General features: G+C 42.0%; 3 protein-coding genes and 1 pseudogene across 3 annotated transcripts; 3 read left to right on the forward strand and 1 right to left on the reverse strand.

The window, feature by feature from the left end:
* The first annotated feature begins 9,074 nt into the window (after positions 1–9,074).
* LOC148851708 (uncharacterized) lies at positions 9,075–11,906 on the forward strand. Its single transcript, XM_088947509.1, has 5 exons — positions 9,075–9,551; positions 9,677–10,178; positions 10,318–10,519; positions 10,618–11,109; positions 11,240–11,906. Exons 1-5 carry the CDS (start codon positions 9,179–9,181, stop codon positions 11,618–11,620), a joined length of 1,950 nt encoding a protein of 649 aa, XP_088803635.1. The 5' UTR covers positions 9,075–9,178; the 3' UTR covers positions 11,621–11,906.
* Positions 11,907–14,592: 2,686 nt separating this feature from the next.
* LOC148851709 (uncharacterized) lies at positions 14,593–17,330 on the forward strand. Its single transcript, XM_088947469.1, has 5 exons — positions 14,593–15,074; positions 15,234–15,735; positions 15,846–16,047; positions 16,161–16,652; positions 16,763–17,330. Exons 1-5 carry the CDS (start codon positions 14,699–14,701, stop codon positions 17,141–17,143), a joined length of 1,953 nt encoding a protein of 650 aa, XP_088803595.1. The 5' UTR covers positions 14,593–14,698; the 3' UTR covers positions 17,144–17,330.
* A 2,031-nt stretch (positions 17,331–19,361) lies between these two features.
* Positions 19,362–20,718, forward strand: LOC148851710 (protein MIZU-KUSSEI 1-like). Its single transcript, XM_088943089.1, has one exon. The coding sequence runs from the start codon at positions 19,511–19,513 to the stop codon at positions 20,261–20,263; it is 753 nt and encodes a 250-aa protein (XP_088799215.1). The 5' UTR covers positions 19,362–19,510; the 3' UTR covers positions 20,264–20,718.
* An 11,740-nt stretch (positions 20,719–32,458) lies between these two features.
* On the reverse strand, positions 32,459–33,322 carry LOC148851711 (uncharacterized; annotated as a pseudogene).
* Between the last annotated feature and the right edge of the window lie 38,767 nt (positions 33,323–72,089).

Here is a 72,089-nt window from a genome sequence, read left to right on the forward strand (position 1 = left end):
GCGTTGGAAATAATGTTTAAGAATTAGTCTTTAGAAAACCGGACCGGATCCGTTGGTTGAACTGCAACCCGGTTCCTTAACCACTTTGGTCGTATCCCAATAATCGGATTTATTTAAAGACCATTCGAAACCGGTTGATTGGTCAGTTGAACCGAAAAATTGGTGAACCAGTCCTGGTTTCATGAAATCACTTGGGTTCATATATAAGTGAAATTTTAAAATATTATTAATAAGATTTGAACCTAAAACATCTTATTCTCACATATTACTTAATTATCACTAGTCCACCTCTTTACTTATGGTAATTAACAATTATTTATTATACATATTACATTATTAAACACATATTTTAAAGAAAATATAACTCAAAAGGCTTGAACCCTAGTCATTTGTTTAAAAAATTAAGAAGCTTATCATCCATTCATACTTAAGTACATTAAAAATTGTAAAATATTTCATATATAGTATTTATATGACCCATAGTATATATATGTATGTGCCACAACATCACAGTTTGATTTCTGGTTCGACCCCGATCAAACCTCTAACCTGTGAACCTCTCCCTTCTTCAGTTCTATGCCCAGTCTAGTTCTCTGAACCTTGATTATAACACTACACATATTTAATGAAACACAAATGTAATTTTCTTAATTTTTACATTAATGTATTAGATATTGGATATAGTCTGGCCTAGTATTTTATGAATCCAACATGTTAGACTTTGAAACTCCTGTAGACAAGAACATTACGTTACAACCAATCTCCTTAAACATTTCTAAGCACATCATCGTATGAAAACCAAGTGATTAGTTGGGCTTCATATGTCTTGACTTTTTAGTACAAGGTGCTTGTTTTAATGCATAAATAGCTTATTGTTTCGTTTGGTCAATTCAGGCGAACTAAAAAAGCCCAATATTTTACATTGTTGTGATATGAATCTTAAACAACTTGGGTCCATTTTGTTTGTAGTCAGAAATGGAATCGGGATGGTCTATTCCCATAGTTGTTTGGTTCAGACAAGAATGGGAATGAAAATTAGAATCAACAGAAACGAGATTAAATTTTTAAGAGAGGAGGAATGGAGGAGGGAGTGACCATTCCACTAGGAATGGGAATGATATTCCGATTCTACCCAACCAAACAATTGAAATTAGAATAGCCCATTCTTATTCCGATTCCAAACCCCTATTCCTGCAAACCAAACACAACCTTATTCTTTGTTTTCTTCTTTTTTCATGTATAAGATGAAAATATTGCAAAACCTTGGGTAGTGAGTCCCCCAAAATTCTTGAGAAAGGATCCTATTTGGCATGGTAGGGATAGCATTGCCATTCACTATCATGGAGGACCTCTAAGAGATTGCCACTAATGTAAGTAGGGGTGTCAATTGGACTGGATTTGGTCCAATCCGATCCAGTCCATTGTGAGTCAATTATAAATGGACCAGGTCCAATCCAATCCAATGAATGTTTTGGACCAATTTGGATCGATCCAATTCAATATCTGGAACAATGTCTGAACCGTCCAATTCAATGTCTGAACCATCCAATTTGTTCAAATTCATTTTGATTTACATTGGTTTCAACCCAAACCCTGTCCATTGACACATATATTTTTATCTTATATCAATGGACCAGATATTGGCTTAATCCAACCCAATCCAATTTAAATTTGTTACGGATGGACCAGGTCCAATCCAATGTAATAAATATTTTGGACTGGATTGATCCAATCCAATATGTCTTGTTAGTTCATCCAATCCGTCCAAATTGATTTTGGATTGGACGGGGTCCAATCCAAAACCGGTCCATTGACACCCTTAAATGTAAGAACATATTCATAAGTTAAAACAAAACCAAAGTTGAATAACAATGGAGAACAAGAAAAAGATGTGCAAGTTCAATGTGGAAAACGAGACTTTATTTCCTACCATGGAAGTAGAGTTAGTTCGTAGATTTTGATGACAAAAGGAAGTTTTCACTCTCGATATAATTAATGTAGTTTAATTTAGATATTGTTTTGGTCTTAGTTGTCTTTAGCTTAGATGTATTATTTGATGGATCAGATTATGTCCATCCTCACACTGACTAATGTTGGATTTTAATGTCATTAGAGATTAAATCCAATGGGGTTTGATTAGTTAATTACATGAAAAAAACAGTTGCACATATATCTTGGAAAATAGTTTTTTAAAATTAAAATCACTTTTCAACTTGTTCCACATTGAAAAATTACTAAACATGTTTTGAGTTTTTAAATAGGAGCTTGTTTACACTCATTAGAATTATAAGAGGAAAGTATGGTGGCTTGCTACCACGCAACGCGCGTGCGGTGCAATGAGACACACTTTGCTCGTACTTCGCACACTTTTGGTGTGAGACTGACCATTGATGTTTCAATAGTCATGATTCGATCAGGTGTGATCAAGAGGCACTATTCAAAGTAAACAGTAATTAACTGTTAATTACCTTTTAACAGTCACAAGGTTTGAAATTGTGACTGTTCAAGGAGCTTTTTCTGAACTAGTACCTTCCTCTTTTCCATGACTTTTTAAAAATTATACAATGAGCATGAATCAAGCAAATGAACACAAGTTTTTCAAAAATCATTTTTGTCTCTCTCAATTTGATCTATTACTGTATCATAAAAGGTTTCGTTGGAGATTCTTCAACTTTGTTGGTTGTAAATTCTCGCCTAAGATTCTGTTGTATCCTAGGATCGAATTTGCTTGTAACCCAACAACAAACTTAGTAAAACTAAGTAGGGACAAATAACATTCTAAAGACAGTGTCTTTAGACATGCCTTAGAGCTTCTTCTCCAAGTTTCAGTGACCCCGATTTCCAACCATTTTAGAATGTTATTTTGTAATGGAGGCGAAAGCAAGTATGACTTCGATCAAGATGATGAATCAAGACTTTGTTCAACTTGACCAGTTCGATGGAGTAAATTTTATTTGATGGCAAGACAAGATAATCTTCTTTCTAACCACACTAAAATTGTATTATCTCATGGATCTGAATCTTAACCTCTTTCTAAGCCCACAGACAAAGATACTAAAAAGCTAAAGAAGAAATAGCAAACTGAGAAGATGATTCAATTTTGTGCCGAGTACATATGTTGAACGCCTTATTAAACCAGCTCTACAACTTCTACAAGGAACTCTCATCTCCAAAAAAAGTGAATGTGGTAGAATCATATTCTAGATGGTGGTTTGATTCAGATGCCATAATCTATGTTTGCAAGGACAAGTCCTTGTTCAAGATGTATGAAGAAGTGAATTATGGCCAGTAGGTACAGATGAGAAGCCAAACATGTGTTAGAGTTGCTTGAAGAGGCAACATAGAATTGAACTTCACATTTGAAAATGCATTAACTATCTTGAATGTTCTCCATGTTTCTAATATCCCATATGCAGCAAGTAAACTTAGACAGTTTACAAGTAGCCCTGGTGTAGAGCATTGGAAGACAGTTGGGAGAGTTTTTGGGTATCTCAAAAGGACCTTGGGACTTGGCTTATTCTACTACGATTATTGAACTGTACTAGAATGGTACAATGATGTGAGTTGGTTACTGATAATGGAGATAACAAGTCCACCTCTCGATAGATTTTTGTCCTTGGTGGGGGTGCAATCTCTTGGGCATCCAAGAGATAGACTTGTATATCTCTCTTGATTATTGAATCCGAATTCATAGCTTTAACGGTTGCTAGAAAAGAGGCTGAATGGATTATGAATTTATTATTGGATACAAAATTTTGGCTTAGTCATATGCTTGCAATTTCCATCTATTGTGATAATGAAACAATTTTGTCGAGAGCCTATAGTGGTACCTACAATGGTAAGTCTAGACATATAAGTATGAGACATGAATTTGCTAGGCAACTGATTTAAGATGGAGTCATCACTATAACTTATGTGAGGTCAAGTAAAAACTTGATTGATCCTCTTACCAAAGGTTTGACTCGAGAATGTGTAAGAATGGCAACAAGATGGGATTAAAACCCTTTACTTAGTCACTAGTAATAGTAACTCAACCTGAATTGAAAGCATTAGAATTGCGTTTCATAGGTAACAATAAGTTACTACGATGTGACTATTAGCATTAACATTGAGAAATTTTCCATCGCAACATAAACGGTCTTATCCGTTATAATGAAATGTTGAGTTAAACTCTTAACGAAGTTCTGAAATGTGTTAAGTAATGAAAAACATAGTGAAACTTTATATAACATAGAAGTGGTGTCATTTCTCATGAGAGTTTGGGTTTACTTTTGGGATTGTTCTTGAAACCAGGAAAGAAACACATGGGCATAACAATGTTGAGTTTTTTTTTTTTTTTTTAAACTCTTGCAGAGACAAGACATTTTAATATGTATGAATATCTCCAATTTGTCATGAGAATAATTGGTTTAAGATCTTGCCACGAATAATTTTGACAAAACTCTGGGATATCTGTACTAGTAGAATGTTTAAGTTATCAAACACCTTTTGTATGCATAACTATGCGATATTAACTTAGATTGAGGGAGACTTATGAAATTAACTAATTAAAGTGGGGGATTGTTGGATTTAATCTCATTCCAATGGGGCTTGATTGGTTAATTACATAAAAAAGAAAATACTTGCACATATATCTTGGAAAATAGTTTTCTTATACTAAAACCAGTTTTTGACTTGTCCCACTTTTGAAAATTAGTAAACATGTTTTGAGTTTGTAAATAGGAGCTTGTTTACACTCCATAGAATTATGAGAGGAGAGTATGGAGGCTTGCTACCACACAATGTGAGCACATGCGTGTATGTGGCGCAATGAGGCGCTTTAGAGGTACACTTTGCTCGTACTTCACACACTTATGGTGTGAAATTGACTATTGATGTTTCAATGGTCATTATTCAATTAGTGTGATCAAGAGGCATTGTTCAAAGTTAATAGTTATTAATTATTAACTACCTTTTAACAGTCACAAAGTTTGGAATTGTGATTGTTTAAAGAGCCATTTCTAAACCAGCACCTTCAGTTCCTCTTCTCCATGACTCTTTAGAAATTATATAAGAAGCATGAATCAAGTAAATGAACACAAGTTTTTCAAAAATCACTCTTGTCTCTCTCAGTTCAATATGCTATTGTCTAACAGAAGGTTTCTTTTGAAACTCCTCAACTTTATTGGTTGTAGATTCTCGCCTAAGGCTCTGTTGTATCATGAGAACGAATTTGCTTGTAACTCAACAACAAACTCAGTAAAACTTTGTGGGGGCAAATAATATTCTAAAGACAGTATTGCCTTTAGACACACCTTATAGCTTCTCCTCTAAGTCTTAGTGACCCCAATTTCTAACAATTAAAAATGGTAAAATTTTTCGAAAACACTTCCCATTAAACTTTCAAAGACGGGTTAAATGCAACATGGGCCAGGCTTGAGGTAAAAACCTGGGGTTGGACGAGCCCATAAATCAGTGAGAAGGAAATCTTTTTTCTATTCAATCCATAATTGATTGGGAGACCCTTAGTTGGTTGTTTGCTTAACCAAACTTCAATTTGTAATAGATGTTGTGTAGCTTAAGACATAGATTTTATAGTTTACATATGCCCCAACACCATAAAAGCGGAAATTTCAATGAATCATACAAAGGGCCGTACCTGAGTTTTGGGCCGTGTACAGAAGACTAGGTTAAATGCATTAATTTAGTAGGTGTTTAGCATCGGTGCTAGGAACATCGCACTGTTTTCTTATAAAAATGGTGTTGGGGATGTGGAGTTGTAAGCACTATTTTTTGTTTGGATTCAGTGCTACCACATAGGCATTTATAAGAAAACAACATTGGTTTTGTTTGGTACCAATGATGGCAACAACACTTTCAATATTAATCTATATTATCCAACATTTAAGATGATGCCACATCATTGCATCACTGATGGTAACACATCGTTTTCTCAGAAAACACTAAATTTAGTGTTGCTCCAGACCACACTTTCACGATTTCTAAGGCGTGGTTTAGAACAATATTTTTTCTAGAAAAATGATATCAAACAAGAGGTTGTTGTTTGAAGCACTGCTTTCTCTAATATGGCACCTACATGGTGCCTTTTTCTCAAAAAACGGCCTCGGTGCTAGACGCCCACTTAATTGCATTTAGACTTGCCAATTGCCATTTTTCCATGCTTCTTCAATTAATAATATTACAAAGTGGACTATGGAATATAATAGATTTTAAGCCCTCCTCCAATCGGACCAATCCTTTGTTTGTGTGGATTTCAGGATTTATTGGTGGAAACCTTAAAGGGCATTTGCAAATCCATGGCTTGCATTTTGGGCGTTAGAAAGATAATAACAGTTGGAGGGCCCCCATGTTTTAATTTTTCTATTTTCATTTTTTGTGGGCGGGGGTGTGTGAGAACTAGTTTAGATGGACCAAGTTCGTTTGTTCTGTGGGCCTCGCAAGCACCTCTAGAATCCACCTTGTGACTTACAACCTCCATGACGTTATGCGTTTTTTTTTGAAAAGAGTGACTTTGTGCGTACTGTTTGCGCGATTGAGAAAGAGCCATTGGCGCTAAAAGAAACCTATCCCCTGAAACATAAACAAAGTCAAGCACGAGGTTTCCTTAAAATTATGAATTCTCATTGAAGAAACCATTGCTTCCATATTCATTTTATTATTATTTTTTTTATGTTTTTTATTTTAATTTTTTGATGGACAATAACTGTTTGATCTCGAGCTTCGAACCCAAAATGTTTTAAGTGCACCCGGAATGTGTCATGTCTCGATATCCAGTGCCTATTAGCTGGGGGGTGGGTGGGGTGGTTGCTTCTCTAACTCTAAGTACTACAATTCCACCTCTCTAAACCCAATTATTAGGGTTGGTGATTAAAGACTTAAGCTACATACCTGGACCCTCTTGGGGAAGTATTAATCTAGCCTTCTCAATCCAATCAAAATGGTCCATCGAAACCAGCATGACCAATGCAGGGGACTGGTTTTAATAAACTCGGCAAAAATTGACACATTTAAGAGAATCTCTCTCTCTTATAAAATATTTGTATATCAAAATTCTCTATTTCTATGGTCAGACCATCTGTTCAGGGCAGAGGATTAGTTCAGTTTGACAAGATCGGGGAAATGGGAAGGAAATGGAGGTTTGGAGCCTGGTTGGTTTTCTCTTCAAAGAACATCCATTGGACGAGTTCAGATTGGCTCCTCACACCAACTTCAACTTGACACACAACTTGCTTGTTGTAAATTAACATTCATGGGAAAAGAGTTGTGAGATTAGTGTGAAGCGCCTTCTACATATAGGCCTTGCGCATTCCTGTTGACAATCATAACCTAAGATTGCAACTTGACATTTTAAACGTTTAAAATAGCTAGAATGAGTCAAAACCTTATTGGAGCTTGATAATAAGCATACAACTTGTTTGTTGTTAATCATGCCTTCTAAATCATCTTACACCACATATCTGCAACATTGTATCTGGGAACCATCTCTACTGATAGTTGCAGGGCCCATTTCAAATTTTGTGATTTGCATTGCTCTTCTTTTCCCCTTCTCTTGGAGAATATTAATATAATAGTGATAATAATTTGCAAACAGCTGGGTTATTAGTTTTCAAACAATGAGTATCAACAAATAAATCATCTTTCTAAATATATATATTTATTTATTTTTTATTTATTTTTTAAGCCAAAATACATTTTTATGCGTTTAGAGGGAGGAGTTGACCAATGTGAATATTTTTATTTTCATTTGTTTTCAAAATTGCCACACCATCAAAAAAATAAAAACCATGTCCCCTAATCTTGGTTTTGTTTTGAGATGTATAAACATGATTTTGTTTCCAAAAACCATCAAAATAATGTTTTCTAAAACAAAAACAAATTCTTTGTCCTATTAACATTTGAAAACCAAAACCACATACACAACAAAGAGAGATCAACGGATTTTATTTTGAGAAACAACTCAGGTTGAAAATTTTTAAAACCATTAGACCAAATCACCAGTGAATTAAAAAATTCATAAGAAGACCTAGGGTTGGTATAGTCATTAGTCGTTGGGAGTTGGGCAGTTTCAAATAGTGTTTAGAAAACCGGATAGGACCAGACAAACCAGTTGAACTGTGACCCAGGTCCTGATCGGTTCCATCACACCCCAGTAAATAGACTTGCTAAAAACCCATTGAAAATTAGTTGACTGACCGGTTTAATTGGAAAATCGGTGAACTAGTCCTGGTTTCCTAAAACCGCTCAGGTCCATACATAAGCGAAATCTCAAAAATTTTGTTAATAAGATTTGAGCCCAAGAACTCTTATTTTCATAGATCGCTTAATATCACTAATCCACCTGTTATGCTAATTAATGACTATTTATTGTACATATTACATAATTATGCACATATTTTAAAGAAAATATAAGTTAATTTAAAAATTAAGAAAGCATGCCATCCATCCACCATATTTAAGTATATTAAAAATTGTAAAATATATTATATAGTATTTATATGACCTGTAACATATATATATTATGCCATTATGATTCAAGTCTAGCTAGTGACTTTAATGGAACTTCTGACCCGTGAACCTCTCCTTTTCCAGTTCTATGCCTTGTCCGGTTCTGAACATTAGTTTCAAATATTACTCGTCAAATTAAAACTAGAAAGATGAAGAAGAACATATAAGACCAAGTCGCACCGTTAGTTCAAGTTTTGGGTCAGACATTCTCTGGGTCAAGCGATTAGTCATCAAGAAACTAGCAATACAACCTGGCATGTAGGGCTCCCTGTTCCCACCGAAGTCATAGACGCAGAATACATCATCAGCGTCTAAATTCCCCGAACGAGATAGACGGGGAGGATCCTCTACGTCATGTATAGCTTTTCTTAACGATATAGCTTTTCTTATAGAACTTTTAATAAATGGAGAAGAACGTAGATGTTGAATGGACACTTTATTAAATTAATTCATCTATATCTCCAAACCTTAAATGAAATATTAATGCTCCATTTGACTTAATGTTTCTCCTATATATACCCCCTCCCCCTCTCCATACAACACAGATTATAAACCCCAAGAAGAAACGTTCTTGGGCTTCTTATCTTCTTCTTTTTCTTCTTGGTTTTCTTCCTAATAATCTACTACTCCATAGCCTTCAATTGCTTCCACTTTCTTCCATTCTTTCACAAGTATGGAAATTGAAGAATCCATGACAGAAAGTATCCATAGTGACTCAAAATTTGATGGATACCATGGAGATAATCATGCTAGGAAAATGTTCCAAGCCCTGGTTAGAAATCCATCGGTGCGAAGATATGCATCAGATGTTTCAGATGAATCACTCGACAAAACAAAACCCATTAAGATGCTTCAGATGGGCGTGGATAAGAACGATCCTGCTGAGACTAAGTTTGCATGGCTGCGTTCACAGTTGGTTGGAGCCGATGTCGAATTCGACACCCCCTTCGGAAAACGCCTTCTTACCTATGCTGATCATACTGCTTCTGGAAGAGGACTTCGCTACATTGAAGATTATATCACCAACGATGTTCTTCCCTTTTATGGTTAGCTTTCTGAATTATCATTTCTTCTATAAAATTTTCCTTTTCTTTTCCAACAAAGTCTTTTTTTTTATTTGGGTTAATAGAAAGAAGCTTCTGATTGCCATTATATCTTCATCTGTGTGTAGGGAACACTCACACAAGCGACAGCTTCGTGGGATACAAAACAACAAAGACGGTACATGAGGCAACGAATTATATCAAGAGTTGCTTAGGAGGCGGAATTGACGATGCACTCATCTTCTGTGGCTCCGGCACCACAGCCGCGATCAAGCGTCTCCAAGAGGTGATGGGAATTGCAGTTCCCTCGATCATGAGAGAGAGAATGCTGAAGACCCTGAAGAATGAGGAGAGATGGGTGGTATTCGTTGGGCCATTCGAGCACCACTCCAATGTCTTATCATGGCGTCAGAGCCTAGCGGAGGTGATCGAGATTGGACTTAATGAAGAGGGTTTTCTAGATATGGCATCTCTGAAGCATCAACTTGAGAGTTATAAATCCTCCAATCGTCCTATGTTGGGTTCATTCTCAGCCTGTAGCAACGTCACCGGAGTCTACTCAGACACACGAGCTATTGCTCGTCTCCTTCATCAACATGGTGCCTTTGCATGCTTTGACTTCGCTGCTAGGTATGCGTTTGGGCCTTTCTGGCTCTGGGTGCATATATATATCCTTGTCGCGATATTAGTTCAAACTCTTCAGTTTTCTCAGCCTCTTTTGCCATGGTCAAGTGTGTGATATTTTGCATCTCTGTCTGAATTGATGCAGTGGTCCATATGTAGAGATCGACATGCGATCAGGAGAGCTGGATGGCTATGATGCTCTCTTTCTTAGCCCACATAAGTTCCTTGGTGGGCCTGGAACTCCTGGCCTCCTCCTGATGAGCACGGCCTTGTATCAGTTGAGATTTTCTCCTCCATCAACTTGTGGAGGAGGGACTGTCAGCTTTGTCAATGGCTTCTCTGAAAGGGTAAGCCCCATGTGATCACTTTTCTTTTAAGAGAACTCTGTGATTTGATCAAACCTCATTCATCAGTTGCTAAGATAATATGCAAACCTGATTTGTAGGATACCTTATATTATGAAGACATAGAAGAGAGAGAAGATGCCGGGACCCCACCCATCATCCAAAAGATCAGAGCAGCTTTAGCTTTCTGGGTGAAGGAATACATTGGTTACAGTGTGATTGAAGAACAGGAACATGTCTTTGTAAATGCAGCCCTCAGAAGGCTTCTCCCCAACCCAAACATATGGGTGTTAGGAAATACAAAAGCAAAGAGACTATCAATCATCTCTTTCCTTGTTTTCACCACCACAAATTCTTCAATGGAGGAGGGAGAAGATGGTAGCAGAAGAGTAAGAGACAGAGGACTCAACATGTGGAGGGAGTCAGGGAGCAAGAGGGATAAGCCTCTCCACGGGCCTTTTGTGGCCAAACTGCTGAATGATCTCTTTGGCATACAGGCCAGAGGCGGGTGTGCTTGCGCCGGTCCTTATGGTCACCTTCTGCTCGATGTCAAAGAGACTCTTTCGCTTGCCTTTCGGTCTGCCGTCCAAAAGGTATGTCTATTGTTTATTACTGATTCACAATCATCAATATTGGCTCAAATGAAGCAAATTGACGTTGAGTGATCATTTGTCACCCCACTTCGTAAGTTGATTATTTGATCTTATTTCCATTATTTTGTAGGGCTACTCTGGTGTGAAACCTGGATGGACGAGAGTTAGCTTCCCCTATTACATGTCCATTGAAGAATTCGAGTTCATCCTGGCTGCAATGGAATTTCTGGCGATATATGGACAGCGATTCCTTCCGCTGTATCATTTCAACTGGAAGACTGGCAACTGGACTTTCAAGAAGAGAGCATTCGTGGAGAAACAAATAGGGGAAGTGCATGAGCTTGACTTCAGTAAATTGTTGTTAGCTTATAAGAAGGCTAACGGAGTTGTTGATAAGTATGCATCCTACCTTGAGACTGCTAGAAACATAGCGAATTCCCTTCCGCAGTTTCCTCCTCCACGAAAGGTGCCGAAAGACATTGATCTCAGCCTTGTTCACTTTAGGGTCTAGGTCCCCTCTCTGCTGTCCTTTTGTGGACCTGGACTCACCTGCACATACAGAAGAAAAATAAATAGGAAAATTAGGATTACATCCCGTAATCCTTAGGGAATTACAGCTCGTAATCCCTAGGCTCAGTATTGTATGGGAAAAAAAATTACATATATATGTAAGAAGAGAAAGATTACATCTTGTAATCGTTCTTGTAAGTAGAGAAGATTTACAACTATAACAAGTTGACTGTACGTTGAGTTTTTGCCTTGTATTTACTTGTACCAAGAAATATGACTTTTATTATTGTCCCTTGATTATTTTTTTTTCACTTGTTCGCATAATTTGATAGAATTCACTCAAGAAAAGAGAAGGGAAAAGGTCTAGTATCTGGTTCGTTATTCACTTTGAAATTCACTAATTGGTGTTTCATTCAATGGACTCTTCCAAGCAAATTTTCACGTCTCCGGTCTGTATGGATATTGCTGCAAAGGGTGGTTATTTCTTCTCCTTAAATTTCAACTGATTATTTTTTAGTTAAATTTCTGAAACCTTCCTTTAAATTTGGTAATTGCAATCACCTCCCTTCAATTTTATGACATTTTCAAGTAGACCCCCTTTTTTAAAATCTTTTAACAAAAAACATGGAAATGTCCAACATGCCCATGCAGTTACTATTGAAACTGGTTTCTATAGTAAAAACAATACAAATTTTATGAACAACAATAAAAAAAGGAGAATTGAAAGATGCAGTTTTACCTTTGAACATTGATATGAAAGAAAAATTTAGAAAATAAATATATTTTGGAAAGGCTTGGGGTAGTGATTGATATGAAAAGAAAAATACAAAAATAATTAAACATTTTGGTCAAAGTAACCACATGGGCATTTTGGACTTTTTCGTGCCTCTTGTTAGAGGATTCTAAGAGAGGGGGGTCCAATTACAATTGCGTCAAAAAATTCAGGGAAGGTGATTGCAATTATCAAATTTTAGGGGAGGTTTTAGCAATTTACCCTATTTTTTTTTTCTTCTGAAAATTCTAATGCCCCATTTGGCATTCCCCGTGTGAGGGAATGACTATTCCCTCCCCCTCCATTGGAAATAAAATCCATGTTTTCAATTTCCATTCCCATTCCTATTTGAAGCAAAGAGGCTATGGGAATAAACCATTCCGACTGATTTCAATTCCGAAAGACTCTGAATCAGATTTTGATTCCGATTCCAACTGTGAGCCAAACTGTCCCTAGGTGTCTAATCCAAGGTCGGGATAAGCATAAATAGCTTTGAATATGGCTTGGGGCATTAAATGGGTGGTTTTTCATTCAAGACTGAACGACCGTTTCCAATGTCAAAGAAAAACCTGACTCTTTCTTCACTATTTCCATATTTTATAGTTTTGTTTTGTGAGATAACTTGTTTAAAGTCGAGTTTCTGGTTATATATATATATATTTATTTATTTATACTGTTATTACGTATTTTAAGTATTATGTGTTCTTGGTTCTATAATGAGGTTTGTTCTGGTTTGGGAGAAAGGTCTTGATTTACATGAAAATTTGTCTTAGTTTCTTTAGAATACTTAAATGTGATTCTTGATTTAGAGAGTATGATTTGGTGATGTAGACAACTATAAAATTCTGTTGTTGGAAAGTTGGAAAGGAAAAGACCCAGTAATGAAATGTTCCCAGCATTTTGTTCCATAAAGTTAAGATAGCCTTATAACCATTAGTATCCTATAATAACTCAACTCAGCCAACTTTCATAGACAATTTACCATATTTTCAAACAATCAATACATACACACACTATATGTATTATCTTTTAACGATATGCATTAATGTTTAAAACTATAAAAAATTTAACGTTTCAGTAACCTAAAAACCAATAAAAAACCCTGGTCCTAGTTAATCTTGAAGGTGGAAGCCATAGAATGGTGGGTTGCCATCATTTGGGTTCGGACATTCGAACCCTGTTGCAGGTGCTATCTTCTTATATCTAAGCTTTTGTCTTGAAATTATTTGTCAATGTTTAGAAATATCTTCTTAAATATCTTATTAACTAAATTAAGATAAAACCATTTTAATAAGTTGTAGAAGATTACATGAGAAAAAGATAAAATCATGCTTTCACAAAAATTCTTAATTAACTTTATGAATAAAGAGAAAAAAAAACTCAAATAACAGAATCACGAAACAAAATTCAAGTTTTACGTGAATTTGACTATGATATGGAAAAGATATGATATTTGAAAATTTTGACTAATCAACTGCAATCATAAAAGTGGTGTTCAATCAGATAATATTTATAAAAATTCATACATGGATTTTGATTGATCAAAATTCTTTCCGTTCCGCATCATAAATTTTCCCTAAATTAAAAGATAAAAAATAACAAAGTCGTTGATTAGCGTGAAACCAACAGCAAATAAGGACAAAAAAAAAAAAAACAAAAAAAAAAAACAGAAAAAGAAAAGCGGTGAAGGAAAGTAAGAGGATTGACCGATCGTTGAATCAAACAAGCTCAAGCTGCCCTTGGTCCAGGCCTTTACATTGGTCATGTCAACCAACCATTTTCCCATATAGAAAAATCCTCCATGTGGACAATTAAATATGAAAAACAAGAACCACGTCTTCACCGAGTAAGGAAAAACCACTTGACGAGTTGAACGAGTCGAACGAGGCTGACGATTATTATTATTATTATTATTATTATTATTATTATTATTTTTGGTACAGTAGACTTACGATTACGATCCGATTAATCTCTGTTGATTCCAATTTTAATTCCATGTAGCGTGTCTGCAGAGGAATGCTCATTGATTGTCAAATCGAAGAGCACAATCCCAGCAAGCAATAATTGAGTTTACCATCACTTTTGGTCAATACCTCTGAAATCTAATACAATAGAACGACTTGACTTTTTCTCTCGTCACTTCATTTTCGTCTATATATTCTGCCTTCTCTCCCAGCCCATTACAAACAGAGTATCCCAAACAAACCCTTCTTGTTCTGGCTATTCTTCTCTGTTTCCTTGCTCTCATTATAACAACTATTTCATAATCTTCAAGAGCTTCTTTCTTTCTTCCACCTTTTCGCAAGCATGGAAATTGAAGAAGTTTCGACGACTGAGAGCGTCTATGGTGGTGAGCCAATAACAGATGGATCCCTCGGTGACAATTATGCCAGGAAATTGTTTCAAGCCCTGGTAAGAAACCCTTCTGTACGAAGATATGCATCAGACTCCGATGATTCCTTCAGCCAAACGAAGCCCATTAAGATGCTTCAGATGGGCGTGGATAGAAGCGCTCTTGCTCAGACGAAATTCGAGTGGTTGCGCTCACAGCTGGTAGGAGGCGATGTTGAATTTGACACCCCTTTCGGGAAACGCCTCCTTACTTATGCTGACCACACTGCTTCTGGGAGGGGTCTTCGCTACATTGAAGATTACATCACCAATGATGTTCTTCCTTACTATGGTAAGCTCTTTCTGGGTTCTTTGCTTTCTTTTTACTACTTTCTTCCTTGATGAATTCAAGGTATTACATTTCTATGATTCCTTTGATCGATTCATTACTTGATAATTTTGTATTTATTATTATGTGTGAGACTTATTGAAACTCATTTGTTATACGCAGGAAACACTCACACAGGTGATAGTTTCGTGGGGCACATGACGACGAAGACGGTACACGAGGCAACACAGTACATCAAGAGTTGCTTAGGGGGTGGCATTGACGATGCGCTGATATTCTGTGGCTCCGGAACCACCGCTGCCATCAAGCGTCTTCAAGAGGTGATGGGAATTGCAGTTCCATCAATCATCAGGGACAGAATGCTGAAGACCCTAAAGAATGAGGAGAGATGGGTTGTATTCGTTGGGCCATTCGAGCACCATTCCAATGTCTTATCATGGCGACAGAGCCTTGCGGAGGTGGTTGAGATTGGGATCAATGAAGAGGGATTGGTGGATATGGCAGCTCTGAAACATCAACTTGAGACTTATAAATCCACCAATCGTCCTATGTTGGGTTCATTCTCAGCTTGTAGCAATGTCACCGGAGTGTACTCGGACACTCGAGGCATTGCTAGGCTCCTTCATCAACATGGTGCCTTTGCTTGCTTTGACTTCGCTGCTAGGTATGCATTTGGCGTTCTGTGGGTGTTTTCTCTAATGGATCCTTAATTAGTCATCAAGTGTGTGATATTTATTGTACATGATCTGCTTGAACTTGAATTGGTGCATGCAGTGGTCCATATGTGGAGATCGACATGCGATCAGGAGAGCTGGATGGCTATGATGCTCTTTTCCTTAGCCCACATAAGTTCCTTGGTGGGCCTGGAACCCCTGGCATCCTTCTGATGAGCACAGCTTTGTATCAGTTGAGATTTTCTCCCCCATCAACTTGTGGAGGGGGGACTGTCAGCTTTGTCAATAGCTTCTCTGAAAGGGTGAGTCCCACATGCATGGATCCGTGCATTATCTTTGAAGAGAACCATGAATTTATCAATCAAATATCAGTCAGTTCCTAAGATAATGATATATATGCAAACCTGATTTGTAGGATACCTTATATTATGAAGACATAGAAGAGAGAGAAGATGCCGGGACCCCACCCATCATCCAAAAGATCCGAGCAGCTTTAGCTTTCTGGGTGAAGGAATACATTGGTTATAGTGTGATTGAAGAACAAGAACATGTGTTTGTAAATGCAGCCCTCAGAAGGCTTCTCCCCAACCCAAACATATGGGTGTTGGGGAATACAAGCGTAAAGCGACTATCAATCATATCTTTCCTTATGTACACCACTACAAATTCTTCTTCTTCAGAGGAGGGTGAAGATGGTAGAAGAGTAAGAGACAGAGGACTCAACATGTGGAGAGAGTCGGGGAACAAAAGAGATAAGCCTCTTCATGGGCCTTTTGTTGCAAAGCTGCTGAACGATCTCTTCGGCATTCAGTCCAGAGGCGGGTGTGCTTGTGCCGGCCCTTACGGACACCTTTTGCTTGATGTCAACGAGTCTCTCTCCCTTGCTTTCCGATCTGCCATTCAGAAGGTAAATTGTTTCTTCCGGCCCATCCAACTCTACATGGGCCTTGCAACATTGACCCATCTTACTTCACAGGCTGACTATTTGTTGTGTTACTGTTTGTCACTATTTTGAAGGGCTATGCTGGGGTAAAACCTGGATGGACGAGAGTTAGCTTTCCCTACTACATGTCCATAGAAGAGTTGGAGTTCATCCTAGCTGCCATGGAATTCGTAGCTTTATATGGCCAACGTTTCCTTCCGCTGTATCATTTCAACTGGAAGACAGGCAACTGGACCTTCAAAAAGAAAGCATTCGTGGATATTCAAACAGGGGAGGAACGAGAGCTCGACTTCAGCAGATTGTCGTTGGCCAATAGGATGGCTACAGGAGTGGTTAATAAGTATGCATCGTACCTAGAGACTGCTAAACATATAGCGAATTCCCTCCCCAAGTTCCCTCGCCCACGTAAGGTGCCAAAAGACATTGATCCTGGCCTTGTTCACTTCAGGGTCTAGCCCCTCTCTCTGGTGCCTTTTTGGAGCTGAACCCAGCAACGTTGAAGTAAAATAAGTGTGGAGAGGATTGCATCCCGTAATCCTTTTGCATAGAATTGTATGAAAAGAAACAAAATAAGACAAGTTTACATCTTGTAATCATTCAACTGTGTAATCAAGATTCTTTCTTTTCAATAAATTCATTAGTTAATATTATATCATCCACCACATTTTGCATTAGGGCTGAAGTGGGATTTGGCCTAGTTCGGCCCTGCCTTAATTTTGACCTGTTGGAATTCTTCACACAACCCTGTGCCTAATGACATACTAATCACAAAATTGTACCACCTTAATTTCATGCCAGTAACATTTGTATTCACTGACCTCACCTAATAGCTTGAGTTTTTGGGTTTAATCGTTCTAAATGAAAATCAATTTGGACGGATTGGACGGATCAACAAGACATTGAATTTGGATGGACTGGATGGACCAATATGACATATTAGACTGGACCTGGTCCATCCATAATAAATTTATATTGGATTGAGCCAATATCTGGTCCATTGATAGAAGATAAGAGCATAGGTGTCAATGGATCAGGGTTGAGTTAGAAACCAATATAAATTAACAGGAATTTGAACAGATTGGGCAGTCTCTGAACTGGTCCAAAATGATCCAAAAAAATCATTGGACTGGATTGGACTAGGTCCATTTGTAATGGATTCGCATTGGACTGGATCAGATTGGATCAAATCCAGTCCAATTGACACCCATATTCCAAGTATTAGGCCCTTATTGCCCTCAGTATAATTAACTAAATTTTAGCACAAGATATGCATGGACTTATATTTCTCCATACTTTAAGTCTGATGAGTTTTCTTATTGGGGGGCGTACTAAAAAATAAAAACCTATTCAGGAACTTTACCTAATAGATTAATCTTTTACGTTGAATTGGTGCCAGCTAGATAGTTGGGATGAGGTTGAAAGTTGTTGGTCTCCACTGGTTGCTTCCTACCACTGCTGCGTGAAAAAGGAGAAGACAATAGGGTTTGGGGTGTCTTCTCCATTCGTAGGGGTGTAAATGGTCATTTAATTTTTTTTTTTATAATAGTTTTGTCCCACCACTTATTTTAATTACTTATTTGAATATTTAGTTATTTTAAGTGATATAAAACAGTTACATAGTCCATTAAGATTAGGGGTGCAAGTCCCGCTGTATTAGCTAGGTTGGATTTAGATCAACCCTAACCCAATCCAAGCTGTGGAATCCCAACCATAAACAGAACCCAATTCAAACTGTTTTGCGGGTTGGGCTGGGTTTGGATTGGGCATGGCCAATTGGATATGATTGAGGTTGGGCTGACTTTTCTAATTCCTTTTGCCAATAAATGCTCTTATATCCTAGACTCAAAACAACTACAAATTCTCCATAAAACTTTGAGGGCCTGAGTATGTGGAGAGACGAGGAAAACATATCTAAACTTTAATCCAATAGAGAAAAAAAGTTGGAAATAAAATGAAGCAAAGCTAAATAGGAATAAGATCCAACGGGTGGCAGAGAATGGTTAAAACTTGGGCTCATATTCCATGTAAAGAAGGTCTAATAGAATTCATTTAATATTGATGAGAAGATTACGACTCAATCAACTCTAACTTCTTCATCCTAATTATCAAATCTTATCTCCATATTCCTAAAGCCTTGTTCGTTTCATCTTATTAGTGTTTGTTCACATTTAATCTTGGAAAATTGCGGTAGTAGTGATTGTTTACCCAAGGAAATTGATACTTGAACATATATAGGGAAATTGATCGATTACCAGGGTTGACCGATTTACTTCCGCGAGATAGGTATAAGCAAACGAGACCTAAGTTGCATATGACATGCCAACCTCTTATTTATAATGTAGTTCCAACCAAGAAAAGACACTTGTTTTCATGACACTAAGAATTTGCCCCTTTTCCTCTCAGAAATCTCAAACCATCCTTGTCTCCATCTAGGAGGGTAAGTATATGTGGTATAATTAATGCTTACTTGTTCATATCCCCATACGACAGTTAATTCCACCCGCCCAAAAAGGAAGGAGAGGAAATAGAAGGAAAATTAATATGGCCACTTGGAGGATCTTTAGCCATTAAGTTTGGGTACAAGCCGCTATGTTTGGCTAAAAGAAGGCCTAAAGTGGCTATTGACCTCCCAAAAAGAAGCATAGCTAAACCATATTTCCCAAGAACCTTCAAACACTACCAAGCTTTTGTCCCTTAGAAAGACAGGAGCTCCCTGACATTCAGAAACACCACCAACACACACACGCCGCAGGCAGCACTAGCACCACCATGACCAGTATGAGCTCCGAGCCCCAACAAGAGAGATCCAGTTGAAGCAAGAAATGGCATGGATACCTCAGGCCGAGGAACAGCACTCGTCACAACCACTGCGAGAAGAAACAAGCACAGTCACGCCGGAGTCGGAGATGCAATTAGTTGTCCATCCCCACGTCTCTCTGGAAGAGCCAAAACCTCAGAAAAAACCATCGAAATCTATCAAACTTTTCAGGCGCTTTCGTTTGGTGTTCAGGGCATTCCCCGTCATCACACCCGGCTGTAAGATGCCTATACATCCCCGCAAGTCCCATGAAGACCACATACGTGGAGGAATTCGTATGACAGGCACCCTCTTTGGATATCGCAAGGCTCGTGCCAACCTCGCCATCCAAGAAAGCTCCAGGTGTCTTCCCATGCTCGTACTTGAGCTTGCTATCCCCACAGCCAAGCTGCTCCAAGAGATGGGAATGGGCCTCGCCAGGATTGCGCTCGAGTGCGAGAAGCACGCTGCAGAGAAGGCAAAACGACTCATCGATGAGCCTGTCTGGATTATGTTTTGGAACGGCAGAAAAGTGGGCTATAGTGTGCGGAGAGACCCAACAGAGAATGACTTAAACGTCATGCAACTGCTCCATGCTGTGTCAATTGGTGCAGGTGTGCTACCTACAGACACAGCGGGCTCGCCAGATGGAGAGCTAGCCTACACCCGAACGCACATTGAGCGTGTGGTTGTGTCCAAGGACTCCGAGACATTCTACATGATGAACCCAGATGGCAAAAGTGGCCCCGAGCTCAGCATCTTCCTTATCAGGATCTGAAATTTCTATCGATCGAACACCTTCATTTCCAATTGATGAAAAGCAAAGGATTACATGAAGCATGCATGATGGCTGCTACTACTACTAGACACTAATTGTTGCAAGAGTAAGAAGGGAGAAGATAAGGATGTTAAAGGCCAATTAAGTCCCAAAGTCTAACGGTACGACCATCTCTCCATCGAAGCTCATCAACAGTATATTGCTTCTCTAAGTCCAGCTGAAGCTCCTTCAATTCCTTCTGTTTCTCTATTCGAAGGAGACCACTGCCATTTTTATCGTCAGGTCTGTGCTCCACTTTGAGGTTGCTCTTCACATCCTAGAATTGGCCATGCACAGGTACCAAGGCAATCTCTGACTAAAATTGTTGTGTTGGGAAGGTTTGAAAAATTCTAACAAATATATTTTCATTGACAAAAGAAAAAGATCAATTGTAGATATTTACCTTTTATTGTAAATACTTCTGATCATCATAACGCTACAAACAGAAAAGAAGAAACAAATGGAAAAGGAACCATATGAATTATACGATAGGTCTATTGGATTTCTCCTGTCTCTCTCTCGATCCAAATCGATGACTATGGATGGCAACGGGGCGGGTAGGGGGGGTGGGGGGGGGGGGGGGGCAGGCACTCACCGTTCCCGCCCCGTCCTCGGTATCGGGTGAAGAATCAACCCCCATCCTCGGCCCTGTTGGGTACGGGGAATCCCCGACATGTACCCGCCCCGCAATTAACTACAGAAGAAGATTTAGAGGTAAAAGCAACAGAATTACAGAAGTCAAGAAGGAGGGAAACCCTTAGAGGTAAAAGCAACAGAACTACAGAAGAAGCTTTCAATTCACAGAAGTCACGAAGAAGCAACAGACTACAGAAGAAGCAACAGAACTACAGAAGTCACGAACGAAAAGTACCAGTTAGAGCTGTTTTCAAAACAAATTAAAAACTGGTTTACTCTGTGCTAGGGTGGTTGGCGGCTGGCGGTCGGTGGTTCTACGGTGGCGGTGGCGCCCGGCGGTCGAGAGTACAAGACTTCTTACTTCTTAGTTTCTTAGTCTGCAAAAATGATGGTTGCTTGCAGACTGCGAACTGCGGTTGCAGACTGAGCCGCAACTCTGTGCACTGTGCTATGGCGATCGGCGGTTCTACGGTGGCGGCGATGCCCGGCGGTCGGCGGTTGTGTTGTGCGACACTGCGGTTCTGCGAGCGAAGAAGTTGAACAGTGAAGTGTGAAATTCTGTCGACTGAATACAATTTTACCCTAATAATTTAATACACTAATACACACTATATATAAAAGGGGTATAATTGTAAATTACAACCGGGGTTGGGGCGGGTTCGGGGATTTATAGGCAGACTCCATCCCCGCCCCGTCCCTGGTTCAGGGCAAAAAAAATTCTCCGAACCCGACCCGCATGCATTTGTAACGGGAGAAAATCTACCCCATTTAGAGCGTTTCGGGTCGGGGACCCGGTTTCGATGACCACTCTAATTTAGAAGCAAATATATATAAAATGAGAAAAAACCGAAAAAAAGAATAAAGGAGAGAGTTGAAATAAGAAAAGAGATAAGCGTAAATTACAAAGATTCATACTTTTTTTTTTTTTTTTTTGGAAAACCCCTTATACTATGGGGTTAGTGACAAATACCCATTTAACTTTCGTTTGTGACAAAGACCCTGATTGTTAAATCAGATGATGGAATGCATTAAATTATCAAAATGCCCATCTCAATTTTTCTTATTTTCTTTTTCTTTTCATTTTCTCTTAAACCCTAATTGACCAAAAAGTCGTTTTTAAATACTTGATTTATTTTAGTAACATAAATGTCTTCTTCATTTTAAAATAAAAAAATTATGCACTCCTTTTTCCAATAAATCAAGAATTTTTTTTTCCATTTCCGTCGCTCTGTGTTTTGTTGTTGAGACATTAGAAGACATGGGAAGAAGACAGGGGTTAGTAGATGAAGAAAACATGGGAAGAAAACAACAGATCTGGCCTTCGTAGATGATGAAGATAACTTCGAATACAATGGATTTGACCTTCGCAGAGGATGAAGAAGACAACTTCAGACTCTTGGCCATGAGGCGACTAAAACACAGAAAGAAAGAGAGAGATCTTGATAAAAAATACAAAAAAGAAAAGATGAACAAAGCATTTCTTCCCGTCGAAAAGAATGGCTTCTGGCCGATGAACGACCATTTCTTTCCCCTAACACAAGGAGACCAATGACTTAAAAGCAGGTATAAAAATTGTCGTCGATCATCGATGGTCATGGTTCTGGTCGTACCTTAGCCAGAGATCCCATGGGAACGACATCGGCGACATGACCTTTGTGGACGTAGGTAGGTGTTGATGGTTAGCTACTCAAGGTTGAGAGGAAGAGTCGGATATCATTTTCCCAAACTTTTCTTTTCTCATTGGGGTCACACCATTCCAGTGCGAGCCTACTTCATTGTTTATGGGCACCCATGTCCGATGGTTTCCCATCCAATCCACTCAAGCAAACGCTTTAAAAAGAGAATCTAATGGAAATATTCCCATTCCCATCGCAAGAGCCAAACATGCCATAAATTTATATATTTCAACAGAAATCTCTACTATTTTATTTGAATATTGGATCCAACCTAAAATATGTAAAGATCTATTAGAGCAACTATGACGGCTTCAATGTTATATTTTGATAATTAATCGAATCATAAATCATTCAAATAATTAAGAAATTGATAGTTTGGGGATTAAAAAAAAAAAATAAACAGTTGGATGAGAATCACTTTCGAAGTTAATTGATCGAATTCTAACAAAGGGGGTGTTTATTGCAAAGTGAAAATTCAGGAGGTATTTGTCATTAACCCCATACTACAGGGGGTCTTTCTAATTTACCAAAAAAAAAAAAAATAAAGAGTCAAAAAGAACTTAAAAGAGTCTAACTATTAACAAATAAATTTTTCAGAAGGTAATTTGAAATGAAATGGAAGTAGGTTTTGATGATACCTCTTTAATTTGCAGTGTTTGTTTTGTTTCCCAATGACATTTTCTTCTTTTGGTCATTAGTCATTAGTCATTGTCAGTATGTAGGGGTGGCAGTTTCTCACCCAACCCATTGAATCCACCCAATATCTAACCTACCCAATCCATCCATTTACTTAGCATGTTGGAAATGGGTTGATGACCCATTGGATCAATTTAAATGGTTTAGGTCGGGCCAGGTTGGCGATATCCATTGGGTTAATCATTAATGATACAAGTATGAATTCCTTAACCATTTTTCTTTAATTTTCTTCATTTGTGTGAAATAATTTATTATTAATGCAATAATTTTCTATTAATTATTGACTAAAATTAGTTTTGGCTTGAGTCAATATAGTTTACCCAAATTGACATAAATCCAAATTCAATCGAATGGCCCAATTTGGTCTGATTTGATTCTAGCGCGAATGTCCCAATTGTACCCAACCCAAATCTACCCAAACAACCTAGCAATCTAGGTCAACCCGATTTGGACCGGCGGCCCTGTCCCAAATCTAACCCATGGCAACTTGGTCTGGCTTGACCCAACCAAAGCTGATCCAGTTCAGGTCGAGAAGTCTGATGCGGATCTAGATGTTTTGGATCCAACCAAGTCCAATCAGGATTGGCCGGTCCAACTCAGTTCAACCTGGTTCAGTCCAAAGCCAACTCCAATTTGGGCCAGTCTGGTCTGAACCAATGCAACCCTAATCCGAATGGCATGATCTTCTCATCCTAATTGCTTCAGTCAGCTTGGTCTCGAACCCGTGCCAACCTGATTTGGGTTGATTTGAGTCAACCTGCCATATGACTGAACCTGTTCAACTGGACGGTTGGAATTCAAACAGTTGGAACACTCTTGATGTTATTAGCCTGAAGACAAATTAATTTAGATGGTTCAAGTTGATTTGACTGATTTGAACCTAACTGACTCCACTGAACCTGAAATCCAAACATAATCAAATGACTCTATTTCATTGGATTTTCATTTTAACTACATAAACCAAGTTGTTATAAGATTTATGGGTTGGGTGGATTGGATTGGGTGAAAGCATATTTGAGTTCAATGCAAACCATTTAACATTATCTAATTAGATCATTAATGTGTTGGTGGGTTAAATGCATTGGGTTGAAACTTGACGCAAACCAAACCCAACCCAATCTGCCCAATTGCCACTGTTACATGTATTCATGCACCGGTGGCAAGATTCCTATTCACTATGATATGTAGATAGTCCTAGACTATAAGGTATTACAAATTCAAGAACAAGAATAACTAATAGTTCAATAAAAGAGGAACTTCAATCATTCATTTTTTTTTTTTTGTGGGCAAGACAAATTTTCCATTGGTACTGCAACCAATAGTAGGCTCTTCCCAAGCAGAGCCTAATATACAAAAAATGAATCATTCTTATAATTGGAATAACTATACTGTCATAATGTCTAGCTTGACCAATCACCCTCTGTGAATTTTGATAAATTGATAAAAATGAAGAATTTTAATAAAGAAAAATCTATGATATTGGAAAGACATGATACCTTAAGAACTTTGACCAATCAAATTACTTTCATGAATTTTGATAAATACCACTTGAGTAGTCACCTCTTTTATGATACCTTTTGATTGGCTGTATGCTTTTCCGGTACTATATCTTTCTAGTATCATACTAAAACCCTTTTAGTAAAGCAAAATGTACAATTGCATTTTTTTTATGGGGGCTACACAACGGTATAGCCCATCCCCTATCCCCATAACCTCCAATCCTCGTGAAAATAAGATTTGATCCCGAGTTGGTATGTTTGCTGGAAAAGGACTAAGGTGATGAATACCATATGCACCTAATTCAGTCTTGTTTCTTAATAAACAGAAAAGGGGCTTACTTGTTGGTGGCCAAGTTGGTATCATTAATATTTCGATTTGACATTCACTTTTGGCTTGGTTCTAAAACCAGAAGATAGATTATCATTTTTCTTTAGGTTGCATTTGGAAATGATGCAAATAAGTGTGAATGCAAATATGTAAAGTGTAAAACGGTTTATATAAATTGTAAAATTGGATTAGTTTTGTACTGACAAATTTATCTTCTTACCAAACAGACTTTTAGATGTAATGGATGCAAACGTGAATTTCAATAAGGCATATGTTTTTTTTTTATTATTATTATTATTTTTTTTATCAAAAGCCCACTTGAATGCAAATTTACTTTTTTTTTATTGATGTACTTTTACACTTTTTTATCAATGTAAATATGCATTGGTCTGTCATTTGTCAATGCATAAATGTAATGTTGCCAAACACAAACAAAAGTGAAGCTGAATGCAAATTTACCTTGAACCGGAATTTACACTCCATTTGCATCACTTCCAAAAACAGCCTTAGGTTGTGTTAACACAGCGTTAGAATGCATGAGGTGGTAGGATCAAGATGCTAGCAATACTTAAATAGTTGACCAATTAAACTCTAATACATTCATAGGTTGTATACATTAAATCATCACTTGATAAATATTTTGGCAAATGTTAAAAGTGGGTATTAATTTTTTTTCAAGGGTAGACTGAGGTATTTTAAGGGATAGGTGTAAAAAAATTTCTAAGAGTCCATTTGGCTCATAATTGGAATCGAAATCCTCCGGAATTGGGATATGAATGATCCATTCCCATAATCTTTTTTTTTTAAACAGAAATGGAAATGAGAATTAAAATCAGCAAGAATGAGATTTCATTTTTAAGGGAGGGATGCCATTCCAGCAGGAATGAGAATGGGATTCCGATTCCACCCATCCAAACAGTTGGAATCGAAATAGCTAGACCCCTATTCCCACGAACCAAACGGGGCCTAAGTGCTCATCCGAACTGGTCTTTGAAAGCAATACTGAAAAAACATAATCTATTGTCAGGTAGGTAGTTGAAGTTTTTCCGGGATGAGAAATTGAATAAAAAACGAAATTAAGTACCCTTGAATTGATCGATTCATTGGTCGTTGGATAAAACCGTTACAAACAAAGTGGTGTTCCCCAATATATATATGACATTGTTTTCAAAACAAAAACAACTACCACTACCACGTCAGCAAAACCAAACTCTTGTTGCTGATGTGGCAGTTGTTTTTGTTTTAAAAAGAAAATTTATGGGTAGTCAAGAAACTAAATAATACAATAAATAAACCATAAGACGAAGTCACATATATAAGCTCTTGGTCAAGCCTTATATGTGACCTTGAAAACACGTCCTCACAGGGTAATACCTTGAAAGAGAGAAAATGGAGGCGGCTCCCCTAATCCTGGTTTTGATTCCTTTCTATATGGCTACATCAGGGAATTCCCAGTCATCGTCAACTTGCACAAGCGGGCTGTGGTGGAGCACACAATTTTATATGACTACAATCTGTTCGGTCAAATGGCTGAAATGCTATTCAAATAGTGATACACGACTTGACTTTCAGTTGCCTCCTTAGCTTGTATATATAAAAACCCCTCACCCTCTCGATGATCTCAAACAATTATCCCATCCGAAGAACAAACTTAACACATTCTTGTTCTTTGTCTTCAACTCTTCATCAGAGCAATTCTTTCATAACCCTTCAAAAGCTCTTCTTCTTTCTTCCACCTTTTCGCAAGAATGGAAGTTGAAGAAGTTTCGACGACTGAGAGCGTCTATGGTGGTGAGCCAATAACAGATGGACCCCTCGGTGACAATTATGCCAGGAAAATATTTCAAGCCCTGGTAAGAAACCCTTCTGTCCGAAGATATGCCTCAGACTCCGATGACGCAATCAGCCAAACGGAAGTCCATTAAGATGCTTGAGATGGGTGTGGATAGAAGTGCTCCCGTTCACACAAAATTCGCTTGGTTGATCTCACAGTTGGTAGGAGGCAACGTAGAATTCGACACCCCCTACGGAAAACGACTCCTCACCTATGCTGATCACACTGCTTCTGGGAGAGGTCTTCATTACATTGAAGATTACATTCTCAATGATGTTCTTCCTTTCTATGGTAAGTTTCTTGCTACTTGAGTTTTCTCTCTCTTTAACCTTTGAGTTTGCTTGATTATTAATCAAAGTTTTGTCCCTGGGGAGATTAATACGGATTCATCAATATGTGTGCAGGGAATACTCACACAAGTGACAGCTTCGTAGGATACAAAACAACTAAGTTGGTACATGAGGCAATGTAATATATCAAGAGTTGCTTAGGAGGTGGAATCAATTGCACAACTTGAGTATGCTAGTGCAGTAGGGAGCTTGATGTATGCTATGCTTTGTACCGGACCTGATATTGTATTTACAGTAAGTAAATTAAGTCGGTTTATAAGTAATCCCGGTGTAGAGCACTAGAAGGCAATTGGGAGAGTTCTTGGGTATCTCAAGAGAACCCTGAAACTTGGCTTGTTTTATTGTGATTATTCATCTGTACTAGAAGGGTACACTGATGCAAATTGGATTACCGGTAATGGAGATAACAAGTCTACATCTGGATGGATTTTTGTCCTTGGTGGGGGTGCGATCTCTTGGGCATCCAAGAAACAAACTTGTATATCTCACTCGACCATGGAATCCGAATTCATAGCCTTAGCGGCTGCTGGAAAAAAAAAAGGCTAAATGGATTAGGAATTTATTATTGGATATAAAACTTTGGCCTAGTCCTATGCCTCCAATTTCCATTTACTGTGATAGTGAGTCAACTTTGTCAAGGGCCTACAGTGGTACCTGCAATGGTAAGTCCAGACATATAAGCCTGAGACATGAATTTGTTAGGCAACTGATTCAAGATGGAGTCATCACTATTACCTATGTGAGGTCAAATAAAAACTTGATTGATCCTCTTACCAAGGGCTTAGCCAGAGAATTGGTAAGAATGACAACCAAAGAGATGGGATTAAAACCCTTTACTTAGTCACCTGTAATAGTAACCCAACCTGAACTGAAAGGCCATTAGTATTGGGTTTAATGGGTAACAACAAGTTACAACAATGTGACTGTTAGCACTAACATTGAGAAATTTCCCATCACAACATAAACAGTGTTGTCCGTTATAACGAGAGGTTGAGATAAACTCTTAATGAAGTTCTGAAATGTGTCAAATAACGGAGCACATAGTGGAACTTCACTTATGTGAACATAGAAGTGGTGCTGCTTCTCATAAGGGTTTGGGTTTGCTCTCAGGATTGTTCATGAAACCAAGAAAGAAGCACATGGCCATAACAGTGCTGAGCAAAATTTGAAACTCTTGCAGAGACTGAACATTTTTATGTGTATATGTGTTTCCGGTCTGTCTTGAGGATAGTTGGTTTAAGGTCTTACCACCAATAACTTTGACAAGGCTCTGAGATAACTATACTCGCAAGAGGTTTAAGTTGATAAACACCTTTTGTATGCATAACTGTGTCATAGTAGTTTGGATTGAGAGAGAACTATGTAATTGATCAATCAATGTGGGGGATTGTTGGATTTTAATCTCATAAGAGATTAAATCCAATGGGTTTGATTGGTCAATTACATGAGAAATTGCACCTGTACAATTGTTTAAAAAAAAAAGTTTTTCTCTTACAAAAACCCAATTTTGAACTTGTCCCACATTGGAAAATTATAAGTTTTGTTTTCAATATTTCAAGAGGAGCTTAGGAGCTGATTTACACTCCTTAGAATTAGTAGAGGAGAGTATGGGGATTCGATACCGTGCAACGCGCGTGCACACATGTGCGCGCGTGTGTGTGGCGCAATGAGGCGCTTTAGAGGCGCACTTTGCTCGCACATCGCGCGCACCCGCGTGGCTTGCGATGGGCGGCTCTGATTTTGGTACGTTGATGACCGTTGATCACCATTGATGAGATCAGCAGTCACGATTCGATCGGGTGTGATCAAGAGGCACAATTCAAATTTAACAGTCACCAACTGTTAACAACTTTTTAAACAGTCACAATGGTTGAAATTGTGACTGTTCAAGGTGCCTTCTCTAAACCAGCACCTACCTTTTCTTCATACCTCTTCACAAGTTATTTAAAGAGCATGAATCAGACTCCAAAAACACAATTTCGAAATTCACCATCTCTCTCCCAGTCCGGCCTACTACAGTCTCACAGAAAGTTTCTTTGGAGACTCTTCAACTTTGCTGGTTGCAGATTCTTGCCCAAGGCTCTGTTGTATCCTGGGAACGAATTTGCCTGTAACCCAACAGCAAACTCAGTAAAACTGAGTGGGGGCAAATAACGTTCTAAAAACAGTGTTTTCAGACGCGCCTCAAAGCTTATCCTCCTAAGTTACAGCGACCCCATCTTCACCAACACCCCTCGGTGACAATTATGCCAGGAAAATATTTCAAGCCCTGATAAGAAACCCTTCTGTGCGAAGATATGCCTCAGACTCCAATGACGCAATCAACCAAACGAAGCCCATTAAGATGCTTGAGATGGGTGTGGATAGAAGTGCTCCCGCTCAGACAAAATTCGCTTGGTTGATCTCACAGTTGGTAGGAGGCAACGTAGAATTCGACACCCCCTACGGAAAACGACTCCTCACCTATGCTGATCACACTGCTTCTGGGAGAGGTCTTCATTACATTGAAGATTACATTCTCAATGATGTTCTTCCTTTCTATGGTAAGTTTCTTGCTACTTGAGTTTTCTCTCTCTTTAACCTTTGAGTTTGCTTGATTATTAATCAAAGTTTTGTCCCTGGGGAGATTAATACGGATTCATCAATATGTGTGCAGGGAATACTCACACAAGTGACAGCTTCGTAGGATACAAAACAACTAAGTTGGTACATGAGGCAATGCAATATATCAAGAGTTGCTTAGGAGGTGGAATCGACGATGCACTCATATTCTGTGGCTCTGGCACCACAGCTGCTATCAAGCGTCTCCAAGAAGTGATGGGAATTGCAGTTCCGTCAATCATGAGAGAGAGAGAATGCTGAAGACCCTGAAGAATGAGGAGAGATGGGCGGTATTCGTTGGCCCATTCGAGCACCACTCTAATGCCTTATCATGGTGCCAGAGCTTAGCGGAGGTGATCGAGATTGGAATTAATGAAGAGGGGTTGTTGGATATGGAAGCTCTGAAACATCAACTTGAGACTTATAAATCCTCCAATCGTCATATGTTGGGTTCATTCTCAGCTTCTAGCAACGTCACCGGAGTCTACTCAGACACACGAGCTATTGCTCGGCTCCTTCATGAACATGGTGCCTTTGCATGCTTTGACTTCTCTGCTAGGTATAAATGCATTTGTGCTTCTGTGGAACCCCATTTGCCATTTGCGCGGATGTATCGTGTGCCTGGTTTATATTAATTAGTAATAATTTTCATATAAATTGGTGCAGTGGTCCATACGTGGAGATCGACATGCGATCAGGAGAGCTGGATGGCTACGATGCTCTTTTACTCAGCCCACATAAGTTCCTTGGTGGGCCTGGAACTCCTGGTCTTCTCCTGATGAGCACCGTGTTATGGGCCCGGGCATAGGATTTCGCCATAGGTCGGTTTATGGGGAGAATTTCTTGCTTTCCCTTGCATCTTCCCTTGCGTGCATATTCTATTGTGGAAAACCGAATGAGTGATTTGTATAAGAGACCACTTGAACTCTCCTCACTCTTCTCTTGACTAGAAACTGAATGCTTTTATTTCAATTCATAGCTCCTTAAATAGAAGATTACAAAAGGGGGTTATTTGTTGGATTCGGCTAAGCTAGGGTAAGCCCTATCAAACTCAAACTTCTACTTCTAAATAAATTACCTATTTCTAATAGTAACACAACTCCTATTTCTAGTGGCAAACAGAATTCCTTCTAAGAAGATAAGGATAAGGGATGAGGGATAATGTAGTTGGCGGCGAGTTGGCGAGCAGAGGTATTGTGGCAAGATAAGTGTGGGCCTACCCTGATGAACTGTCGTGTGGGCCCCGCTCTACTGCTGCTGTTGGGCGGTGCGTGCGTCTCACAGTGCTGCTGCCGTGTGGTGCATGCTGCTGCCTAGTGTTGCTACCGTGCGGTGTGTGCTGCTGCCGCGCGATGCATGCTGTGCGCTGCTGGGCGGTGCGTGCTGCTATGCGGGCTGCTGTGCGTGTTGCTGCCCTTCACTGCTGCTGCTGGCCACGGTGGTTAGGCTCGCCTACGAGTGTGTCTACTGCTTCTGTGTCCGCAACACACCGCCTTGTATCAGTTGAGATTTTCTCCCCCATCAACTTGCGGAGGAGGGACTGTCAGCTTCGTCAATGGCTTCTCTGAAAGGTTACGCCCCATTCAATTCAAATTAAAATTAAACCCCGTCAGTTTCTTATATATAATTTGGTTTGATTTGATGATGTTCATGGCTGAGATAATATACGAACATGATGTGTAGGATACCTTATATTACGAAGACATAGAGGAGAGAGAAGACGCCAGGACCCCACCCATCATCCAGAAAATCCGAGCAGCCCTAGCTTTCTGGGTGGAGTATATTGGTTACAGTGTGATTGAAGAACAGGAGCATGTATATGTAAATGCAGCCCTCAGAAGGCTTCTCCCAAATCCAAACATATGGGTGTTAGGAAACACAAAAGCCAAGAGACTATCAATCATCTCTTTCCTTATTTTAACCACTTCAAATTCACCCTCAGACGAGGGTGAAGAGGGCAGAAGAATCAGAGACAGAGGTGGGTGTGTGTGCTTCTGCATGGGCCTTTCGTCGCTAAGCTACTCAACGATCTCTTTGGAATACAGGCTAGAGGTGGGTGTGCTTGTGCCGGCCCCTATGGTCACCTTTTGCTTGATGTCAAGGATTCTCTCTCGCTTGCCTTCCGATCTGCTATCCAGAAGGTAAATTCTCTATTAATGTTCTTTTAACCTTGATTAATGGGCCTTAAAGATGTAGAATTTAGCATTTAACATGGTGGGTTTATCATTAATTATCTTGCAGGGCTATGCTGGAGTAAAACCTGGATGGACGAGAGTGAGCTTCCCCTACTACATGTCCATGGAAGAGATCTTACTTAATTTATTCTTAATACACATTGGAAACACAAGTACATGCAGGATTACATGCATATGATCACAATCCGTTGTTGTCTTCTCCCTTTCATACATGATACGCCCATAGGGCAAGAGAAGAACAGCAACGGTTGTTTTATTACAGGTAGAAGACAAAGTTAGTTCATCTTAGAGAGAGAGAGAGAGAAGAGAGGGGGTTGTATAGCATCTCATAGCTAGGTCCTTTACGGGTATTGGCCATGACCACCACCATAGCCAGACTCATAACCAGAATCACTGCCATAGCCGGAACCATTTCCTGAACCTCCACCACCACCTCCTCCTCCTCCTTGACCACTACCATAACCTCCACCATTTGCACCTCCACCAACACCATGGCCAGATCCACTACCGCTTCCTGAACCATAGCCAGACCCACTCCCATTCCCACTACCATAGCCGGCTCCACCACCTCCTCCCCCCCCACTTCCATAACCACTTCCACCGGCAGCTCCTCCGGCACCATATCCACTTCCACTCCCCGAACCATACCCACTACCATTTCCGGATCCACGTCCAGAACCTCCACCTCCGCCGCCACTACCTCCACTTCCATACCCACCACCTGCAACTACTCCAGATCCATAACCGGAACCACTTCCACTTCCGGATCCATAGCCAGAACCACTACCAGATCCTGATCCATACCCGGAATCACCTCCACCTCCACTACCCCCACCCCCACCACTTCCGTACCCTCCCCCTTGTGCCCCACCATAACCAGAACCGCTGCCCCCTGAGCCACTGCCACCTCCGGAACCATATCCAGAGCCGTTACCAGATCAAGACCCATATCCGGATCCACCACCACCTCCACCACCCCTACCACTTCCATACCCTCCTCCTTGTGCCCCACCATAACCGCCACCATTCCCAGACCCATAGCCTGAACCGTAGCCGGAACCATGGTCCGATCCACCCCTACCACCACCTCCACTACCTCCCCCACCTCCCCCTCCACTGCCATAGGCCATAAACCTAGCAGCAGAGGAGAGCTCAAGACTAACTAAAACCAACAACGCAAGAGCTACAACTTTGGATCTCATCATCTTTTACCTAAGATAGGACCGGGTTGGTTTATCACCGGCTCAAACTAAAAGCAAAGAATTTGAGAAAGCTGAGAACGATTGATGTGTAGCGGCTGTAGCCATTGCAAAGGATCAGGTATTTATAGACAGAACTTGAAGAGCACATCGAGGCTGTGAGTGAACTTGACACTGAAGGAAAATTGCCCACGGTCTCATCTCATTTCAATTTTCAAAACTTATTAGTGTCCCATTGTTTATGACCTCGCGGTGTAGTGGCATCTCAGTGTTCTCATTGGAGCTTCTGGACAATTCTCTATCGCTTTCTTTTGTTGACTCAAAGTCAAAACCCCACATGAAGAAACAAACTTGAGTGATTAATGAATCTAGAAAACAACATATGAACCTAATTTTCTATGCCATAATAATTAATGAACAATTAACTATTAGTCTTTACTCTAGGTTTTAATGAACAATTATTGCAATTACACTCATTTAAGGAGCAATTGAATCACTAATTATTAAAGCAACCACACCCATTATTCACAAAGAAATAATGAACAACTAATAATTAGTCTAGGTTTTAATACTTTAGTTGTTTGGAGTCTTTAGACAATAATTATTATCTTTTCCAATTCCCAATTTAACAATTTAATTAATTATTATTAATTAAAAATTAGGATGGACCCAAAGCAAAATAAAGAATTGCCAAATTAGTCATTAGAAAAGATAATAATTTATTAATTAATAAGTATTAAATAGAATATTATATATTTAATATACTTAATTAGATAAAAGCACTAGTTCAATTTTCAATTTGCTTCATTTGAAAATCTCAACCAAATTGGACGGAAACCAATAACCAATTAAAAAAAAAAAAACAAAAAACAAATCGAACTGAAATAACTTATTCGGTTTGGTTTAGTTTGATTTTCGATTTATCACCCAAATTTGAACACCCCTGCATCTTTCATGTAGGACAAAAGACAAAGACAACCGAGACATTCCTAAATGTGCGGCTGCAATGGTATATTTGAACAGTGTTGGAAGTATTTTATTGGTAGCAGATCCCCTCTCTACTTTTGTTTTAGCTATACATGGAAAGGCACAACTTGGCTTGTCATAACTCATAATTAAATTTCTGACTAAGGAATTTGGGTGGGCTACTCACAGAGTGCGTCCCACGAGCCCATCCCCTGGATTGAAACGGAGGGCTTAGGCTTTTTGAGTTTTGATCGCTACTTTATATCTAAGGCGGGGTCAATCGCTCGCCATTTAAGGTAATTTTGTTCAAATTCACCGCGGGTTTAGCCTTATTTAAGGCAGCAATTAGATTTTATATGACCACCGGCTTGGCCTTATTGCAAAACTTCACCAACCTTTTGAGAGACTGGATCTTCTCCTCACATAGTGCGTTTCACACCGACCTCACATGCACATACTATCATGCATTGGGAATATCTCCCGTACTTATAAATTATTATTATGGGCTAAAAATGTTCCCAATGCATGGTGGATGTACTTGTGGGGCACCCACCCATGTGTGGAGCAGATCTCGTCTCACACTGATATCGACCTATTTTTAACATTTTTGGTACCTGGATTTAGCATTTTAATACTTGTTCTATACATATAAATATTGGAATTGTATTCGAGTATTTTAAATATAACGAAAGAAGTGGTAAATAAAACTTACTCATGGGCTGAATTTCAAGCAATTGGAACACCGATAGCAAGCAATTAGAACTATTCTATAACATCCACACATGGCGAGAAGGAAAGAAGGTGGCTGATTGGGTTGTAAGAAGTAAACATTGTGGTCCAAATATGAGTCATCGAGTAAATTACCCACTAAACTTGCTTTGATGGAAAGATCGTGTGAAGATATTTGAAAAATGTTCTAGCTGATTGTTATACTGTCAAAGGATCCAAATATGAGTCATCAATACATACATCAAAACACCTTTTACTCTAAACTATGAAGAAGAGCTCCTTATACCTAAAGAGGACCTTCATGTCAACATAACCAATTAATAAGAGAGAGAGAGATCAATTAACAAGGTTCCAAATTCCCACTAGCATTACCAGAAGAGGGATTTTCTTCCCAAGAGGATTCCTCATTGTCCAAAGACCCTGTTTGATACTTGCCTGAAAAGTCAATTAGGGATAACAAAAAGCAATTGACTAAGGGTAGTAAACCCTTTTCACCATGATTCAATCCCTTACATCCATGATCCCTACTTTGATACGAACAAACTCAAGTAATAAATTCCTTGTTAAGATTTAAGAAACACTAACTTATTCTCTTGAACAAAACCTAGCTAGTAGTGCCTGTATTTCTGAATTCTGAGGCAAATTAGAAGAAAGTAAAGTTTCTTTCCTTATCTTACCTGGGAGAATAAATGCATTTCATATTCCTTTTCAGCGCTAAATAAAAAGCAACTTCTATTGCAACATTAACAATATATCTCTCATGTTGATCCTAGGTAAGCTTTCTGAGCTTGATATTTAGCAAGTATTACATTGCATTAGTCTAAGTATGAATCCTAATGTGATAAGGGATGTTATAAAAGAAAACTAAAATCTGAAGTAAGCTTCTCTCTGGTCATGCCATTTGACCATTTTATCTCTTCCTATTTGATTGTAGTATGAGCACTGATAGGCCAGTCCTTTTGAATTGTATAAACTATAAATGTTTCCTTTTAAATTTGGACAGTCCACATTGCTTCTAAAATTTTCATAGCAACACGTTGCAAATCAAATGGTTAAAAGTAATCCGGTAATGCAGAGCTTTGGTAATATAGCAACCACAACTAATCAAACCCCAAAAAGGAAAAATTGAGAAAGCAGTAGACATATACAAGTTTAATTTAATTTTATGCACCACAATCAATTAAGGTTCCCCGAGCCCCACTGTTAATTAGTTCATCCAAAAGCTGCAGAATTGACAAGATCAAAGGTTACACTATGCATTTAACAGAAATTTCAAGTACACATTGAGCAGAGATTATATATATTCATGCATAGAGACAAACATGAGAATGCGTTTGTTAACCAAGTCACTTTCCTAAATATCCAGGACCCTTCCATGTGACAAATTAATCTAGCTAGAGACCCAAAGGACTTCTTTTCATCTCCCACCCTATACATGAAACAGAAAATCGGACTGAAAGACCTTTCTATGTGTTCAAGAAATGCCCTATCTTGAGGAAATATTTTGTATTAAAAAATTAGAACTGAATAATCTTATTAGTTTGTAAAACCATGCACCAAGTCAAGATGGAGTGTAGGACAGATTGGAACAGGAGTAGAGATTTGGCCAATCCTGAGGGTCCCCTATAGGTACATGATGTGGTTCAATTCAACAACATTGTTCACCCATATGACAGAATAGGGTATGTTTCATAGAGAAGCTCCTTCCTTGACCTGGTCAGTAAACTTCTTCCTGTACAATGTACATACAGAGTTTGGAATTTTATTACTTGTTTCATACTAAAAATTATTAGAGGTAAGAAAATGCCCATGGATTTCCACTAATTTGTGTGATACTGTGATCCACTAGAACTTTAGAGTGAAATAGACAAGCTTGATTAAATGATCCTAACCTCTCTCTCCCCTTGTATATATCGATCTATGCCTGTCGTCATAGTTCAGAATGCCCCATTATTAATTTTAATGTTTTATTTCTTTATTTTTCTTATTGTATCAGAAAGTAAAAAAAAAAAAAAAGAACAATCGTTTGATTGACAAGCTACTTATGGATCCTTGAGTTGTTCAGGCATGTGCCTTGCCTTCAGGCATTCAGAAGCCATTGCACTTTTAAAACATCACAGACTGTACATCAAGCAAAAGAAAATTCAATGTCTTTGTGTCTATACATTGTGTTGTTGGTGCTTCTGACAAAGGTCTTCCTGTACATGTGTTGTTGGTGCTTCCTGTACAATGACACAAAGGTCATAATTGTCCATCCTATCAAAATGATCTATCCCTCAAAGAATTCATTGATCCACTCCAACTCCTGTAGCATCTCCATAGAATCCTTACTTGGAACAAAGCTACTCTCTACTTGTGTGGGTTCAGATTGGATCGGCAAAGTCGTATCTTGTGTTGTTGGTACTTCTGAAGTTGGACATGCTTCATTGGAACCAGAAGACAAAAATGTTGTTGATTTTGCAGAATCCCATGATGCCGCATACATGGTGGTGTTATGGCTTGTTTGCTGGATAGCCACTACAGCGCGTGGTGCAGATGGGGTAGAGGAACCGCAGGACCCTACCTCATTGATGGCGGAGTTTACAAACGGGTCCCTCTGATTCTGAATGGATGATTCTTGAAATTGATAACCTGTTGCAGGACAGCAACTGTTAGGCAGCCTTACCTGCGAGGTTGAATAGCTGGTCTCCTGAATGTGATTATCAATATAAGAAGCAGCTGGCACGCCAACAGATAAGCATGAGTGGTTTTCCTTGCTATTACCAATCTCAGAAACTATTGAGTCAGCCTCCGGTGGGCAGGGATATGACGAAGAACAGTTCTGGTCAGCAATATCCTTCAGCCTTCTACTATCTGGGTTCTGAAAATTAGAAGGTAACTTTCCAGTCTTGGTGATCTTGCAGACTACCCACTGATGGAACTATTTCAGATAAAAAACGACACAGAATCAGAATAAGGTGCACGCAAGGAAAGTTTTAAGGAACAAATGATAGCATCAACATCAAGGAGAAAAAGAAAACAAGTAACTGACCTGTCCACTACGATTGGGAAGTGAGTGTTCGTGCATAATCCAATCTGTCTTTAAAGCGTTTTTGCAGCATCGATTGTCATTTTTGGAATACTGGTAATACACCAAGCTTTTGGTGATACCCACTATCTTTCCCATGTGATTCTTAACATAAGAGTCCCCGGAACTAGCCTTCCAAAATCCATCACCGGCTCGACGATCGGGTCTCTGTCCATTTACCGACTTCCTTTTCAAGGAGACAAAGAAGTAGAGAGCTTCATTACCTTTCTTTACTTCTTCGTATTTGGTCCCGGCCACTGTCAGTCTACCAGCACCAGGAAGATTCCATGGCTCCACACTGTAAACATCGTAATCATTAACGAGGCCGGGAAAAATACTTCCATCGAAAACCTTCTTGCTCAGATAATAAACGATGAGCTCCTGTGTCGTCGGTAGGAATCTAAAGCCTATTGGTAGGCGACGTCCACCTGAACAATTCATCTCCATTCGGTTTGAGATCCTGCTCCTCAGTTTTCTCTTCTTATAGCATCTTAGAGTTTCTAATTATTACATCCAAAAATAGAAGTTTCTAACCGCATATCAGGGACTGGGATACGTCACGGCATGTTCCAACCGCATATCAGGGACTAGGATGTCGCTGTGCGGTCGGAGTGAGGAGTGCTCATTGAGAAGCACATCCCAATCCATTTCTAATTACACCACACTTCCGAGTTCTAACATAAGATGGATTTGTTTTATTTTTGGTAAGAAAAGAGATGGATTTTTAATTTATGAGTAAGTGTCGTCAGTTTGTCGAGTTTTAACTGCAAAGTCCAAACCGTGACGCGGTCTTTGTTCTTATCCGAGTGGGCTCACATCGTCTGCATCCACTAATTATATAATTCCACGTCATCAGTTCATTAGTATTTATCATTTATATATTTATGAATATTTTAATAATATATATATATATATATATTTAATTTTTTACTTAATTTTTTTAATAATTTATTATTTTATTTTATTCTATTATTATTATTTCAATTATATCGAATTAATGTTTCATTTTGGTACTATTATTTAATAATATTTTATTATTTTTTTAATATCAGAGCTTGAAGGGTTTTTGTCATGAGATTTTTACCTCTTGATAGATTGTGAATCCCATTCCCTAGGGGGGCCTAAATGGCCATACTTGAATATGGGGGAATCCTATTCCGCCAAGAATCAAAATCAGAATTCCATTTCTACAAAAACAAACAGTAAGAATCGGAATGAATCACAATGACACCGTAAAATAAATTCAGAAAAAAAAAAAATATATATATATATATATATATATTATATATATATATATATATATATATATATATATATTCCTAATGGGTTGCCTATTTGGTGTAAAAGATTATAAAAAGGTAGAAACTAGAATAGATTGACTATTCTAATTATAATTACCTAATGGGCTTTCTAATTCTAGTAGAAGACTAGTTATAGTTAAGTAGGAAACTAATCAAACTAGAAACTACCGAACTAGTGGAAGACTAGTTCAGTACATGTCGGGTTGGTTTTGGTTTTCACACAAGAAAACTGTGACCGACCTGATTTGATGAGATAAAAAAGAACCCTATTTTTATCCCATAATATTCACTCTTTTACATTTATTTAGCACTTAAATGGACTCATTACTCTTGTATTTAGATTCAGAGCAATAAAGAAGGCAATTGAAAGAAAACAGGGCAAATCGAGTGATTTTGCATAGTTTCGGCGATAGTCAGTAATCTAGGCCTAACTCTCAATTCCGGACTCCGAATTGGACAATTCAAAAAGCATTAGAAAGATGAAAGAAAATCCCACAACTTTTATGTTTTGGGTTTCAACAGATTCGGCCCGAATCAAGTACAGAAACGAGCCCGAAGTTGGAGCAAGTTTGCAGCCAGGCCCATTTCACAACTTTAGTGCAATTCGTAGAAATACCTTGAAGCAGCCCAAGTTTTAAAGCAGACCAACTCGAATTCAAGAGTTAAGAGTCCAAATTTTGAATATAATCTCCAAGGATAGAGTCTTATCATATCTAAAGTCTTGAATGTAATCCTAGAGAGATAAGAAGATTGAGATTAGATCATTAGATAAGAGTTAGGATAGGGTTAGTTCAAAGAAGATCAAGACTCCCTAAAGATAAGATGATCTCATAGAAGGATTTGGAAAATAGCCCTCTCCTTTGGCTATATAAAGAGGGGGGCGAACCAGCTCTAGCATCACTCACTCCAAGATCCAGGAGATCATCAAGAAGACCAAGAAGTTCAAGAAGTTCAAGAAAGCAGTTCGGCCATGGAGAAGCAAAGCATGGAGATTGTGCAGATCATGAGCAGCTAAGCTTCTTTCTTTGGTTCAAGGGGGAGGTTCGATTGTGTCATTGTGAGGTGATGTAGCACAATTCGGTCACTCCTAGCTGGCGCTCACGTGGCTCCTGAAATGTACCTAAAACGAGAGGAAGGAGGAAGAGCTCCCGGGGGGTTTCCCAACAGGAACGCTCTGATGCTTAAGTTAGTATTGCATACAGGAAGCAAAGAGAGAATGAAGGCTAAGAGTGTTAGTTGCGCTGGTGATGTTCAGATACCTTGTTCCTCGAGGGTAAGTTCCTTATAGCTGAATTCCGTTGCTCCCAGCCCTCTGACTTCTGACAGGGTAGGTATAACCGCCACTGTCAGTCAGCCACACCCACTACGGGCAGGGCTAAGGTGGCATGCGCGGGGCCGTCGTGCAGGGTACGTGTCTGTCAGGTGTGGGACGCCTTCCTAAAGGTGGCAGGCGTAGCGAGGGGACATGCCTGCAATTCGTAGGTTTGTCAGGTACAACGGTTGGGCAGGAAGCCATCCTATGGTATACCGAGCTGCTCTCCTACGAATTTACCTGAGCTGGGCCGTCCCTTAAGTGACAAGTTGCCTGTAGCTGGTTATGCCGAGCTAGCCGCCCCGAGGTTTTTGTGCCTCGGGGTGTCTAAAGAAGAATCGGTGCATTCTTGCTTGGGAGTGGCCCGAAGTCCATTGGGAGGAGCTCAGGTCTCAAAAGGGGTCAGGGTGCCCCGAACTCGGAACGCCTCGAAGTCCCTTGACCCCGGGGAGGTGGTGCGGGCGAGGCGGATTTCGGTGAGTAGTTTACCCGCCGAGTTGTCGTACTGAACTCGGTGGGACTTCCCCACTGAGCTGTACTCTTGTCCGTTGTGCTGTCATGTTGAGTCACTGTTTGATCTAGGTCACGCCTACGTGTACCTGAGCTACGAGGTCGGGCCAAATCACCCTCTATCAATTGCCCCCCACTCCCTGCGCTGGCGGCGGTGACCCAGCACAGGGAGGTCATGACGCGCTGGTGGATTTGGTGTCGGTGTTTGTGTTGGGTCATCGCGCGTTCCATCCAGTTGTACCAGTCTAGCGCCTGGCTCGTCTGAAAAGAGATTCAGGTCGCGTCCGGGTTATGCGCGAACTTCAAGCGACTTGGACTTTGCGGACGTCAAAAATGCGCTAAATCATTTTCGCCTCGAAGAACCCACGGTTGTGGCTATAAATAGGGGGTCCCTTGGCCATTTTCTTCACCACAAAGCTTTCATCGTTAGCGTTTGAGATCGTGCCAGGGGTTTCTTAGCTCGGGTCCTCCAGTTCATTTTGTTCTTCCAGTCCGGTTGCATTCCTTTGGACGATCTCATCGACGAGCCCGAGGTAGGTACCTCGGCTCGGGATGTCCCCTCTGCTACCCAGCCATCCGAAGTACGGGTGGCTTCGCATCATCTGGCATCTACCTCCCACCGAGGTCGGGAACCAGATCAGTTCGGGCCTTCCTTAATGACCTTGGAGAGGCTTCAGGATCTCTTACAGAGGTTCTGCCTCCCTAGCGAGTACTCATATAGTCTTCCCACAGGCAACTTCCCAAGGGAGCATGGTCCCAATGAGATCGTGATCTTCAGGGAGCAACTGACAGCCAAGCTCAGATTCCCACTTCACCCTTTAATCGTTGAGGTGTTGGTTCACATTAACATTACCCTGGACCAACTCCATCCGAACTCCATACGGAATGTCGTGGGGTCCTTTTCTCTTTGTTTTGATCATTCTCTTTCCATAGATTTAGATGTTCTTAGTACGATCTTGGCTATAAAGAAGAGCACTTCGGACGCTCTCCCCGGGCATAGGCAGTCTTACTACCTGTCCCCTCGCTTGGGTTTTAAACTCATGCACAAGCTCCCAAGTAAAGTCCCAACTTGGAAGCAGGACTACTTCGTAGTCTGGAGCAGCATGGGGTGGCCCTTCCCCACCGATTGGAGGATAGCCGTTCAAGACCCTGGTGTCATCCTGGACGGGAAGACCAAGAAGGAGCTCCAGTTGCTGGCTAAGCTCGGGTTGCATTATAAAGACTTTAGTTCTGAGGAGAAGCTCGTCTGAGCAGGCTTGAGTCTGGGTAGGTTTTTCCCACTTCGGCTTTTCTACTCATAAATTTGCTTCGGGTTACTGATGTTGTATTTCACTGCAGGTCCCATGGAGGTGGAAAAGATAGACAACCAGAAACTCTTCCACCAGATGAAGAGGAAGAAATGCGTGGCAAAGAAGGCGTGCGTTCTGTCCCCGCCAGCTCTAGCCAAGCCTCGACTTTTGTAGACCTCTGTCTCGGGGCCCGAGGTGGCAGCCGTGCTTGTCGTAGACTTGGAAGAGGAGGTTGTGCCCAAGGTGACCGAGGTGACGGCGGAACCTGCCGTTAAGCGCACTGAGCCCGCTGCTAAGCCTACCCGACTTGCTAGGGAAAGCGCTCATGTTGCTGCTGCCGAGACCTCCGAGAGCTCCACTCACGATGTGGAGATGACGGCTTCCAGCTCGGAGGGTCAGGGGAGCCAATTTGTCCCGAATCCCAAGTGCAGAATGAAGAAGAGTACGCTTGCTACATACTCGGGGGAGGTCAGTGAGTGGGCCGAACTCACTCCTAGTCAGCTCGGCACCCGAGTTGCCACTCATACCATGGTGGTTATTTTCTCTTCTTTTTCTCTTTTTCCTTCTTTTTTTTTTTGTTGACTGGTTTCCCTTTCACAGGTGAACACTGCTATTCACGCCTTGACCCTCCAATCAGATCAGCACTTGAGGCGGGCTCTAGAGGCTGAGAAGTCATCTCGTGCAACCCATACCGAGTTGAGGGCAGCTCGTTGTCAAGTTCACCACCTGGAGAGCGACGCCTTGGCTCAAAAGAGCTTCATCGAGATGTTAATGGTAGAGAAGGGGGAGATGGCTAGAGACAAGGACAAGTTGAGGGCCGAGGTGAACAGCCTTAAGGTCGGTCAGGAGGCCTTAGGGCTCGAGGTGAGTAGCCTCAAGGCTAAGTGGGATGCCTTGAAGCTCGAGGTGCAAGGCCTCAATGAGGCAGAGGGGAAGCTGGAGCATGAAGTGGGGTACCTCTAGGAGAACATAAGGGAGAAGATTGCAATCTTCGAAGGTGTTCTTGAGGAGGCCAAGAACCAAGCCGTCATTGACTACGTCAAGTTTTTGAGATTCGATGATGTGATGACGGAGGCCTACCGTAAGGGCTTCAAGCTCAGTCGGTGGCTGATTAGGCACCTCTACCCCGAGCTTGACACGAGCGCCATCACTACTTTGCAGATCACTGACAACATCGTGCGTTAGCCAAAATATGACCCCAATTCCAAGGATGAAGGTCCCGAAGATGGAGCAGAGGATGCCGGTCTAGACACTGTCCCCAAGGGGGTCCCTGATAGAGGTAGCGAGTCCCCGAAGTAGTTTGCTCCTTATATTTGTAACTTAATCTTTTCCCTTTCTGAACTATGAATATACCATCCTGAGCCTTCGAGCTCGGGTAAAAACTCTTGTACCTGAACTCTCTTTTTAATGAAATATAGTTTCTTTCGAGTATCTCTGAGTGCAAAAATACTTCTAAGTGTGAGCGAACTCCAAGCTGGTCAATTTAATGTATGGGTTATCCGAGTTGTCAAGCCACTGGGTTGGCGGTAAGGGTGACTGAGTGAAGTTGTGTTACTTTGGGTTGCACGGGTTACCCCGGGCTATCGGTTTACTGAGCTGAGTAAGAGCAGCAAGGGTATAAACACCGTAGGGTTCATACCCGAGCTGTCTTCCCCTTAAGGGTTAGAGATAACCAGGTTTTTGTCAGTTTGCTATGCCGAAGTGGTAGCTAGGGTTTTCTTGTGGCCCTTAGGCTTAAAAAGGGACCATAGTCTGTTCTTAGGTTTCACCCAGGCCAAAGTGGCCACCGCACGTAGGACTTGGGTGATCGGTCGACCTATTATGGCATTGTAGGGAGAGGGGGTCGCTACTACCAAGAAGTTGTGTTCGAATCTAACCACACAAGGCCATGTGCCGATCTCTACAAGTACTGTTATTTTCCCAAGGGGGCGGAATTCCTCTCCACTAAAGCCCACTAAAGTGGTGTCCGTAGGCCTCAGATCGCTTCTCTGCAATTGAAGCTGGTCAAACACAGCTTTGAAGAGGATGTCAGCTGAGCTACCTGAGTCCACGAGTACACGCCTGACCTCGAAGTCGTTGATCCTTAGCTTTATCACGAGTGCATCATCATGGGGGTAGTGGACACCTCGCACATTGTCTTCTGTGAAGAAAATTGGATCTCCCGTCTTCGATCGCTTTGGGGGGTTCTGCTCTTCCCGGGCAGCCTCACGAACTGACGTTCGAGCTGTTGCTGAGGTGCAACCCACAACGATCGAACCTCCCACTATCATGTGGATGGTCCCCCGAATTGGCCTCTCCTCCGGAAGCTGCCTTTGCGGTTGTTCGGCCGGCCTATTGCTGGACTCCGGAGCGTCTCTACCGTGCTCCCCTTGCCGACCTGTTCTATTACTACTACTACTACTACTACTACTATTATTATTATTATTATTATTATTATTATTATTATTATTATTATTATTATTATTCTGTACTAAATTTCTCAAATATCCGCGACGGATGAGCTCCTCTATCTCGTCGCAGAGGTTTTTACAACTCTCGGTACTATGACCGTGGTCTTTGTGAAAATTGCAATACAAACTCTTATTTCTTTCATTGGGATTCTCCCTCAAATGGGGTGGCCACTTCACGTACGAGGCGTCCTTGATCGCCATCAGGATTTTGGCCCGCTTCGCGTTCAGTGGGGTGTAATAAGCTCGGTCTGGTGTAGGAGCTCAGAACAATTGACCCGGCTTCGCACCTGAACTGTTTCTTTTTTTCTTCGGGTGTCCCCTTGATTGGGAGGCTCTTCTCTTTTTCTTTTTTTGGGTGCGCCCTCACCTTTCTGGTTGATCTCCTCTTCGGTGGCTATGAACTTATCCGCAAGTTTTAGAAACTCGGTTATGGTCGCGGGTTGGTTGATGACCATGTGCCACTTGAACTCTTTGTGATTCATGCCCTTCTTGGCCGCTGCAAGGCGTACGGCAGGATCCAGGCGCGGTATCTACATACAAGCATCGTTGAACTGCTTGATATAACTCCTGATGGACTCTCCCTCCCTTTTGCTATGTTGAAGATGCTTTCTTCAGTTCGCGGGCACCGCTTGCTGGTGACAAAGTGCGACATGAAGGCTTGTGCGAACTGCGCCCAACTTCTTATTGACCCGGGCGCCAAGTTTCGGTACCACGTGCGGGTTGCCCCCCTGAACATAGTGGAGAAGGCCATGCACATACATGACTCGCTGGCTCGCGCTAGGTGCATCTGTGACTGAAAGGTGTCTACATGATCATTCGGGTCGAATGACCCGTCATACTTATCAAGAGGGGGGAGCTTGAAATCCTTGGGCATCGGGACTGCCAGGAGTTCGGAAGACAGGGGGACGGAACTGAGAGAAGGGGAACTTTGGCTTTGGCCGAGCCTACCTCTTCTTTGCCCATGAGCTCGGGCAAATCGTGGGTGACAGTTCGGCGAGCTCGGCGTCGGCGCCTTTGCTTCCTGACGGGCTCGATGTTTGTGCTGCTCACTTCCAAGCTATCCAGAACAGTTTGCGTCGAGGGTAGCCCGGTCCGCTGGTGATGGCTACGGACAGAAGGGGCCTGCCTGGAGTCTGTTGCTAGGATTTCGAACCGATTCTCAAGAATCGGGGTTCCAAACTTTGACTATCGGGGCGACATTGACCGGCTGGACCGAGGTCCTCCCGACCTGTCTGCCTGCGGCGAGATTGGGGTAGCCAGTCTCTCCTGCCTGCCGTGGGGGGAGGCTTGGTTTGTTGGGAAACTTTGGGGGGCCTCCCTCAGCCAGAGTGTTAGCTTTGTTGGCGAGACTTTGCTGGTTGCGAGACCCGGTGTTGAGGCTGGAGCTGAGGCTGCTGAAGCTGAGGTTGGGGCAGCTGGGGGAACTGCTGCTGATACTGATACTGGGAGACCTGATGTAGTACGTGCTGTTGGTAAAGTTGAAGCTGTTGGAACTATTGCATTTGGGCCTGCATGGCCCTCATGCACTGCAGTAGGTCCTCTAGTTGGTTCGGGCTGGCCACCGGGGGCACGACAGAAGGTTCGGTGAATGTTGTCCTGACTGTAGCAGGAAGTGGGGGGATGACAAGTGCCATTGTGAGAGGCACGCTTAAGCTGGGGATTCCATCCGCTGAGAGGGGGACAATGAACTGTCTGATACAGGCAGTAGGAAGCTGGGGCTGTTCCCTAGAGTTATCTATCTCCATGCTTCATCCGACATTGCTAGAGGAAGCCATGAGCGTTGGATTGTTTCAAGGAAGAAGAAGGAACTGGAAAAGTTTAGAGAGAAAGGCTTTTTTGAAGCGATTCCCACAGACGGTGCCAAATGATGTAGCACAATCTGGTTACTCTTAGCTAGTGCTCGCATGGCTCCTGAGATGTACCTGAAACGAGAGGAAGAAGGAAGAAATTCCGGGGGGTTTCCCGGTGGGAACGCTCCGATGCTTAAGTTAGTATTGCGTATAGGAAGCAAAGAGAGAACCAAGGCTAAGAGTGTAGGTTGCGTTAGTGATTTTCAGATACCTTGTTCCTCGAGGGTAAGTTCCTTACAGCTGAATTCCGTTGCTCCAGTCCTCTGACTTTTGACAGGGCAGGTATAATCGCCACTGTCAGTCTGCCACACCCACTACATGCAGGGCTGAGGTGGCACGCACGGCGCTGTTGTGCAGGGTACGTGTCTGTCAGGTGTGGGACACCTTCCTAAAGGTGGCAGGCGCGGCGAGGGGACATGCCTGCAATTCACAGTTTTGTCAGGTACGGCGGTTGGGCAGGAAGTCATCCTATGGTATACCGAGCTGCTCTCCTGCAAATTGCCCTGAGCAGGGCCGTCCCTTAAGTGACAGGCTGCCTGCAGCCGGTTATGCCGAGCTAGTCACCCCGAGGTCTTTGTGCCTTGGGGCATCCAAAGAAGAATTAGTGCATTCTTGCTTGGGAGTGGCCCGAGGTCCATTGGGAGGAGCTCGGGTCTCAAAAGGGGTCAGGGTGCCCCGAACTCAGGACCCCCCGAAGTCCCTTGACCCCGGGGAGGAGGTGCGGGCGAGGCGGCTTTCGGCGAGTAGTTTACCCGCTGAGTTGCCATGCTGAACTCGGTGGGACTTCCCCACCGAGATGGAGCATAAAATGCACTCACATTTAGAAACAAAAATAAGTGTGAGATGGAGCATAAAATGCACTCACATCTAGAAATGAAAACAAGTGTGAGATGGAGCATAAAATGCACTCACATCTTGAAAAGAAGGCAAGGGTGAGATGAAGTATAAAATGCACTCACCCTTGAACCCCAACCCCAGATCCTAGGAATTCACACTAAGTGGTAGAGATGTGATACATAGCAAGCTTATGGCAATAAGCACACCTTGTTTTGATTCAAAGAAAAGTAATTGCATCTGGCTGAATTGGTTTGTTAAAAGCAATGAGCACCCGTGCAGTCCAAGGAGTTTCAGCCCTGGAAGGCTTGTCTCATTGACTATCGATTTAACTTGGGACCATGAGGAATGGTGATTTGTGATCACTCTTAGACAAGAAAAAGGGGAGAAAGAGATGAAAAGGGAAAGGATACCAAGTCTAGACTAAAGCATGCAATGAACCAGGCCTCATGTAGGGAAAAAGAAAGATTGAAAATCAGTAGTTGGTTTCTCTTGTTTTGCTTGAGTTTTGCCTTGCCCGAGGATGGACAAAGTTTAAGTGTGGGGGGATTTGATGAGACCAAAAAGAACCATATTTTTATCCTCTAATATTCACTCTTTTACATTCATTTAGCACTTAAATGGACTCATTACTCTTGCATTTCGATTCATGGCAATAAAGAAGGCAATTGGAAGAAAACAGGGCAAATCGGGTGATTTTGCACAGTTTCGGCGACAGTCAGTAATCTGGGCCTAACTCTCAATTCCGGACTCTGAATTGGACAATTCAAGAAGCATTAGAAAGATGAAAAAAATGCCCACAACTTTTATTGGGTTTTGATAGATTCGGCCTAAATCGAGTATAAAAACGAGCTCGAAGTTGGAGCAAGTTTGTAGCTAGGCCCATTTCACAACTTAAGCCCAACTCGTAGAAGTACCTTGAAACAGCCCAAGTTTTAAAGCAGACCAACTCGAATTCAAGAGTTAAGAGTCCAAATTTAGAATGTAATCTCCAAGGATAGAGTCTTATCAGATCTAAAGTCTTGAATGTAATCCTAGAGAGATAAGAAGATTGAGATTAGATCGTTAGATAAGAGATAGGATAGGGTTAGTTCAAAGAAGATCAAGACTCCCTAAAGATAAGATGATCTCCTAGAAGGAGTTGGAAAATAGCCCTCTCCTTTGGCTATATAAAGAGGGGGGGGGGTGAACCAGCTCTAGCATCACTCACTCCAAGATCCATGAGATCATCAAGAAGACCAAGAAGTTCAAGAAAGTAGTTCGGCCATGGAGAAGCAAAGCATGGAGATTGCGCAGATCCTGAGCAGTTAAGCTTCTTTTTCTGGTTCAAGGGGGAGGTTCGATTGTGTCATTGTGAGGTTTTGTAGTTAATTTTCTTGCTTTTTAATTCAAGTATTCATTGATTCTTGAGCACATTTTCGTTGGATGTTAATGTTAATTACTCTGATAAACTAAATTAATGTTGATTTTCCTACTGCTATCCATGATTTTGGTGATCCGTAATTGTCACGAATAGTGGTACAAGTAGCAATTAGGTTAATATCTTTTTGGGTCAATTGTTCATGACAGCCTTTGACCAATGTATTGACATGGTTTAACCTAAAAGGAATTGATGGAACAAGATTCAATAATTGCAACTATCTCAATTATTGTTGTTTTGGTTTAACTATTTTCACAAATCTTAATGCTATCACCGGTTAATATGGAACGCTATCGTACCCAGTTGAGTGGTGATAAGTGTTGATTGAATGTTGGGTTTGGTCAACTGAATTAGGAAAGCACAAGGTTTATTATGGCTATCCTAATAAATCTAAGGTTAAATGCTTGAATTGCAAGAATGCTGCAATGTACATAGGATTGATGGCCAATCGATTCAACCCGAACCCTTGAACCATAATTCGGTAAGACTGATTTTCTCTTGTTTAAGTTGCTATTTATTTTCTTTTCTTTTAATTTCAGTATTTAAATTCTCTCACTCAATTACATTACCCATTCGGCTAAGAGATCATTGATTTGCTCCCTGTGGGATTCGACCTAGAACCACTTTTACTGCAAATATTTTATTGTGGGACTAGTAATAATTTTGAGGGCTTCGACAACCCGTCACTGATATACCGGTTTATATATTTGCCTAACCTAAAACTGACCAGTACTGATGAAAACCCAACCGACTCGGGTTGGGTCGGTCCGAGTTGGTCGGTTTTGTTGGGTTGGGCATTCTTATGAACAACCATAATGTTTGTCATGGGAAGATAATCCTAATTAATGGGGCGATGGGCCATGGGGTGCACGTGGGGAGCCCATCCTTTGGATTGAAACCGAGGGCTTAGGCTTTTTGAGTTTTGACCGCTACTTTATATCTAAGGCGGCTGTCATTCGCTTGCCATTTAAGGCAATTTTGTCCAAATTCACTGCCGGTTTAGCCTTATTTAAGGCAGCAATTTGATTTTATATGACTACCGCTTTGGTCTTATTGCAAAACTTAACCAACCTTTTTGAGAGATTGGATCTGCTCCTCACACGGTGTGCCACACACCGACCTTTTGAGAGATTGGATTGGAAGATTGGATCTGCCGCTTTGGTCTTATGCACATCCTATCATGCATTGGAAACATCTCTCGTACTTATAAATTATTATTACAGACTAAAAATGTTCCCAATGCATGGTGGATGTATTTGTGAGGTGCTCATGTGTGAAGAGCAGATCTCGTCTGACCTTTTGAGTAGCGATTTGTTAATAGCCAAGCCAGTGGACATTGACTACCGCCCTAGTTCCTATGTAAACACCATCTTTTGTGTGTTTTTTTAGCTAAGAAGATCGGTAGGGGGAACAAGGGATAGATGCTCCCGAGACCAGTAACAGGCAGAGCGAGCAGCCATAGAGACAATTGCCCAAAGAAAGGCTGGTTCGAGGGGTAATTCATATGATCACCGGCGGGTCAATTGTCGCGGGCTGCACATTAGCCGCAGTGAAAACATCAACTCGTGAGTTAAAAAGAGAAGACCAGAACCCCCCGAAGCGGCCAAGGTTCGAAGAACCCGTGTTCTTCAATGAAGATGATGCGTGCGGGATCCAATACCCCCATTATGACGCGCTGGTCATAAAGATAAGAATCAACGACTTCGAAGTGAAGCACATCCTGGTCGATTCAGGCAGCTCGATAGATATACTGTTCAAGGACGCGTTCGACAAACTACAGCTCTCAGAAAGCGATATCAAGCCCACAAACACACCCCTGATAGGCTTCAATGGAGAAGAAGTCAGGCCCTTGGGTGGAATTTTAATACCTGTAGAGGTCGGTGCGTGGCCTAGCATTGCGAGGTTCGACCACACTTTTCTAGTGGTCGCGAGTTCCTCCCCGTACAATGCCATTATAAGTCGGCCTATCACCTACGCTCTTCGCGTTGTGGTGTTCACCTATTATTTGGCTATGAAGTTCCCTACGAACTTCGGAATTGGGGTGGTGCGTGGCGACCAACTTGAGTCTCGCAAATGCTACGTTGTCGCCCTCAAAGGGAAAGCCAAGGCCTCAGACGACCTCGAACTGGAGCGAACTCCGGAATACACCAAGGAGTGAGCTTCACCGATAGAAGAGACGGTCCCTGTACTCGTTTTGACAGAAGATCCAGCTAGGACTCTGCAAATTGGCACATCGATTGAGGAGCCCCTACGTTCTCAGCTGGTAAGTTTCTTACTTGAACATTTGGATGTATTTGCATGGTCTGCGACAGAGATGCTCGATATAGATGCTAAGATAATAACTCACAAGTTAAACACTGCTCTGTTTTCAAATGATTTAATAAAAGATCTACATTGTGTTTTTGAAATTTTGTAAAAATATAACATGAAGGTAAACCCTAACAAGTTTGTCTTCGGTGTCATCGAAGCCAACCGGTGTGGCATCGAAGCCAACCCCGAAAAGATAAAGGCCATCCTAGATATGAGACCACCCCGTAAATTGGAGGTTCAGAGGCTGAACGGTCGTATAGCCGCTCTGAGCTGCTTCATGTCCATGTCAGCAGATCGCTGCTTGCCTTTCTTCAAGGCAATTAAAAAGAGCAAGGATTTCAAGTGGACCAAAGAGTGCCAGTTCGCTTTTGACGAGCTCAAAAATTATCTAACCCGTGTCCCAATTCTGACCCAACCCGAGGAGGGAGATATTTTGAAACTTTACCTCTCCGCAAGTGATGAGGTAGTCAGCATGGTAATGATAAAAGTAGATCGGGTCCAACGACCCATCTACAATGTTAGTAAAGTTTTGCAGGATGTAGAAACCAGATACCTAGAGATAGAGAAGCTGGTGTATGCACTAGTCGTCACAGCCCGAAAGCTTCGACCGTACTTCCAAGCCCATCCCGTCGTCGTCCTCACCAACAAACCTCTGAGGCAAGTCTTGCTCAAGCCCGAGGTCTCCGGTAGATTGACGAAATGGGCCATTGAACTCAGCGAGTACGACATCCAGTACGAGCCTTGGACAGCTATCAAGGCCCAAGCTTTAGCCAACTTTGTGGCAGAATGTACCTTCAGCACTGTAGTCCCTGAATCGATCGAGCCCAAGCAGAGAGAGGAAGCTTCAACCAACGCAGTGCCTCTCCCAGGTTAGAACAAATCCAACCTGCGATGAGGAGCCCTGGATCTTCCATGTGGATGGTTCATCAAATCAGCAAGGTAGCAGAGCTGGTATCATTCTGTACAGGCCAAGCGGGGTGAAACTGGAGTATGCGCTTTGGTTTTGAGTTCACCGCGTTCAATAATGAAGTGGAATACGAAGCATTGATAGTCGGGCTTGCTTTAGGGAATGAAGTATGAGCCAAACACATCATTATCTGTAGCGACTCCTAGCTCGTGGTCAACCAGGTCACCGGTGAATACGAAGCTCACGAGCTAACCATGGTCTCCTACCTAGCCAAGGTCAGAGAAGCTCTGTGTTGTTTCCAGTCTTACTTCATCAAGCAGATCTCGAGGTCCAAGAATGCTAAGGTCAATGCTTTGTCCCAGCTAGCCAGCACAAGTAATAACACTATGAGGACTGTGTACATAGAGAACCTGTCTCGCCCTAGCATTCTCAGGGGGCAGAGGAGGTTGCTCCTGTTGTGCAAGTAGAGCTGAGCTAGATTGACCCACTCACAAGCTACCTGCTTCACGGGACCCTCCCTATAGATCGTAATGCAGCCAGAAGGGTAAAGCGTCAGGTGGCCAAATATGTCATGATAGACGGATGGCTGTACCGAAGATCCTATACGCTCCCCTATTTGCACTGCTTGTGACCTTTGGAAGATGAGCTCACTCTCCGTGACACTCATGAAGGTTTGTGCGGCGGACACTTGGGGGCAGAGCCCTAACCCCAAAAGCACTGCGACAGGGGTACTACTGGCCCACAATGAAGGCAAATGCACTTGAGCTCGTCAAAAGATGCGATAAGTGTCAAAGGCACACCATCGTCCACCACCAGCCTACTGCTGACCTGAAATACCTCACTAGCCCATGGCCCTTCGCACAGTGGGGAATCGACATCCTTGGACCATTCCCGCCAGCAACGGAACAAAGGAGATTTTGGTCGTAGTGGTGGATTATTTTACAAAGTGGCTAGAGGCGGAACCTCTTGAGATGATCACAACACGAAGCATGCAAAACTTCTTTTGGAGGAGCATAGTATGCCACTTTGAACTACCTCGGGTGCTTATCTCCGACAACGGCAAGCAATTCGAGGATATCAAGTTTCAGAACTGGTGCAAAGAGATGGGGATACAATAGAATTTCACCTTGGTGGCACACCCTCAAGAAAATGGTCAAGCGAAAGTCACGAACAGGGCCATCCTCCATGGACTGAAAGCATGCTTAGCTTGAGCTAAAGGACTATGGGTAGACGAGCTGCCCAATGTACTATGGGCTTACCGAACCACTGTGAAGACCGCCACGGGTGAAACTCCCTTCAACCTCACCTACGGCACGGAGGCAGTAATCCCAGCCGAGATCGAGGTACTTACGTTATGCCTAGAGGCATACGACGAAGAGACAAACGATGACGAGCTACGCACCAACCTCGATCTAGTAGAAGAGGTACAAGACCTCGCATACATTCGGACCGCGGCCTACCAGCAGAAAGTGGCTCGGTACTACAACGCCCGGGTCAAGAAGCGGAACTTTCGCATTTGAGACTTGGTTCTTCGCAAAGTCATGGTGCCTAAGTCTGATGTTGGTAAGTTTGGACTGAATTGGGAGGGACCCTACCGAGTAAAGCAGGCGCTTGGGGAAGGTACGTACGGGCTCGAAACCTTAGAAGGAAAACAGATATCTCGAGCATGGAACATCGGCAATCTGAGATGATATTATCTGTGGTCATCTAACTAGAGAGTGGACTACGAGTCACCTCCAGAAGCCTAAGGACTAAAGGTGCCGAGCTTGTAAAAGTCTTCGGTATCATATAATCCAGTTGCATCTTCAGCATGGTCAAGATCAAGGAGGGTGGACTACAAGTTGCCCCCAGGGCCTAAGGGCTAAAGTATTGAATTGACGGACTCGTCATCCTATAAGTCTCAGTCACCTCTTTGGCACGGGCACCCAAAACCCAGTCGCCTCCTTGGCATGGGCATATAAGTCCTATCCGCCTCTTCGGCATAGGCGAAGCACTACTAATGCCTAAAGCATAGACAGCTTGGGCGTGAACCCTACGATATCTGGCTCACTTCGACATAAATCAACAGGTTGGATCCATTGGGGACAACCAACATTTCAATGAAGAGCCCGTGCATGGATAGGTCAGGTATATACCCTACAATGTTGCTCACCTCGGCCTTCATTATCTAAGTTGCCCCTACCAAAAGTTTAAACAGATAGTTCGGGGTAACAAATGCTTAGGTAAATTTTTATTCTAGTTATCCTTACTGGTTGTCCAACTCGGTAGCTCGACAATTCGCGTAACCTATATATTAGTTGCCCAGAGCGGGCTCACCCACACTTAGAATTATTTTGCACATAGGTTACTTAGAAACATTGTATTTCATTGATGAAAGGGAAGGCAAGTACCAAAATTTTATCATGACCCGAGCTCAGAGGCTTCGGGGTGTACATTCAGGACTCAAAAAAGGGAGAGAAAAAGAAGAAGCTATCACACAGGAGGACTGACAGCCATATCCGAGGGGTCCACCACTTCGACCTCGTCATCGCTCTTCGCCTCTGATGAGTCAGGCTCCTCGTTTGCTGCCTTGGCCACTTCAGGGTCTAAGTCCAACATCGTGATGGCACCGAGGTCGAGATTGGGGAACTTTTGTTGGACCAGATACATGCATAGCTTGAACCCGGAGCGTGGAACTCTGAGGACTCCTTGAAGCACTCGACAACCTGGTTCCTTTCTTCTATCTGCGCCTCCTTGATGGCGGTCTCGAAGATCTGGGTACACTCTTGGACCATGGCCTCGTGGTTTTTGACTTCTCGTTGAAGCCGCACCTTCTCCTCGATCATTGTTAAGATCAGCTCCTTTTGCTTCACGTTACCCTCGGTTAGCATGGAGATCTACCCCTCCTTGACCGAGATCCGCTACTTCTGGCCCTCGTCTCCCTTTTTAGCCTAGAGTGCCTCTCCTTGAGCTAGGTCCAGCTTGTGATGGAGCATCCGTAGCACCACCTTGGCATCCCGAGCCTCCTATCATGACTGGCAGGCCATTGCGTGAAAGGCAGAATTGACCTATCAAAAGAAAATCGAGGTAAGTAAAAAAAAAATGGAACTGATGGCAGAATACTTACCACCATGTAGTGGCTGGAAGCTATCCCCCAGAGCCAGGCTGAAGGCATATTACCCCATCGTGCAACCTCATCTGAGAAGATGGCATCCTGGCTCTTGTGCACCACGAGCACGTGAGTCATGATGCTTTCTCCCTTGCTCGTGGGGGCACTCTCTAGCTCGACGTTTGGCCCCTCTAGCGCAGACATGCCCTCTGGTTCCTGAGGATGAGCATCCTCCTCGCGGCCCTTGTCTACGACCACTTCGGGGGACGCTAGTCAGGCCTCCTCCCTGGGGGGCTCAGTGGAGATCGGCTCCACGGCTAGAGCCTCGGTTGGTCTAGAGGTTGAAGGCCCGACTTCCCGACAAAGTCTCTTCGTGACCTTCCGCTCTTCCCCTTTTGGAAATTGTAACTGCAAAAAAATGGGATAGTTAGTCCAGAACTTAAAGGGCATTTTAAATAAATTTCCAAAAGGAAACCTACCATGAGGGTTCAAACCAGCTCGCACCAGCGTATCCTCGGCCAAGAAGTTTTTCATCTCGAGGCCGAGGTCCCTCCACGAGTTGATCACTCCCCTGGTCTCTGCATCCAAGCTCACCCCGGGGTCCCTAGTAGCCACCCTTCAGTGGGTTGGGAAAGACCACCCTTCTGGGTTACATACGATGAAATATCGCCTTTTCTAGGCTGGAACCTTGTTCGGGCAACCGAATAGGATTTTGAATCCAGGTCTGTGAGAGATATAGTAGCTTTGTTTGATGTCCCCATGCAAACAGGCTGAGTTTCGCTTGATCGTACAGATCGAGCTGGAGATATTTAGGGTCAGGGGTTGGCCATAGGCGTGGAACAGGGAAATGGTGCCAACAATGTTCCTAATAGAATTCAGATGAAACTGGTCAATGGTAATCTTATAAAACCTAACTATTTATACTAGGAAAGGGGGAAGTGGGAAGCTCAGCCCTACCGTGAGCTGCTCTTCAAAAACAGCGAGCTCATGGTGATCATGAGCCCAAGGGTATTAACCTAAAGGTAGGCTAAAGACCAAGCTATCGGGGAGACGATAGCGGGACATTAAGTACAACAATCTTTCCGAGGATAGTGTGGAAGGACTGAAGTCATCGGGATCTTGATCTTGGGAAGAAGATGGGGCCCCCAATTTGGAGGATGGACCCTCTTCTTGAGCTCCGGTCTCCCCGATTAGAGATGGCCTGACTTCAGGGTTAGAGGTTCCCTCTAAAGACTGGAGAGGGGAGGCACCCTGTCACGAGCTGACTTCCCTGGCAGGAAGAGCAGCACCCTCCACCTCACTAGTACTACCTAAGAGTCTATCTACACTAGAACTCGGCATGATTGAAAAGCAGAAAAAACTAAAGAACAAGGACTCACCAAAAAGAAAGGATGGAGTGGAAAACAGAAAGAAGACCGAGTTGGAAGGCTTCGATGCGACCTCGGGAGAGCTCAATCATAGAATTCACGACGAGAAGAATGAGTCACAGGCACCCCTATTTAAAGCCACAATTTCTGAAAAGTCAACAGTTGAGAATGAATTGGTCCGACGACTCCTAGAAAAACTGGCTACGCAATCCTTGAGGCTGAAATCGGTTTAGCACGTTTTTTGACGTTCACGGAATTTATAGACCCCATGACGTCCACGCGTATATAAGCACAACCTTGGTTTTTCTAGTCGAGCCGCGTGGTCAAATAAATCCGATCGGTGACTCATCTGACTAGCTGCTTGAACTTCAGACCAAATCCACTTGGCTCGTCATGAACTCCCCGCACCAGGTCAAGACCCCTATCTCGGGGAGTGGGGGCAATTGATGAAGGGTGATTTGGCCCAACCTCATAATAGGGAGACACGTGGACATGACTCGACATAAGTGACAACTCAACATAGTCAGATCGGCAGTGGATGTGACCCGACACGAGTGACAGATCAACGTGAACAGTTCGCTACAGAGCGGCCTCGGGTACCTGTTACCCCGAACCGAATCTACTTCGAGTTAAGATCACCTTGATACCAGATCGCGACTAGGATAGAGACCAAGTCCGTTACACATCGAGCCCGAACAAATGAAACTCCCCGGAAAGAGGCCATCTCATGACAGGCCTACCTCGGATCACCCCGGTACTAAGGCACTTTGGCATTCGGAGTAGATCAGGTCTGTGGAACACGATCTCAGGTAGCTCACCACCAAGCAGCCCGGCACTTCACAGGCAACTCACTACCTAGTCAGGTTGACCTCCATATGGAAACCCCGAAGATCTCACCACCAGACCCCGTGCTCTTCGGGATCATGCCTCGTAACTGATAGCACTATCTCCCCATCCTATTCAGGCTGCAGTAATGAACCTTATCGGCTAGCAACGTTATCTCCTATTAATATGAAAACGGGCCTCATCATAGCAAGGATCCCGGAACCACTCCGAAAAACCCGCGACGACTCCAGTATATAAAGATCCCAACCCTCCAGGGGGGAAGGTATGCATAATCAATAAATATTGGAATTGTTTTATACATATAAATATTGGAATTGTATTCGAGTATTTTAAATATAACGAAAGAAGTGGTAAATAAAACTTACTCATGGGCTGAATTTCAAGCAATTGGAATACCGATAGCAAGCAATTAGACTATTCTATAGCATCCACACATGGCGAGAAGGAAAGAAGGTGGCTGATTGGGTTGTAAGAAGTAAACATTGTGGTCCAGAGCATTGTACTACAGCATTTCCGCAAGTGCTACCAAGCAAATTCTGAATCCTTGGTACCAAGAGCATTGTTTGACATGGTTTTGCACAATTTCAAACTTGTCAATCTTTAATGGTTATAAGAGTATGATACATTTTTTCAGTTCAAAATATAAATAAGTTAGTTAAAAATAAATAAATCATTCAAAGTGTGATATCTTTTCTCAAATAAGTCATTTTATCAATCTCTGAACTAATCACAGACGTGGGTCATGTGGTGTTTACCCTAAAATGACTGCCATCATAAAGGTGACTACATGGATCGAGTAAATTACCCATTAAACTTGCTTTGATGGAAAGATCGTGTGAAGATCTTTGAAAAATGTTCTAGCTGATTGTTATACTGTCAAAGGATCCAAGTATGAGTCATCAATACATACATCAAAACACCTTTTACTCTAAACTATGAAGAAGAGCTCCTTATACCTAAAGAGGACCTTCATGTCAACATAACCAATTAATAAGAGAGAGAGAGATCAATTAACAAGGTTCCAAATTCCCACTAGCATTACCAGAAGAGGGATTTTCTTCCCAAGAGGATTCCTCATTGTCCAAAGACCCTGTTTGATACTTGCCTGAAAAGTCAATTAGGGATAACAAAAAGCAATTGACTAAGGGTAGTAAACCCTTTTCACCATGATTCAATCCCTTACATCCATGATCCCTACTTTGATACGAACAAACTCAAGTAATAAATTCCTTGTTAAGATTTAAGAAACACTAACTTATTCTCTTGAACAAACCTAGCTAGTAGTGCCTGTATTTCTGAAATCTGAGGCAAATTAGAAGAAAGTAAAGTTTCTTTCCTTATCTTACCTGGGAGAATAAATGCATTTCATATTCCTTTTCAGCGCTAAATAAAAAGCAACTTCTATTGCAACATTAACAATATATCTCTCATGTTGATCCTAGGTAAGCTTTCTGAGCTTGATATTTAGCAAGTATTACATTGCATTAGTCTAAGTATGAATCCTAATGTGATAAGGGATGTTATAAAAGAAAACTAAAATCTGAAGTAAGCTTCTCTCTGGTCATGCCATTTGACCATTTTATCTCTTCCTATTTGATTGTAGTATGAGCACTGATAGGCCAGTCCTTTTGAATTGTATAAACTATAAATGTTTCCTTTTAAATTTGGACAGTCCACATTGCTTCTAAAATTTTCATAGCAACACGTTGCAAATCAAATGGTTAAAAGTAATCCGGTAATGCAGAGCTTTGGTAATATAGCAACCACAACTAATCAAACCCCAAAAAGGAAAAATTGAGAAAGCAGTAGACATATACAAGTTTAATTTAATTTTATGCACCACAATCAATTAAGGTTCCCCGAGCCCCACTGTTAATTAGTTCATCCAAAAGCTGCAGAATTGACAAGATCAAAGGTTACACTATGCATTTAACAGAAATTTCAAGTACACATTGAGCAGAGATTATATATATTCATGCATAGAGACAAACATGAGAATGCGTTTGTTAACCAAGTCACTTTCCTAAATATCCAGGACCCTTCCATGTGACAAATTAATCTAGCTAGAGACCCAAAGGACTTCTTTTCATCTCCCACCCTATACATGAAACAGAAAATCGGACTGAAAGACCTTTCTATGTGTTCAAGAAATGCCCTATCTTGAGGAAATATTTTGTATTAAAAAATTAGAACTGAATAATCTTATTAGTTTGTAAAACCATGCACCAAGTCAAGATGGAGTGTAGGACAGATTGGAACAGGAGTAGAGATTTGGCCAATCCTGAGGGTCCCCTATAGGTACATGATGTGGTTCAATTCAACAACATTGTTCACCCATATGACAGAATAGGGTATGTTTCATAGAGAAGCTCCTTCCTTGACCTGGTCAGTAAACTTCTTCCTGTACAATGTACATACAGAGTTTGGAATTTTATTACTTGTTTCATACTAAAAATTATTAGAGGTAAGAAAATGCCCATGGATTTCCACTAATTTGTGTGATACTGTGATCCACTAGAACTTTAGAGTGAAATAGACAAGCTTGATTAAATGATCCTAACCTCTCTCTCCCCTTGTATATATCGATCTATGCCTGTCGTCATAGTTCAGAATGCCCCATTATTAATTTTAATGTTTTATTTCTTTATTTTTCTTATTGTATCAGAAAGTAAAAAAAAAAAAAAAGAACAATCGTTTGATTGACAAGCTACTTATGGATCCTTGAGTTGTTCAGGCATGTGCCTTGCCTTCAGGCATTCAGAAGCCATTGCACTTTTAAAACATCACAGACTGTACATCAAGCAAAAGAAAATTCAATGTCTTTGTGTCTATACATTGTGTTGTTGGTGCTTCTGACAAAGGTCTTCCTGTACATGTGTTGTTGGTGCTTCCTGTACAATGACACAAAGGTCATAATTGTCCATCCTATCAAAATGATCTATCCCTCAAAGAATTCATTGATCCACTCCAACTCCTGTAGCATCTCCATAGAATCCTTACTTGGAACAAAGCTACTCTCTACTTGTGTGGGTTCAGATTGGATCGGCAAAGTCGTATCTTGTGTTGTTGGTACTTCTGAAGTTGGACATGCTTCATTGGAACCAGAAGACAAAAATGTTGTTGATTTTGCAGAATCCCATGATGCCGCATACATGGTGGTGTTATGGCTTGTTTGCTGGATAGCCACTACAGCGCGTGGTGCAGATGGGGTAGAGGAACCGCAGGACCCTACCTCATTGATGGCGGAGTTTACAAACGGGTCCCTCTGATTCTGAATGGATGATTCTTGAAATTGATAACCTGTTGCAGGACAGCAACTGTTAGGCAGCCTTACCTGCGAGGTTGAATAGCTGGTCTCCTGAATGTGATTATCAATATAAGAAGCAGCTGGCACGCCAACAGATAAGCATGAGTGGTTTTCCTTGCTATTACCAATCTCAGAAACTATTGAGTCAGCCTCCGGTGGGCAGGGATATGACGAAGAACAGTTCTGGTCAGCAATATCCTTCAGCCTTCTACTATCTGGGTTCTGAAAATTAGAAGGTAACTTTCCAGTCTTGGTGATCTTGCAGACTACCCACTGATGGAACTATTTCAGATAAAAAACGACACAGAATCAGAATAAGGTGCACGCAAGGAAAGTTTTAAGGAACAAATGATAGCATCAACATCAAGGAGAAAAAGAAAACAAGTAACTGACCTGTCCACTACGATTGGGAAGTGAGTGTTCGTGCATAATCCAATCTGTCTTTAAAGCGTTTTTGCAGCATCGATTGTCATTTTTGGAATACTGGTAATACACCAAGCTTTTGGTGATACCCACTATCTTTCCCATGTGATTCTTAACATAAGAGTCCCCGGAACTAGCCTTCCAAAATCCATCACCGGCTCGACGATCGGGTCTCTGTCCATTTACCGACTTCCTTTTCAAGGAGACAAAGAAGTAGAGAGCTTCATTACCTTTCTTTACTTCTTCGTATTTGGTCCCGGCCACTGTCAGTCTACCAGCACCAGGAAGATTCCATGGCTCCACACTGTAAACATCGTAATCATTAACGAGGCCGGGAAAAATACTTCCATCGAAAACCTTCTTGCTCAGATAATAAACGATGAGCTCCTGTGTCGTCGGTAGGAATCTAAAGCCTATTGGTAGGCGACGTCCACCTGAACAATTCATCTCCATTCGGTTTGAGATCCTGCTCCTCAGTTTTCTCTTCTTATAGCATCTTAGAGTTTCTAATTATTACATCCAAAAATAGAAGTTTCTAACCGCATATCAGGGACTGGGATACGTCACGGCATGTTCCAACCGCATATCAGGGACTAGGATGTCGCTGTGCGGTCGGAGTGAGGAGTGCTCATTGAGAAGCACATCCCAATCCATTTCTAATTACACCACACTTCCGAGTTCTAACATAAGATGGATTTGTTTTATTTTTGGTAAGAAAAAGAGATGGATTTGTAATTTATGAGTAAGTGTCGTCAGTTTGTCGAGTTTCAACTGCAAAGTCCAAACCGTGACGCGGTCTTTGTTCTTATCCGAGTGGGCTCACATCGTCTGCATCCACTAATTATATAATTCCACGTCATCAGTTCATTAGTATTTATCATTTATATATTTATGAATATTTTAATAATATATATATATATATATATTAATTTATTACTTAATTTTATTAATAATTTATTATTTTATTATATTCTATTATTATTCTCTTATTATTTTGTTAATATTATATTATTTTAAAATTAATTTATTATTATTTAATAATTAATAAGTTAATATCTTATTATTACTGGAATTATAATATATTAATATTTTAGTTATACTTATTATTATTATGTTTATTATTTATCATACAATATCTTTACTTTTTATTATTAATTCATTAATATTTTATTATTTAACTATTAATGTTTTATTATTAGTTCAATTATATCGAATTAATGTTTCATTATGGTGCTATTATTTTATTACTATTTAATAATATTGTACTATTTTTTTAATATTAGCGCTTGAAGGGTTTTTTGTCATTCGATTTTTACCTCTTGATAGATTGTGAATCCCATTCCCTAGGGGGGAATCCTATTCCGCCAAGAATCAAAATCAGAATCCCATTTCTACATAAACAAACAGTTAGAATCTCAGTTAGTTATAATGTGTTTGTTTGCTGAGAAAATTTTTGTGAAAAAATTCACTTTCTAGTGTTTGTTTTGCAAGAAAATTTATAGGAGAAAATGGCTGAGTAACAACGCCCAACATCTTTGCATCCTTAAACTGAGGAACAGTATATATATATATATATATATATTAAATGGAGTTCTAAGAATATCAATTAAGCAGTGATGCACTCATAGAAATTTTATAAAAATAAACTATACTAATAAAAATTATAGAACATAAATTAGTCTTTATATGAAATTATACAACAAATAATTTAAAATTGTTCTTATTATTTATACACTTTATTTATTTAATAAAAAAATCCATGCTCATGAGGCTTGTTCCTCAATCCTCAAAAAGGTGGAACAACTCATGCTACACCTTTGTAGCGAAAAAAAAAAAAAACTCATGCTACACCTCAGTATCTGACAATACTTATGTGGAGAATCAAGCCATCATCCATTTGAAATATTTAATATTCATACTAGTGGTACATGCTCCTAATTCAAATTAGCCTGTTTAGGCACTTTTGGGGTATAGTATGAATAACCACATTTTCTTCTCAACAGATTTAAAGAGTTTGAAAATTTTAAAATGAAAAATGATACTCTCCTCTTCCTATTAACTATTAACTGTTTCCTTATAAAGAAATATGCTTCTCCTTCTCTTAATTTTTTTGATAGGTTCATTAAACACAAAAAGACTACAAATATAAGGTTCCAGCTAGATAGGTGGTGAATAATGCCACCAATAACACACATCATCAAAAGATTTAGCTCCCTAAGCCAGAGTATGCACAGCTCTAGCATATGCCCTAAATTATGCCTTTCACCATCTCATTCTAAGGAAAAAGAAGGGAAGAGTAGTTCCATCTTTACATGTTTCTCTGAAGAGACTTTTATGGCTATCTTACTAATAGTTTTTTTGGACTGCAGTTTTGAACAGGATTGTGACTAGGGACAATTTAATCAGAAGGGGCATAGAAGTGGATGATGTTGGTTGTGTTACGTGCGACACAAATGAGGAAAAAGAAGACTACTTATTGATACATTGTGAATTTTCTTATGCCATTATGGATAAAAATGCTGAATTTGTTTGGGGTGAAGATGTGCTTCAAAGTTTTGTAGGAGCATGGGATTTAAAAGGTTTGAGTAAGGTGGTGAAGCGACATGAAATATTATTTTGGCAGCATTATTTTGGGCAATGTGGGTAGAAAGGACTGCTCGCATATTTGAACGGAAACAGGGTTGAGTGGAGGAGGTTATCAAGAGGGTAATGGGCATGGTGTGTTCATGGTGTGTTCTAGAAGCAAAATACTAGAAACAGATTGTTGTTGGATACATTAAGCCCCAGAGGCACGACAGAATAATATGGTCATATAGGTATATTGATTAGCTATCCTTGAAATTATTTGAAAAAAAAAAGGCTGGAATAGCATCTAAAATGAGTTGAAATATAAAAAATCATAATAATTAGGAGAGTTCCTCTGTAACTTTGCTTACTCATTAGTGTTCCTTTGGCGAAGGCACCTTTCTAGTGGAAATAGGAAAAATCATAAAGTACTGAAAGGAATGTTGGAAATTATAGAAACATCTAAGATGTAATACTCTAAAAGAGGACCTCTAGTGAACATGAGATTCAGCCATCTAAGCCATGCTAATCCCACCATCTTTTTCACAATGGAGCTATTTTCACAAGAATGCGTCAGGGTCTCAGCCCTACGAAATTATAGTTACCTGTTCTAGCTCTACTATTAACAAGTAAAAGTCCAAGTGAAGCATACTACCATCAAATGCAACCAAAATCACAAACAAATGACATGTGAGAGTATTTTCTCAACACAAATAAATGAGAGAAGTTGCAATTGATATCCCACTGTGCATTAAGAAAGGCTTATCCAAGAACTACGAGCACCTGAACTGGACCAAAAGCCTAAAAAGAAGAAAGAACAACTTACCCATATCAAAACAATTGCATCCAAAACCCAACCAAGCTGCTCTGTCATTGAAAGATGAGTTAATCCAATAGTCAAAGCAAGATTACCTAAAACCCTCACAGTGTTGCTGTTATCTCTTCCGCCCCCACCACCATTAAATCCAAAGCCCTAGTTAACTTTAACTAAAACATCCATCTTCTTCCTCCCCTTCTTCTCTTTCATGAAAATCTCATATTTTCCTGCGCTCTCCCCAAACAAAGACCATCTCTCCATAGAAGCCCTCCATCTGAATGCATTCTCCTGGAGATAACCGACTTTTCTTCTTGATTGAGAACAACACTTGATGGGTTGAAGGAATCTTAGCCCAAAGGAGCTTCTCTTCTTGCTAAGATCACCGGATAAGCCGAAGAACACTGAAACGTTAATTCTTGAAATCTGAAGGGTGGTCGTGGCGAACTTGTGACTATTTTATATAGACAAAACTGTGATTGGGGGTTTCTACAGGGTCTTCTTCTCCGCCATCGGAGCGAGAGGCTCCACCTCGCAACAACAACAGAAAGAGATAAAAAGCGTTGTCTATGCGTCTGGTCTCCGGGACGCGGGCGTGGTGCGTTAGGGTCTCGACGAAGGGCATGGAGTGGGGGTTCAATACGGAGGCGGCGCTTCCGGCGATGGTGGAGGTGCCGATAACAGGAAGAAGATGGACAGTGGTGGAGAGAGAGAGAGAGAGAGAGGAGATGATCGAAAATTACTCTGACAAAGTTCGAGTAATTTTCTTAGCATTTTCTTTTCTCACCGGGGTCGCACTATTTTGGTGCAACCCTGCTCACTTAATTTTGGGATCCCACGTCCCTCTTGTTTCTCATCCCATAACACTGTTTACCAGTAAACAAACACAAGAAAGGGAGAATAATTCAGGAATATTCCTTTTTCTCATTCCTTTCTCAGCAATCAAACAAACCCTTAGTGAAGCAAGGCCAACGGGCCAATGGGGTCTTTAACAAGGGAGACAAGTAACTCATTTTGTGGTGATTGGACCCCCGCCAAGGCATGTAAAGAGATAGCCGGTGTCTCTTCTACATATTCCTCTCTAGTAGTCTCTTCATCCTCTTCTTCTAATTCAATGAAGAATAGTTTCTTACATTTATGACCCAATGTGTACTTTTCATCACAATTGTAGCACAAACCTTGTTCTCGCCGCTTTTAGAGTTCGGCTGGGGATAACTTATGGATGGGTAAAATCTTTTATGGAGTGGTGTTTTTAGAACCACCCGGGTTTGAATGGTTCCATTGGCTATTGGAGTTGCAAACTAAAGAATGAAAGGTTGTATTAGTGGAGCGCCTTACCTCCTGGGCCTTGAGTTCATAGGTACGTGCTAGCCCGATTGCAGCGGATAGACTTTGGGGGTTTTGGACTCCCACATCAGCCCTTAGCCCATCTTTTAGTCCACTAATAAAACACTCAGCTTCTTGTTTATCTGTCAAGGTACCGGCTTGAGCTAGAAGTCTCTCAAACCGAGTCTGGTAATCTGAAACAGTCCCCGTTTGCTTAAGCTTGCATAGGTCTCCAAAGAAATCTTCATATTCGGTTACAGCAAACCTCTCTAGTAATCCCGCCTTCATTCCTTCCCAAGTAACCAAGTGTCCTTGGTTTTTGCGTCGCTGGTACCACAACTGAGCATCCTTCTCTAAGTGATAGGCTGCTAGTTTAACTTGATCTTCCAATGATGTCCCTTGAAATTCAAAGAACTGTTCTGCACAGCAAATCCATAAGGTTGGATCTTCTGAGCCATCATAGCGAGGAAAATCATGCTTTGCAAGCTTAGGAGCCACCATTCCACCTGCGTTCCTGACACCACCTTGTCCATGAGGTCCCCGATTCCTATTGACGGACCCTTCTTCTGTCAATTCTAACCAGGAGTTCATTGTCCCCATTAGTTCTTCCATTTGCTTAAGGAGCCTCTCTTGACCTGAGCTTAGGTTCTCCACCTGAATCTCAAGCCATTGGAGTCGCTGATCGTCAGCCATAACCGGCCCTGATACCAACCTATCACGTTCTGGGTTGATGGCACGCCCCGACCCCTTCCTTGCCCCCTACCTCGACCTCGAGCTATGTTGCTAAGGTAAGAGTAGAACTTAAGAATCTATGGAACAAAATTCAAGACAAGTCTTTTGAAAGTTTTCCTCCTCCTTCATTACTTTAGAACATTGATATTTATAGATTATAGGCCCAACAAACTTAGCAACTACTAAAAGATAGCAACTACAAAAAATAGTAACCACTAAAAGAAAACAACAACTTCTGGGAAATAGAAACTACAAGAAATAGCAATTCTAGAAAGTAGCAGCTACTAGGAAATAGCAACTGCTAAATAGTAGTGATGAAGGAAGATTTGGCCTGATTTCATAGTTACGCAACACGTGGCAAAGGCGACAGATCGGCACAAAAGCATGCCTAAAGTGCAAGCGCCAAGGGGAGGAACCAGCAGCGGACCGAACTCCCCTACTAGTAGTCCGAGACCCCCTCTAGGAGCTCGAACTCTCTCTTAGGCCCTGAGTCACTCAAAGGATAGTAACCCAAACCGGCCTGCCTTATAGCAGTTCGGGACACACCTTGCCGAATTGGCCTGCCTTATAGCAGTTCGGGACACACCTCGCCAAACTGGCTTGCCTTATAGCAGTTCGGGACACACCTCATCGAACTGGCCTACCTTATAGTAGTTTGGGACACACCTCGCCGAACTGGCCTGCCTTATAGCAATTCGGGACTCACCTCACCGAGCTGGCCTACACTGGCAGAACAAGACATACCTTCGAACTCAAGACTTCACCTCACTCACCACTCCAAGACTTCGCCTCCAGGATGCCAAACCGTACCATGCCTGACACCAAGGAAGTTCGTACCCGGGGGCGGTGCACCTGACTAACTTGGGATCTGATGCTTGACGGCCGCACTTCAAACGGCCACCTGCCACGGCCACCTGACACCGTCGTCTCCAGTCACAGAGACGGCCCTGACAAAGAGCAGTGGCGGTTCTGTCCCAGCAGAAAGGGCGACACCCAAACCGACGAAAATAGAGATAATCGTACCTGACCTGATAGAGGCCTCGGAGTGAGTGCGCGAAGTGGTTATAAAAGGCCCCCTACCCCCAACAACAAGGTATGTGAACTATTGCGCTATCTAGTCTTTATTCTACCTCTGAGAGAATACTAACTTGAGCTTCGGAGCTGTCCCACCGGGTTCCCCCGGAGTTCCCTCTTCCTCTCCGTTTCAGGCACTTCGCTGCTTCAGTCAGAGGCAGAATCGTTGACAGCTAAGACTGGCCGGATCGCACTCCATCAATTGGCATCGTCTATGGGAACACTTCTGAAAGTCTCCCTCTAAATCTCTCTTACCTACTCTTCCAAAAAATCCCAACACCCATGGCTTCCTCCGACAATGTCGGACGTGGAACAGAAACGACAACCACTAGAAAGCAACTCCAAGCTCCTGTAGTGTGCATTGGGCAGTTCACCATCCCTCTTTTAGTGGATGGAACCCCCAGTTTGAATGTGCCACAAGCAGTGGCACCTCTGAACCTTCCTTCGTCGAACACCCCTCTTCCACTCCCTATTGAAACAAACTTCGTTAAACCAACTATTGTCCCTCTGGTGACCCGCCAGAACAAGCTGGACGACCTAATGCAATGTATGCGGGCAATGCAAGTCCAAATGCAACAATTCCAGCAGCACCAACTCCAGCAACACCAGGTACTACACCACCTCTCCCAACACCATTATCAGTAGCAGTTCCCTCAGCTACCCGTAAACCACACTGCTTCCCCCCCGACACCCCGTTTCAAAGCCGGTTAAGGCCTCCCCTCAAGTTGGATGACCTCACCGAGGAGAAGCTTCCCAACCCCAGAACCCCCTAATAGCCAAGCCTCATCCCTAGGCTGAAAGTAGAGAAAAATTACCCCCACTTCGAAGCTTGCAGGTGGGCCAGGAACCTCGCCCACGAAGTCACCTCGGCACTCCAAGCCTAAGTTCCCACTCACGGAGAACCGTTTCAGTGCCCTAGCAGCAGACCAAAATTCTAGGCCCATCGAGCTTGGCGACATGGAGGTTAGCAACGCCGACACCAGGCCCGCTCAAAGAAGGCATCAGCGAAGTCACCGAACTGCTACCCGTGTCCTACCCAAGCTCAGAGGCAAGGAAAAGACAAGCTCGGACGAGGTAAAAACTGCCCATATTCTCTCAGTTCCTTCCCCTCTTTCATCAAAACTTCTGGCAGTCCCCTTGCCCAGAGACTTCAAACTTCTGTCTCTGGACAAGTATGATGGGTCCTTTGACCCCAACGACCACGTCGACGCATGTGTGTGGCCTTCACCACCACCTTCAGGGGGGTGGCCCGCACTTGGTACCGGAACCTAGGTCCCGGGTCAATAAGAAGTTGAGCCCAGTTCGTGCAGACCTTCACCGCACACTTTGTTACCAGCAAGCGGTGCCCCAGAACCGAGGAAAGCATCTTCGGGGTAATCCAGAGGGAAGGAGAATCCATCCGAAGCTACATCAAGCGGTTCAATGAAGCATGCTTGCAGATACCACGGTTAGACCTCGCGGTACAGCTCGCAGTAGCCAAAAGAGGGGTAACGCAGAAAGAATTCAAATGGCACATGGTGGCCAGCCAGCCAGCAACCATGGTCAATTTCCTCAAGCTCGCGGACAATTTCATGAGAACAGAGGAAGAAATCAACCAAAGAACCAAAGGCGGGGTCGAGAAAAGAAAAAGAGTAGGCGAGCCCTCCAACCCGAGCGACAGAAGAAGCCAGGCCCGAGAGGCAAAGCCAAGCCAGCTGTCCCGAGCTCCCTTAGCAGTTCAGACGGATTACACGTCGTTGAACACAAGGCGGACTGAGATCTTGATGTCGATCAAGGACGCCCCCTACATAAAGTGCCCACCTCGTCTAAAGAGTAATCCAAACAAGAGAAATAAAAATCTATATTGTAGTTTTCATAAAGATCACGGTCATAGTACCGAACAATGTAATAATCTCTGGGACGAGATAGAATGACTCATCCGTCGTGAATACTTGAGAAATTTTGTACATAATGACAATAATAATAAAGCAGGTCGACAAGGGGAGAATGGAAAGGACGCCCCCGAGTCCAACAGCAGACCGACCGAAGCCTTGCAGCGACCTCCCCCAGAAGAGAGGCCAGTTCAGGGAACCATCCACGTGATAGTGGGCGGTTCGGTGGTAGCAGGTTGCACTTCGGCAGAAGCACGGACGTCAATTCGCGAGGTGGCCCGAGAGGAGCAGAACCCTCCAAAGAGGCCAAAGATGGAAGAACCGATCTTTTTCATAGAAGACGACGCGCGAGGTGTTCGCTATCCCCACAATGATGCACTCATAAAACTAAGGATCAGCGACTTCGAAATCCGGCGCGTACTTGTGGACTCAGGCAGTTCGGCGGACATCCTCTTCAAGTTGGCGTTCGACCAACTACAGTTGCAGAGAAGCGAACTGAAGCCCATGCACACTCCTCTGGTGGGTTTCAGCGGAGAGGAAGTCAGGCCCCTGGGGAAGATAACAGTACCTGTGGAAGTCGGCACATGGCCTTGCGCGGTAAGACTCAACCACGATTTTCTAGTGGTCACGACCCCCTCCCTATACAACGCCATAATAGGGCTTCCAATTACGCATATTCTACGGGCAATGGTCTCCACCTACTATCTGGTAATGAAGTTCCCCACGGACTTCGGTATGGGGGTAGTGCGGGGTGATCAGCTTGAGTCCCGCAAATGCTATGTTGCCGCTCTAAAGGGAAAAATGAAGGCAGCCGACGACCTTGAACTGGAGCAGCCTACGGATCAGGGCTAGGAACGAGCTTCATCCACTGAGGAAACAGTCGCGGTCCCAACCTCGGCTACAGATCTGGCGCAAACACTACAGATCGGTGCTTCCGTCAAAGAGCCTCTACGGACTGAGCTGGTAAGTTTCTTACTTCAAAATTTAGATATTTTTGCATGGTCCGCGGCGGATATGCCCGGCATTGACTCTGGCCTTATAACTCACAAACTAAACACTGACCCTGTAGTCAGACCCATTAGACAGACGAAATGCAACTTAGCCCTAGAGCGTTGGAGGGTGGTCGACGAAGAAGTCGAAAAGCTCCTCGCAATGGACTTCATAAGGGAAGTTCATTACCCAAGCTGGGTAGCCAACCCAATGCTGGTGAAAAAAGCAAATGGCAAGTGGCACATGTGCGTCGACTACACCGAACTGAATCAAACTTGCCCAAAAGACTGCTTCCCCTACCCCAAATTGACCGCCTAGTGGATGCGACCTTGGGACATGAGCTGCTAAGTTTCCTGGATGCCTACTCAGGCTACAACAAAATTAAGATGGGCCAGTCCGACGAGGAAAAAACCAGCTTCATAACCGAGTTCGGCCTGTACTGTTACAAGGTCATGCCCTTCGAACTAAAAAATGCTGGGGCGACCGTCCAAAGACTTAAATTCTGTCTTCCAAATTCTGCGTCAATATAGAATGAGACTGAACCCAAACAAGTGTGTCTTCGGTGTCACTTCGGGTAAGTTCCTAGGGTACATTGTCAACCGGCACGGTATTGAGGCCAACCCGGACAAGATAAAGGCCATCCTAGATATGAGACCACCCCGAAAAGTAAAAGAGGTTCAGAGGCTAAACAGCCGCATAGCCGCTCTGAGCTGCTTCATGTCCAAATCGGCAGATCTTTGCCTGCCTTTCTTTAAGGCAATCAAAGGCAAAGGGTTCGAATGGACCCGAGATTGCCAACTCGTATTCGACGAGCTAAAAACCTACCTCGCCACTATGCCAACCTTAGCCCGACCCAAGGAGGGCGAAGTCTTAGAACTGTACCTCTCGGCAAGCAATGAAGTGGTCAGTTCAGTACTAATAAAGGAAGTAGATCGGGTCCAGCGGCCCATCTATTATGTTAGTAAAATTCTGCAGGGAGCAGAGACGAGATACCCGTAGATAGAAAAAATCACGTATGCACTGGTAATTTCAGCTCGAAAACTCTGCCCATATTTCTAGGCTCACACCGCCATCGTCTTGACTAACGAACCTCTAAGACAAGTCTTGCTCAAGCCTGAGGTTTCTGGTCGACTGATGAAGTGGGCCATTGAGCTCAGCGAGTATGACCTCCAGTACAAACCACGGACTGCCATTAAGGCCCAAGCCTTGGCAGATTTTATTGCCGAGTGCACATTCAGCCTCGACGCCCCTGAGCAGGTTGAGCCCGAGATCCCCGGCTTGAGTGAACCCGGAGCTCCCAAGCCAATAAAGTCTGAACCCCGTGAAGTAGCAGTCAGTGTGGCATCTCTGTTGGTCAGGCCAAGCGCGAACTGGGATGAGGAACCCTGGATCCTTCACGTAGATGGTTCCTCGAACCAGTAGGAC

This window comes from Nelumbo lutea, chromosome 5 (genome assembly GCF_056320005.1).
Source record: "Nelumbo lutea isolate HS-2025 chromosome 5, American lotus-T2T, whole genome shotgun sequence".
NCBI lineage: Eukaryota > Viridiplantae > Streptophyta > Magnoliopsida > Proteales > Nelumbonaceae > Nelumbo > Nelumbo lutea.

Bases quoted from the DNA above. Each gene is read 5' to 3' on its own strand.
- LOC148851708 (XM_088947509.1), top strand. From the start codon at position 9,179: ATGGAAATTGAAGAATCCATGACAGAAAGTATCCATAGTGACTCAAAA. The intron at 9,552-9,676 runs GTTAGCTTTCTG...ATCTGTGTGTAG, and splicing joins CGATGTTCTTCCCTTTTATG to GGAACACTCACACAAGCGAC. The intron at 10,179-10,317 runs GTATGCGTTTGG...GAATTGATGCAG, and splicing joins TGCTTTGACTTCGCTGCTAG to TGGTCCATATGTAGAGATCG.
- LOC148851709 (XM_088947469.1), top strand. From the start codon at position 14,699: ATGGAAATTGAAGAAGTTTCGACGACTGAGAGCGTCTATGGTGGTGAG. The intron at 15,075-15,233 runs GTAAGCTCTTTC...TGTTATACGCAG, and splicing joins TGATGTTCTTCCTTACTATG to GAAACACTCACACAGGTGAT. The intron at 15,736-15,845 runs GTATGCATTTGG...TGGTGCATGCAG, and splicing joins TGCTTTGACTTCGCTGCTAG to TGGTCCATATGTGGAGATCG.
- LOC148851710 (XM_088943089.1), top strand. From the start codon at position 19,511: ATGGCATGGATACCTCAGGCCGAGGAACAGCACTCGTCACAACCACTG.